This window comes from Mesoplodon densirostris, chromosome 5 (genome assembly GCF_025265405.1).
Source record: "Mesoplodon densirostris isolate mMesDen1 chromosome 5, mMesDen1 primary haplotype, whole genome shotgun sequence".
Taxonomy (NCBI): Eukaryota; Metazoa; Chordata; class Mammalia; order Artiodactyla; family Ziphiidae; genus Mesoplodon; species Mesoplodon densirostris.
In genome coordinates this window covers 83,265,266-83,326,213 of record NC_082665.1, presented here as the reverse complement: position 1 = coordinate 83,326,213, position 60,948 = coordinate 83,265,266, and the positions used below count along the sequence as shown (strand labels likewise).

The 60,948-nt window shown below is 41.8% G+C and overlaps 3 protein-coding genes across 4 annotated transcripts in view; 2 read left to right on the top strand and 1 right to left on the bottom strand.

Moving 5' to 3' along the window:
• The first annotated feature begins 642 nt into the window (after window positions 1-642).
• RARRES1 (retinoic acid receptor responder 1) lies at window positions 643-42,374 on the top strand. Its single transcript, XM_060099994.1, has 6 exons — window positions 643-978; window positions 27,526-27,588; window positions 30,021-30,204; window positions 33,710-33,846; window positions 41,584-41,646; window positions 41,726-42,374. The coding sequence occupies exons 1-6, from the start codon at window positions 700-702 to the stop codon at window positions 41,873-41,875; spliced, it is 876 nt and encodes a 291-aa protein (XP_059955977.1). The 5' UTR covers window positions 643-699; the 3' UTR covers window positions 41,876-42,374.
• A 4,356-nt stretch (window positions 42,375-46,730) lies between these two features.
• Window positions 46,731-60,948, bottom strand: part of GFM1 (G elongation factor mitochondrial 1) — a 42,937-nt gene continuing 28,719 nt past the window's right edge. For both annotated transcript variants that reach the window (XM_060099070.1, XM_060099071.1), the window contains exons 14-18: window positions 54,951-55,113; window positions 52,822-52,966; window positions 48,033-48,193; window positions 47,223-47,276; window positions 46,731-47,065 (exon numbers count right to left, since the gene is read on the bottom strand). In XM_060099070.1, coding sequence (XP_059955053.1) covers window positions 46,934-47,065; window positions 47,223-47,276; window positions 48,033-48,193; window positions 52,822-52,966; window positions 54,951-55,113 — 655 coding nt within the window. In that variant the 3' untranslated portion in view covers window positions 46,731-46,933. The remainder of the gene's footprint in view (window positions 47,066-47,222; window positions 47,277-48,032; window positions 48,194-52,821; window positions 52,967-54,950; window positions 55,114-60,948) is intronic.
• The window catches only part of LXN (latexin), a 6,048-nt gene continuing 4,445 nt past the window's right edge, over window positions 59,346-60,948 (top strand). The window contains exon 1 of the mRNA XM_060099993.1: window positions 59,346-59,661. Coding sequence (XP_059955976.1) covers window positions 59,533-59,661 — 129 coding nt within the window. The 5' untranslated portion in view covers window positions 59,346-59,532. The remainder of the gene's footprint in view (window positions 59,662-60,948) is intronic.

The window sequence follows — 60,948 nt, the reverse complement described above, 5'->3', positions numbered from 1 at the left end:
ACTTCCCTGGAATCTGGCTTCCACGCCCATCTGTGCCGCACCAGGGTTATCAATGTTTCTAAGTCCACTGGGGCCTCTGGGGCCTTATCTGGCTCTGCCCTGCTGACCACGGCAGCCTCCTCTCCAGCCCCAGTTCTCTGGCGACCTGTCCCACTTCCAAGGTCATTGTGCTATAAGGACCCCCAACAATGCCGGCTTCGTCCCGCCCCCTTCTCCACCTGTTTCCAATTTCATCTTCTGGGAAATGAGCTCCAAGCCTTGGAGAACTGAAGCAGGTTTGCTCTGAAACCCTAAGGGCTTCGAACTCACAGCAGCCTCCGGGGAGAGAAACCAGGTGCCCAAGCTGGGTTGGGGGCGCGGGGTGGCGCCAACCCGACCACTCTCCCTTGGGGGAGGAGTCTCCACTGCTCCCCTCGTCCCCCTGCCCGCGCGGCCCCAGCCAGATAGCAGGGCCCCGCGCCGCGGAGGCGCCGCCGCGTACGGAGCCGGGGCAGCGGGAGCCCAAGCGGAGTGGGGCGGGGCGGAGGGGCCCATGGGCTGCGGGAAGCGCCGAGAGGGTGCGGCCGAGCGGGGCCCGGACTCCTTCCAGCCGGCCGCCCCGGGGGCGGAGGGGAGGGGCCCGCGCGGCTTTATTGACTCGAGCGCCGGCGCAGCCCGCTCGAAGCCCCGACCCGTCGAGCGTCGCGCCAGCCCGCGCCCATGCAGCTCCGCCGGCAACCGCTTCCCGCGCCCCGACCGGGGGACCGGTACCCCGCCGCCCCGCTGCTCGCGCTGCTCCTGCTGCTCGCCCTCCAGGGGGCGGCGGCGGCGCCCGCGGGGTCCGGGGAGCCCGAGCACTCCGGGTGGCGTCAGGACGCGGAGCTCCCGCGCGGGCTCCTGTCGCAGGCGGCGCGCGCGGCGCTGCACTTCTTCAACTTCCGCGCGAGCTCGCCCAGCGTCCTTCGAGTGCTGGCTGAGGTGCAGGAGGGCCGCGCGTGGGTGAGTACCAGAGCGACACAGTGGGTGCGCGCGGGGACCGGCCGCGAGCTGCGTGGGTGGTGACGCCTGGGTACGCGCGCCTGTGCGCCCGGCGGCGGATCCGCTAGGGAGACTGTGATGCGCCAGGCGCCTGCGGGGATCCCGGCTCGCTCCTCGGCGCCGCGAACTGTTTAGGCGTGGAAAGGCCCGTCAGTGCGCGGAGTCCGCAGAAAGCTGGCTCGTTCTTTCTGGCATTTATGAGGCCATGAAGATTTTTTACAGGGCAGCTCCCATACCTGGGAAAGGGGTGCATGGGGAAACTGAGGAACAGGCCCAAAAGGCAAGGCTTGATCTTTTCTGCGACTACCCAGAGTTGGTTGCTATGGGGTGGTCACCGAGCATTAGTTCTGGGCGGGATTTCCAAAATCTAAGCCAGTTCCCAGGCCGAACCGCTGACGTTCCCTGGTTAATTGCAGGGCATCTTGCAAGGGCTTCGGGATAATATTGCAGTTTACGCGTTGGCCTGGGCAAGAACCTTCGTAATCCTGGCGTCTGCTTTAATCTAATGGGAGTGAGTGAACCAGGGCTGTTTTCTTTGTGAACGGAGTGAATAAGAACGTGGGAGCTCGTTCGGTTGCTGATTTCAAGGCACTGGCTGTAGGTACCATTTTGTGTCTGTGAAGCTACGTTGCTTTCTTCATCAAGTAGAAGATTAAGAAAGTTACAGAACTACACTTAGTCTGTCCCAAAAGTGACGATGCTTTTTCCAGTAATCCTCCAATATTCCACGAAGCCTGTAGATTCAGCCTTAAGGAATCTAGAGTTTAGTAAAGAGTGTAAATAGAATTTTAAAGAGTGGCTGTAGGATTTTTCTTTAAGACTGTTCTAGACGTGGTGTTAAGGGTGTGAGAAAGCCATTTGGAAGTTCGGCCTTGGTTCTTCAAAGACTTAACCCTACACCCAGCTTGTCTAGATGTATTGAATGGTGAAATAAAATTTTTCCTAAAAAAAGGCAACCTGTGCTTGTCACCTGTTCTAACAGATCTTGCTGTGTCAGGGAGGAAAAAGTTCAGTTTACCACCCCAACAGAGAAGTGAGGGAAAAGAGCTTGAGAACTTTCTATCGAAGTAAGGGAGTCTCCACCTCCCAGAGCCCAAAGAGGGGCCCCCCTGCATATTTCCTCCCTGGTTATCAGTGGGAAGGATTCCCTACAGAAAACCAAGCTCAGATTTCTAAAGTGCACCAGGAATTTTTCAGGTCCCAGGAATTTTTTTTTCTTCCTTCTAAGACCATAAAAAGAATTAAATAATAAAATAATTTGCATTTTCATGCATTTAGTTAACCCCTTATTGAAAAAATAAAATACTTGGCATCTTTCATAAAATAAACTAAATCCAAGTGAGTTAAGAAAAACTTCCTGTCTTATCCACAGAGAGCTCAGTTACGATTTTTGTCTGTAATAATATAATCCTGAATTTTAAAGGGATCTTTTTTGGCCTAAAAAAGCTGGGGGGGGATAATCAATAAATTAGAGGCAGGTATGCCTGAGAGGGATGAGGAGTTAAGAAGTAGAAGAATTCAGGACATTGACCCTAAGAAAAGGTACCTTCCTCGATCATCTGGTTTACCTTTACATTTCCTCCCAAAGTGATTATAAATATTTTAACATCAAGGAGGCAAGGAAGAGAATTTAGTGATTTTCAGGGCCAAGACTCTAGAGACTAAAGTGGTTTCAGTTTCTTCTTGGAATTCAGTGAAGTTGCTTGATTGATTGAAACTGCTTGAATGAGGAGAACAGACACCACCTGCAAGGAGCCTTCAATGCAAGGAATTTCTGCTTCAATTACAAGAGCAGTGGTAGCATTGACAAGAGGTGGAAAATGATAGACCCTCAAAACTCTTTATCCAATCAGTGCATTATTAGAGTGAGCACTGAGTTGCTGGACAATATCTGTCATTCCTCTAGGACTGACCCGGAGTTAGCAGGTGGCTGGGTGGGCAAGAGAAGTGTAGCTGACAGCATCCTTCTCCATCCTCGGGGTCAGTGCATCCCTTTGTATTACAGATGAGAGGCCGGGACCAAGTCAGGGTTTTTCAAACTAATGGCACACTATTGGGTTATGAAATCTATTTAGTGGTTGCAGTTTTTTGTTTGTTTGTTTTGTTTTAAATAGTTTGGAATACAAACTGTTTAGAGTGCATTGCAGAAGAACAGGGTAAGTAGTGCCTCAAAATGTTGCAAACATATATGTATGAACTGGGTCATTATGAAGCATGCAGTTCTTGCTATGTCTTTCAGCTGAAAACATTTTGAAAGCCAGTGAACCAAATGATTCTTAAGACCTCTTCCAGCTCTGAAATTCCTTGATTCTAAGTGATTTTCGGTTCTGCAACAAATCCTCATTTTAAGAACACTGTTGCCTTCTAGTGGTAAAATGCAGTAATAGCTGTGGTAGTAAATGAAAGGAAATATTGAGAAGAAACCAGAGCTAGCTAGTGAGCTTGCGAGCATTGTTTTGTTTTGTTTTGTTTACTAATTGTAAGGAGAGATCACAGACCATGACTTGTGTTCCCTCATTGCCCTTGTCTGATGACATCTCTTTCCTGACCATACACTACCCTTCCACGACCAGGAGGCTCCTATTTTTCTGATGCCTTAGGACCCAGAGCGTGGAGGGGTGGTGTTGAGAGCTCCTATGCTACCCAGGGTATCCTAGATCAGCCCTGCTCCCGACGATCTGGGACTGTCTCTTACACTGAGGCAAGTATCCTCTGATCAATCGTAAGTCCTACGACAACTGGCCCCTGCCCCGAGCAGCCGGTGAGAGGCCAGCCCTTCCCTGGTATTTAGAGAGACTGGCTAGATCTTTGTGTGCACAGACTTCAGGAGAAAGGCAACCCATTTGAAATCAGCCGTTGCTTGGGGATTGCTCACAAGGACCAGGCCAGGAGCAGTAGTTGGAAACATCAATAATTGAAACAATTGACCAAAGGTGGGGCAGGAGGGAGTTATGCCCAAACCTTAACTGCTTCAATTTAAATTAAAATCAGTAAATATGAAACTATCATCTGTCTTTCTGTGTAGGGCGAAGGCCGTTAATTGGCACTCCTTGCAGTCTTTCTAGCAAGAAGACACACCCATAATGGGCATCTGTGATTTCCATTTTTGTTTACTTACGGTGGAGGGAGCATTTGCAAAGAATACGGTTCACGATCCTCTCCTTTTACTTTTTCTGACTTTTCTTGCCTAACTATGACTCACCCATAACCAATTTACCAGCAAGAGTTTTAGAGACTTGATTTCATCAATCCTTTCTAGTGCATTTAACTTGGATTTTGTGGACATGACATCTTTTTGTGTGCCTCCTCTTCACCAGAACATTTAATTATGCAGCTAGGTAACGAGTACCCCTGGCGTGGGTAAGTTTGGGAGCAAAACAGCTGACTTCTGGTGAGCATCCGGCCGTCCCTGCGCCGGTGGGCTGGGCTGCTGTTCCCCACCACCGTGCTCTCAGGTGTGTCTGAAGGCTGAACAGAGCCGGTCTGCTGAGCCACAAGGCAGCTGGGAGAGCGCCTAGTCAGCTAAGAAAAAGCTTCTTCTTTTATCCCTTTTCAATCTATGAAGCACTTTAATGCAGCACAATTCATCTAATTACTGCTCTCCTTGAAGACTTCTCTCCATTAATGTCAATAATTTAGAGGTGATGGTTCACAATAGGAAAGCAATACATCAAGCAGACCATAGAAATGAAAACTGGAGACTGAAGAAGGCCGCAATGAATATGGAGGGGAAAGATAAATAATAAAACCCTTAAGTGAAAGAATCTCTGCTTTCACGCTAGCAAGGCTCCTAAGTGCTTTTACAGCCCTCATGAAAGAACAGTTGGGGGTGGCTATCGGCAGGATGCAGGTGGCGCTCCTCAGCGCCCTCTGCCGTCAGGATGAAACATAGCAATCCTGAAAGCTCAGAATCGAGGCCCATGCCCGCCCTCCTTTCCAGGCACTGCCACTGCTGAAATGGCACAGGTGCCCCCAATGGCTCCGCCCACCTCCCACCGCGGCGCCCACCTGGTCTGCAGGCTCTGATTGCAGAGTCTGGGTCCAGCATAGGGTGGGAAAGGCTACTGGCCCTGAGGGTAAACTTAGGCCTTGGCCTTCCTGGCGCGTGTCCCGCCGTCGCTCAAGCCAGCTGCACGTGGATGAGCTAATGGTTTTAACCAGCTTGTAAGAAGTTGTTTTTGAACCGCAAACTTTTTTTTTTTTTTACCAGCCCACAGGATTTCCACTTGTCTTGCCACACGGGGAGTCATAGCCAAGGGTGTGTGTGATCATGGAACCTTAGTAGTGATCCCAAATAAAGGCCACCGTTGGTGGGTTGTGAATTTAGCCATCAGGAGTGTGGCTTGGCTGCACACTCTTCCTTGAACGGCCTCAGTGGTTCTGCTGCAAACGGAATGTCAATAGCCCTAAAATGACTAATCTTAATGAGACAAGGAATGTTAAATCCACACACAGATACACACACACATGCACACACACAGTCTCCCAGATCCAACCTGACCCTTGATCTCAATTCATCAGCATGAATCACCCTAGAGACTTATTCACACTTTTGTAGCCGTGGTATTTATTTGCCTTTGTGACGGCTCCTCAGTTGAAGAGGTTTGCACAGAGCTGGTCCCACAGTAGCCAAAGCAGTTCCCCACTCTGGGTTACTTCTTAGGATCGCCCAAGATGCCTCTAGCCAGTAAAGTCGAGTTATGAAAGAGTCTTGTACCATAGCTGTGTACGAGATGTATATGAATCCACGATGGCCCCAAGAGGAGGCGCCAACACAGAACACTATGTGAAATAGTGTTCAGAAACACTATGTGAAGGATCACAGGTCATTTTGTATCTGTATTAGTGTCGCTGCTGTAACAAATGACCACAGACTTTGTAGGAAAAAAAAAAAAAACTCCCACAAATTTATTCTCTTACAATTCTGGAGGTCAGGAGTCTGAAATAGGTCTCACTGGGCTAAGATTAAGGTGTTGAAAGGGCTGCATTCTTTCAGTAGATTCTAGGGGAGAATCCATTTCCCTTGCCTTTTCCAGCTTCTAAAGGCCGTCCGCACTCCTTGGCTTGTGCTCTTCTTCCATCTTCACAGCCAGCAGGTAGCATCTCCCGAATATAACGTTACTCTCCCTTCTAAGGACCCATGTAAGTACACTGGGCCCACCTGGATAATCCAGGATACTCTGTGCAACTCAAGATCCTTAACCCGATCATATTGGCCAAATCCCCTTTGCCTTGTAAACATGTTCACAGATTCCAGAGATTAGGATGTGGACATCTCTGGGGGCTATTACTCAGCCTACCACACTCAGCTTCCGGGGGGCTGTGAGCTCATGCAAGTATTTACCACACTGCCGAACATGTGACTCTACCCAAGAGATGGCAACCCTGGCTGATCTCTGCAGCCTTGGTAACCTCCTTACCCCCAGACACGCTCACCCTCCACACCCCGTGTTGGTACTTGACTGTAGGCTGCTTTGTTCTCTTGCCCTGCCTGTGTGTCTGCTTCCACAGGATGGAAGGCCTCCCTTCTCTTTATCTCCACTGTCCTAGCATAGGGACCTGCTAAAGACAAATATTAAATATTAGATGAAAACAAAGGTAGCTGGAAGGGTGCTGGGACCACTGGGCATCAGGAACAGGAGGCCGGGCCAGGCCCCGACCCATTCCCAGCCCTCCTACAGGAGGAGGGAGATCGAATACCTCAAATCTCTTACAACCAGCCTTTTCTAATTTTCTGAGCCTCACCTTGAGCTAGAGGGGAAGCGGAGGGGAACACTGCCTCTGGCCACTTCTACCCTGGCTCCTTTGGAAGAAGGGTCAAGAACTCGTACTCAGAGTTGGCCAAACAGATTAACACGCAGTATTCTGTCTCTTTCTCTCCACTACTCCTTAGCCTAATGAAGTGTCCAGTGCAAAGATCTCCTTGGACCCCACAGGATGGGGCCTGATCTGGAGGTCATTGACTTTTGTTCCGTAAACTGCAATCGCCTTATCTGGCATTGCCCGAGAGAAGGAAAATGCAATGAGATAATTCCAGGGTCTAATGTAATATGCTGATGTTCTCTCTGTCCAGAACATAAGAGCAGCATAGCAATTTTTGTCCACAGATGAGTTGTTTACTTGTCTCCAGCTAAGCCTGACTCATAAAGCTAACCTTATAAAATGAAGAAGTTTGCTTTTCCTGGAATGGCATGACATTTATGTTTTCTTACCAAATGTGAAGGCTGGAGGGGACATTTAGAAGCTGAGTCTGTTAGGCCAGTGAGGCCCACTGTGTGCCCGAGGGGAGATTAGCATCACCATTCGAGCTCTTGACAGCTGGTCTGTCCCCACTGCCCACCCCCTCAATGTGGAAACATGAAGTTTAAGGCTGTCACCACCGGCTCTAAGGTCACATGAAGGAACCATGCCTAGGAACCAGTGGCAGAGAGAAAAAGCAAGAGACAGGCTCCCCCCAAAGCATAGGACTTTCTTTTTCTTTTTCTTTTTTTTTTTTTTTTTTGCACTGCAGGGCATGTGGAATCTTAGTTCCCCAACCAGGGGTCAAACCCACACCCCTTGCAGTGGAAGCACAGAGTCCAGTGGTTACACTGGACTGCCAGGGAATTCCCAAAGGTTTTCTTTCTGTAGATGAGCTTTGGGCAGAGTCTTATCTTTGGAAATTCCCAGAGTCGCGGTGTTTTCGTGACCCCTGGGGCATCCGACAGCAAGATTTCTCTGGGTACCGTCCCTGCTCTTACATTTGCCCTAGGTTTTTGTTGTGTTTTTTGAGTGAGTTTAAAGGGGGTGTTAGGTTTTTAAAATGTGCTCTTAGAATAATAAATACCTATTCTCCATCCCTTATCAAGTTCCTCAGTTTTATGTCCAGTACTCACACCCAGTATTTCAATGACTTGACTTTAAACAAGCAAGCAAGTGTTGTATAGTATCTAATATGAAGATAGTCGGACACGTGCTAGAGGAGACATCTCTGATCTACTGACGTGAAAACAAAAGCTTTGTGTTTTACAGAAAATAGCTTTTTACTGAAAATGAGACATGGCTTAGGAGAGTTGCTATTAGAACATGTAATTTTTAACTTCCTGGATATAAATGGCATTACATGGCCAAGTCGTTATCCGTGTAGCAGGAAGGAAGGAGTGAATTTTCTTCAAAAATGATTTAAATCCAGACTGCCTTCTCCACATATTCCTGCTTGAAAAACAGCACGTGCCATGTTGCCACGGGGTTTTATCAGCTGCACCCCCTGAAGCAGAGGGTCGATCTGTCCCATGAACTTCCTAAATCATCATGACCTGATTTGCCAAAGACTCCAGGTGGACCAAACTTTGAGATAACATTCCTCCGTTTCATTTAGTTTCATGATACCCTCAAACCTTTGGAGAGAATTAATTGTCATGTCCTTAATCTCCTCATCTGTCTTCTAGTGACAGTCACTGGAGCTACTTGTTACTTCCTGTCCCCCCCCGAACTTCAGTGGTTCCACTCAGTGTCTAGAGAGAAGTTCTCAAAGTGTGGTCCCAGGACGAGCAGTAGCAGCATCAGCATCCCCTAGAACTTGTGAAAATGCAGGGTCTCAGGCCCCAGCCCAGGTTTACTGAATCAAAACTTGGGGTGGAGCCATCACACTGTGTCTTATTTAGCAAGCCCTCCAGGAGATTCTGTTCCAGCTCAAGTTTGAGACCCATGGCTCTGGAATAAAGTCCCTTAAGAGACCTTCTTTAATCTGGCCCCATCCACCATGGTAACCTCCACTCCAAGTATGCCCGCTCTTAACTTGCTAATCTCCCCAGCCTGGCTGCTCACCTGTCTTCCTGAGTGTCCTCGCCCTCTCTCTCCCCAGTTGTCTCCAGCCTAGTTCTCCTGGAGATTCCCCCTCCTGTGCTGCACTGGCTCAAGCTCCCACTTAAACCCTGCCTGAAAGAGTGCATCCAGGGACTCCTTTCAGAGTCTCAGATGATCGTCACTTCCATACTGTTGTGGATTGTTGTGTCCTCAAAAAAGATACATTGGGCTTCCCTGGTGGCGCAGTGGTTGAGAGTCCGCCTGCCGAGGCAGGGGACACGGGTTCGTGCCCCGGTCCGGGGGGATCCCACATGCCGCGGAGCGGCTGGGCCCGTGAGCCATGGCCGCTGAGCCTGCACGTCCGGAGCCTGTGCTCCGCAACGGGAGAGGCCACAACAGTGAAAGGCCCGCGTACCACAAAAAAAAAAAGAAAGAAAAAAAAAGATACATTGAAGTCTTAACCCCCTGTACCTGTGATTATGACCTTACTTGGAAATAGAGCCTTTGCAAATGTAATCAAGTTAAGATAAGGCTATACTGGGTTAACATGCGCCCTAAATCCAATGACTGATGTCCTTATAAGAAGGTCATGTGAAGATACAGAGAGAAGAATGCCATTTAAAGACAGAGGCAGAGACTGGAGTGATACAGCTCCAAGCCAAGGAAGGCAAGGATTGACGGCTGCCACCAGAAGCTCGGAAGAGGAAAGGAGGGATTCTATCCAGAGCCTCAGAGGGAGGCCAGCCATGACAACACCTTAATTTTGGCCTTCCGAACTGTGAAAGAATCGATTTCTGTTGTGTTAAGGTACCCAGTGTACGGTACTTTGTTATGGCCACCCTAGGAAATGGATACACACTCCACTCCCTGCCTGGCTGTCTCCCTTCCAGAAGGTCTGCGTGGTCTTGTCTACAGGAACTGTGGTTTTAAGCACAGTCCAACTCTCTCAATTCCTCTCTCTCTCCCCCTCCCTCTCTCACACTTCACGCCCGCACACACACTCACACTTCCCACACACACACCAGGCAGCTTTCTTTCTGCCCTCTCTTAAAGGGATTGACTGGGTCTGTTTGTATGACCTCTGTGCTGTATAAGGGGAGAGCAGGGGTCTGGAGCCAGGCTTCACTACTTACTGCCTCTGTGACTTTGGACAATTCCTTAACTTTGGGCAAGTGCCTCAGTTTCTTCATCTTTAAAATGGGGATAAGATCAGTATTTACCTCAGAGGACTCTTGTGCTGTGATAAGTACTTCCTGGGCACTGTGTTAAACCACATGAAGCATGTAGTGAGAGCTCAATATATATATATAACATATATATTATAGTTTTTATCATGATTCTACCCAGTGGCTAGCAGAATGCTTTATATACAAGTGCTGAATAAATGCTTGACATTGATTAGATAGGGATTTGAGGAACATTTTTTTTTACCCCCCCTAAAAAAATCTAGTGAGATGAGTTTGTCCTATGAAGGCATTCTGTGGTACACTTTCTTAAACAGGACTCCCTCCTGTTTAAGAAACCTCCAGGTTTCCCTCCCAACTGATTGCAAGGGAAGCCCCAAATCAAAGTGCTGGTCACTCTCCTAAAGAGCCTGTCCTGAGGTAGGGTGGCTGCCTGGGGCTACCCTTCCTCATGGCCTTTGGGGACAAATTCCTCATGGCCTTTGGGGACAAAAACCAAAGAACCTACACCAAACACACAAAAAAAACAGGTTAGAACATAAACCACATCATTGGTGTTCCGTGACTGTAAAGCATTTAGTTCTAGGCTACAGTACATAAGTCCTCTTTTACACGTAATTAAAAAGAAATCTGTAGCAAAGAGCTACTGATTCATTCCTTCAGGTTATACAGCCATATAGTAATTTGCTTTGTTTGCCAACTTTTTCTTTACATAAAAAACTTTATTCTGGAAAAGATTAGAGCAAGGTGCTGTGCCCCTGGCTGCGCTTGGAGAGGGATGTGAACTTCCTAATCTGTTTGGCATGTGGGCTGTTTTGGCAGCGTGGGGATGGGAGCAGCAGAGCCCCATGATCCGCTCCTGGGAACACTCCTCACGTCAGGAAAGCCAGACCTGCCTGTCACCTTCCCTGCGGCAGCCTTGGCTCTTTAAAAAATGTCTGTTTAGCTTTTCAAACAATGTCTTTAAGTGAATGGATTGGCTTTTCACCATCTGGCCCTCACAACACGTGTTGTAAGCACAGAGGAGGACCACCTGACCTTGAGAGTTTGGCTTTGGCGCTGTCCCAGGTACGGAGCTTCTAGATTCAACACCACTATAGTGAGCAGTTTACCTCACTCTGCAAATCTGATCACACTAACGGCATGAGGGGCAAAAACATAAGTTTAAGATATGGGGTGGGGATATCCATACTGAGTTACTTCGGACTTAACATTTTTTAAATGACTTTCTATCTTGTTAAAAGCCCATTCATGCACTTGGTTCCAGGTACAAAGCTGAGGGAATAACATCCTCATTACCTTTGCTTCGTGGAGACCCCTCTCTGATGGCTGTTTATTCTCTTTAATCCCCATTCCCATTGTCAACTGAAAAAAAAATGCACAACCTAAAAGTTGAGAATTATGTTTTATTCGATGAACTTACTAAGGACTATAACCCAGGATACAGCCTCTCAGATAGCTCTGAGGAACTACTCCAAAGAGGTAAGGGAGGTGCCAGGATATGTAGGAGTTTTTGTTGGAAAAAAAACAAAAAACAAAACAACATGTAGTTCAACATCAAAAGATTACTGCTAATCACAAAAATATCTCAAGTTAGTGATTTTAGTGCTTTTCTATTTATGGGAAGATGCAAGAGTCTGGGCTTATGTAAATCATTCCTTTGATAAGCATCTTAAATATATAGGGCCAGTATCCTGTGTTTCTCCATCCTGAATTCCCCTCAGGGCGCACTTTCGGGGTTTTAAGCCTGCAACATCCTTTGTTTACTGAAATGGCAGGCAACATTCTTTGTCCACAGTGCCTCTTCTTGGTCATAAATTTGACCAACATTTGGGAGGCATTTCATGACCAATTTTGTCCCATGGCTCTAGGAAAGCTCATTCCTAGATCAGGTGAGGATTCTGTTGATAGGCCACTCAATGTGCTAAGTTTTTTGGATTAGGCCCTGTTGATAATCTAAAATTCTCTGGATTGCCTGTTCTACTAGTCTGTTATGATCCAGGAAATGTTTTCTCTTGTTTCTTCTTCCCATAGCTACAGTTGCACTCTTACAGTTATTCTACGTAGAGTTATATATGTGATTGATTGCCTCAAGACATTTAGCCATCATTAGTTTTGTTGGAGGCCTGGTTACACATTGGGTAATGCAAGAGACAATAATCTCATAAAATAGACAGGATGTAAATAATACACCTGTAATGTTAATAAAGTACAGCAGAGAAAGGCACAAGCCGTAAATAATTTGAAAACAACAAGAGAACAAATTAAAACAATGATTAGTATAACTAGTTGTAATCTGGTCTCAATAAGCCGTCAAACCCACAGGGGAGCCAGCTGGATAAGCCAAATTCTGGAAGGATCATGTAGAGAGAAAAAGGTAAATGTTTCATCTTTGTTTACAAAGGTACACTTTATCAGCTTGTTGTAGATCAAAATTAGCGTAAAGGGAAAGATTTTCTGGAAAAAAAGATTAAAAGCCAGTATATTTCAGAAAAAAGTCGTAAAATTATAAATCATATTTATCAATTCATTCAGTCTCATGTAATTAATTCCAGCTGATCTGGATGAAGTCATCAGGTAGGGTTTTGTAACTTCTTACTGAGTTGAGTGGTATGATCTAAAAGTTACCAGAAACAAATTTGTCAAGTCTTTTTTACGAATCCTCTTGAGAATCTTCATTTTATAAAAGCATCAGAGTAAAATAGTGATTGTCTATAAATGGCAAAAGACTTAAAATGGCACGGTTAAAGATCTGTTTACAGTGTAACTGACAAGAAACTTGGTTATTTCTGTATCATATGACATTTTAAGATAACAACTAGGATTATAACTGATAACATTATATCAGGACATATCAGATTTTTAGGAATTCCATATAAGTTTTGGAATATCTATATTAATGACATTTACCCATAAAATAAGAAGGTTTTATCACACTTATTTGACAATGTTTCCCATGTAATTTAACATGCCAGATAAACCTAATTAGTTTAATATCTCTCATTGGGATGTTTCAGGGGTCCTTTGAAGCATCCCAAAGTTAGCTGGAAAGTCAAAAGAATCTTAATTAGAATTTGATATTTGGGAAGTTTGTTATTAAAAAAAAAAGTCAAGTTTTTAAAACACTTGGTCAAATAGGATCATAGGCCACTGTGAAGCAGTAGTTATTCACTCAACCAAAGTGACAGTAAAAGATTTTTAAGGCAAATAACAGATCATTTAGAAGGCAAAGAAACTCACAATCTATTACCAAAAGTATTTAGTTCAACATTCCAAGAAAACTCTGTTCTCTTAACAGAGAGAGAAAACCAAACTCCAGTCCTGCACCAGCCCACCCTGAACAACAAAATTCACTTACCTAATTAAATTCAATCCAAACCCAGCCTGACCATGCATGGAACAACTTTTTCAGAGCTGTCTTTCTACAAACCTTTCACACTTTCTATATCCATTTTTGTTTGTCCCTTATTTTTCCACCCAGAGACAACCAGCTCTAGGACAAAATCTCTCTTTTTCCTTAACAAAATGTACTTCCACTCCTCATACCTTCTTTTGCCAAAAACACTCATCCTACTTTCCTTGCATACTAGATCATGTGAACCTGGAATTCATTCTGGCCAGTTTCCTTTATACTTGGAAATATTTAATTTGTAAGTGCTTACTATTTAGTCAATTAAATAGAGCTCTTTTATAAGTTTAATTTTGATAATATTTTCCAGAGGTAGAAACACCTATATGTGTAATGTACACACTGACATAAACAAACAAAAATAGGGATCTCATAGCTTCACTTTAACACTTAGTTTTGAATCAGGTATTATGATATAAACTTACTAGTTTATAAATAAGTTGGAATAAGTCAAATTTATTTTCTCAGATGACCAAGACTTTACTATTGATATTTGTGGAAAAGACTTCTAAGATTTGTATTTGTTCTTGATAATCCCCTAAGGAAGCTCTGAATTAGATTTTGAGCGAGGGAGCCTTTCCAATAGTTTGAGTTTTAAAAGGCCATTTTTTTCCTTTTTTTTTTTAAATTTGTATCAGGTTGTACCTGATTAAGCGGATTAGGCTCAGTCTCAGGTTATTGTAGCTGTATCTACATTTCTGATTTGTAGAGATTTGAAAACCAGAGAGTTGCTTTTAATTCCCCAGAGAACAGATCTGCTGCCTAAATTATACTAAAAGATTGATTTGTCCAACAACATTTTCTTTAAGTTGCTTTTTTTTTTTTTTTTTTTTTTGCGTTACGCGGGCCTCTCACTGCTGTGGCCTCTCCCGCTGCAGAGCACAGGCTCCGGACGCGCAGGCTCAACGGCCATGGCTCATGGGCCCAGCCGCTCCGCGGCACGTGGGATCCTCCCAGACCGGGGCACGAACCTGCATCCCCTGCATCGGCAGGCGGACTCCCAACCACTGCGCCACCAGGGAAGCCCTAAGTTGCTTTTTTTATATCAGTGAGAAGATTTCCAACTAAATGAAATTCAAGAGTTCTATGTCCTAGTTTTTTTTTTTTTTTTTGCGGTACATGGGCCTCTCACTGTTGTGGTCTCTCCCATTGCGGAGCACAGGCTCCGGACACGCAGGCTCAGCGGCCATGGCTCACGGGCCTAGGCGCTCCATGGCATGTGGGATCTTCCTGGACTGGGGCATGAATCCATGTCCCCTGCATCGGCAGGCGGACTCTCAACCGCTGTGCCACCAGGGAAGCCCTGTCCTAGAATTTTAAGCTTTTATTTATCATGCTTTAAAAAGTTTGCATAAGGCATTCAACAAAGGCCCTCTTTCTGAGTGCACAGGTTAAACCCAGAACAAGAATCTCTATTATTGTTTTTATTGGCCCCTGAATATTAGCACTCAGTTTTTATTTCATATTGTGTGGTCTCAGGTAACCCTGTTGGTTTCTTTTAGTATGTTTAACTAATATTGTCTGAGGGGCAGATTTATATGCCCTGTCTTATACCAGGAAGGGGGAGACATAGTGTCTGTCTTACAGTATAATTAGGGAAAAGAGATGTAACCACCTTATAAAGCCCATTTAAACATACCAATTTAAGTGAGCTTTCATCTCAATTCTATCAACTTTTATACCTTTAACTTTAGTTTCCATTAGGACCCCATCAATAGGTCTTGGTCTTACAAGGAGTCTTAGATGCTTTTCTTTTTTTTAATCTCCCAACCATTTAATCTATTTTTCTATAAAAGGCTCTGGGGTCCCCAGTGAAGGGCTGAGCTGAGGGATTCAGGCCCTTTTGTCAATCTTTTAACTTGATTAATTGGCCTAACTGTCACCCCAAGCAATTGCTGGTCAGGTATCTCAACGTAATTCTGCCCCCGCCCCCCAGCCTTTATATATATAACTGGGGTAAATAAAGCAGACTTGTTTGGGGCCTTTTATGTTGGGGACCAATAGGGGTCCCTTTAACCTACCCAACCTTAGGTAGTGTTGTATCAAAACCTTTTGTTTTAATCCCATTAACATCTATTTTATTTATCCCATTTCTTAATAACCATCTAAAGATTCTTATCCTTTTGGGAGTAGTCCCTTTAAAATTTCCACCTTGTTGGGAAGAAGTCTCTAGACTTTCCCCTCAGTTTTTTCTCCCTCCTTCCCCATTAATCAACCTAATTTACATTAGTTAACCTAATGTTTTTATTAGGATTTATAAGACCCACTGAGGGGAAGCAAAGGCCAAAAATAAGACTTCCCAAGCTGGTTTTTTGTTTGTTTTAAACTAAGGGAGTGGGACTTCCCTGGTGGCACAGTGGTTAAGAATCTGCCTGCCAATGCAGGAGACATGGGTTCGATCCCTGGTCCAGGAAGATCCCACATGCCACGGAACAACTAAGCCCGTGTGCCACAACTACTGAGCCTGCGCTCTAGAATCTGCGCGCCACAACTACTGAGCCTGCAAGCCACAACTGCTGAGCCCACGTGCCACAACTACTGAAGCCTGCATGCTCTAGGGCCTGTGTGCCGCAACTACTGAGCCTGCATGCTGCAACTACTGAAGCCCGCATACCTACAGCCCGTGCTCTGCAACAACAGAAGGCACTGCAATGAGTAGCCTGCACACCTCAATGAAGAGGAGCTCCCGCTCACCACAACTAGAGAAAGCCCATGTGCAGCAATGAAGACCCAATGCAGCCAAAAATTTAAAAAAAATTAAATTAAATAAAATTAAACTAAAGGGGTTCTTTTGATTAGCCATTTTATATATACATATACCTATATATCTCCACCTTCTGATTTGTTTTTTTTTATAGATGCCAGTAAACAACTATATAATAAGAGCTCTCTAAAAATTTACCAATTTTGAAGTTTCTCCAATTTAAATGATCCATCATCTGGCCATTAACAAGATATATCTTAATAGTGACTCAAACTAGGAAGATGAAAGAGGCATCCCCACAAGAGAGTGCAAAGCCTACACAAGATACAGATATAGAAAGATATAGAAAGTTTACTCACGGGAATCCCCTGGCAGTCCAGTGGTTGGGACTTGGCTCTTTCACTGCAGCGGCCCGGGTTCAATTCCTGGTCAGGGAACTAAGGTGCCGCAAGCTGTGCAGTGCAGCCAAAAAAACAAGAAAACTTTACTCCCCAAAATAGTCAAAGAAGGTAAAGACCTTTGTTGCACAGGTTAAGATGACAAGCCCCTGAGAGCTGGTACAGCCAGACAAAATGACTTCTCAGAATCCCAGCTTATTCCACTGACTGCCAGATGTGTACCATATGTGTACTTTCCGGTCATATGGTAGTTCTATTTTTAGTTTTCTAAGGAACCTCCATACTGTCCTCCATAGTGGCTGTATCAATTTACATTCCCACCAACAGTACAAGAGGGTTCCCTTTTCTCCACACCCTCTCCAGCATTTGTTGTTTGTAGATTTTTTGATGATGCCATGCTGACCGGTGTAAGGTGATACTTCATTGTAGTTTTGGTTTGAATTTCTCTAATAATTACTGATGTTGAGCTCTTTTCATGTGTTAGTTGGCCATCTGTATGTCTTCTTTGGAGAAATGTCTATTTAGGTCTTCCCCCCATTTTTTGATTGGTTTTTTTTTTGATACTGAGCTGCATGAGCTGTTTGTATATTTTGGAGATTAATCCCTTGTCAGTGGCTTCATTTGCAAATATTTTCTCCCATTCTGAGGGTTGCCTTTTCATTTTGTTTATGGTTTCCTTTGGTGTGCAAAAGCTTTTCGGATTAATTAGGTCCCATTTTTTTATTTTTGTTTTTATTTTCATTACTCTAGGAGGTGGGTCCAAAAAGATCTTGCTGTAATTTATGTCAAAGATTGTTCTGCCTATGTTTTCCTCTAAGAGTTTTAGAGTGTCTGGCCTTACATTTAGGTCTTTAATACATTTTGAGTTTATTTTTCTGTATGGTGTTAGGGAGTGTTCTAATTTCATTTTTTTACATGTAGCTGTCCAGTTTTTCAAGCACCACTTATTGAAGAGGCTGTCTTTTCTCCATTGTGTATTTTTGCCTCCTTTGTCATAGATTAGGTGACCATAGGTGTGTGGGTGTATCTCTGGGTTTTCTATTCTGTTCCATTGATCTATATTTCTCTTTTTGTGCCAGTACCATACTGTCTTGATTACTGGAGTTTGTAGTATAGTCTGAAGTCAGGGAGCCTGATTCCTCCAGTTCCATTTTTCTTTCTCAAGATTGCTTTGGCTATTTGGGGTCCTTTGTGTTTCCATACAAATTGTAAAACTTTTTGTTCTAATTCTGTGAAAAATGGCCTTGGTAATTTGATAGGGATTGCATAGAATCTGTAGATTACTTTGGGTAGCATAGTCATTTTCACAATATTGACTCTTCCAATCCAAGAACATGGTATATCTCTCCATCTGTTTGTGTCATCTTTGATTTCTTTCATCAGTATCTTAGTTTTCTGCATACAGGTGTTTTGCCTCCTTAGGTAGGTTTGTTCCTAGGTATTTTATTCTTTTTGTTACAATGGTAAATGGGATTGTTTCCTTTATTTCTTTCTGATCGCAAGAGATTTCTGTGTATTAGTTTTGTATCCTGTAACTTTACCAAATTCATTGATTAGCTCTAGTAGTTTTCTGATGGCATCTTTAGGATTTTCTATGTATGGTATCATGTCATCTGCAAACAGTGACAGTTTTAATTCTTCTTTTCCAATTTGTATTCCTTTTATTTCTTTTTCTTCTCTGATTGCCATGGCTAGGACTTCCAAAACTATGTTAAATAAAAGTGGTGAGAGTGGACATCCTTGTCTTTTTCCTGATCTTAGAGGAAATGCTTTCAGTTTTTCACCATTGAGAATGATGTTTGCTGTGGGTTTGTCATATATGACCTTTATTATGTTGAGGTAGTTTCCCTCTATGCCCACTTTTTGGAGAGTTTTTATCATAAATGGGTGTTGAATTTTGTCAAAAGCTTTTTTCTGCATTTATTGAGATGATCATATGGTTTTTATTCTTCAGTTTGTTAATATGGTGTACCACATTGATCTGTGTATACTGAAGAATCCTTGCATCCCTGGAATAAACCCCACTTGATCATGGTGTATCCTTTTAATGTGCTGTTGGATTCTGTTTGCTAGTATTTTGTTGAGGATTTTTGCATCTATGTTCATCAGTGATATTGGTCTGTAATTTTCTTTTTTTGTGATATCTTTGTCTGGTTTTGGTATCAGGGTGATGGTGGCCTTGTAGAAAGAGCTTGGGAGTGTTCCTCCCTCTACAGTTTTTTGAAGAGTTTGAGAAGGATAGGTGTTAGCTCTTCTCTAAATGTTTGATAGAATTCGCCTGTGCAGCCATCTGGTCCTGGACTTTTGTTTGTTGGAAGACTTTTAATCACACTTTCAATTTCATTACTTGTGATTGGTCTGTTCATAGTTTCTGTTTCTTCCTGGTTCAGTCTTGGAAGGTTGTACTGTTCTAAGAATTTGTCCATTTCTTCCAGGTTGTCCATTTTTTGGCATATAGTTGCTTGTAGTCTCTTACGATCCTTTGTGTTTCTGCGGTGTCAGTTATAACTTCTCCTTCTTCATTTCTAATTTTATTGCTTTGAGTCCTCTCCCTTTTTTTCTTTGAGTCTGGCTAAAGGTTTATCAATATTGTTTATCTTCTCAAAGAACCAGCTTTTAGTTTCATTGATCTTCACTGTTGTTTTCTTGGTTTCTATTTCACTTATTTCTGCTGTGACCTTTATGATGTCTTTCCTTCTACTAATTTTGGGTTTTGTTTGTTCTTTCTCTAGTTGCTTTAGGTGTAAGGTTAGGTTGTTTATTTGAGATTTTTCTTGTTTCTTCAGGTGCTATTTTATTGCTATAAACTTCCCTCTTAGAACTGCTTTTACTGCAGCCCATAGGTTTTGGGTCATAGGTTTTCGTTGTCATCTGTTTCTAGGTATTTTTTGATTTCCTCTTTGATTTCTTCAGTGATCCTTTGGTTATTTAGTATCATACTGTTTAGCCTTCATGTGTTTGTGTTTTTTACAGTTTTTTTTCCCTGTAATTGACTTCTAATCTCATAGCGTTGTGTTCAGAAAAGATGCTTGATATGATTTCAATTTTGTTAAATTTACCAAGGCTTGATTTGTGCCCCAACATGTGATCTGTCCTGGAGAATGTTCCATGTGCACTTGAGAAGAAAGTGTATTCTGTTGTTTTTGGATGGAATGTGCTATAAATATCAATTAAGTCAATTAAGTCTGCTCTAATGTGTCATTTAAGGCTTGTGTTTCCTTATTGATTTTCTGTCTGGATGATTTGTCCATTGGTGTAAGTGGAGTGTTAAAGTCTCCCACTGTTTCTGTGTTACTATCAATTTCCCTTTTTATGGCTGTTAGCATTTGCCTTATATATTGAGGTTCTCTTACGTTGGGTACATAAATGTTTACAATTGCTGTATCTTCTTGGATTGATCCCTTGATCATTATGTCCTCCCTTATCTCTTGTAATAGTCCTTATTTTAAAGTCTATTTTATCTAATGAGTATTGTTACTCCAGCTTTTATTTATTTATTTATTTATTTTTAACATTTTTACTGGAGTATAATTGCTTTACAGTGGTGTGTTAGTTTCTGCTTTATAACAAAGTGAATCAGTTATACATACACATATGTTCCCATATCTCTTCCCTCTTGAATTTCCCTCCCTCCCACCCTCCCTATCCCACCCCTCTAGGTGGTCATAAAGCACTGAGCTGATCTATGCGGCTGCTTCCCACTAGCTAACTATTTTACGTTTGGTAGTGTATATATGTCCATGCCACTCTCTCACTTTGTCCCAGCTTACCCTTCCCCCTCCCCATATCCTCAAGTCCATTTTCTAGTAGCTCTGTGTCTTTATTCCCGTCTTACCCCTAGGTTCTTCATGACATTTTTTTTCTCTTAGATTTCATATATATGTGTTAGCATACGGTATTTGTCTTTCTCTTTCTGACTTACTTCACTCTGTATGACAGACTCTAGGTCCATCCACCTCATTACAAATAGCTCAATTTCATTTCTTTTTATGGCTGAGTAATATTCCATTGTATATATGTGCCACATCTTCTTTATCCATCCAGCTTTCTTTTGATTTCCATTTGCATGGAATATTCTTTTTTCAAACCCCTCACTTTGTCTGTATTCAAGTTAATGAGTTTCTTGCTTTTCTATGTAGGGGAAGATGCAGGAGTCTGGGCTCACTGAAATTATTCCTTTGATAAGCATCTTAACTATCTAGGGCCAGTATCCTGTTTTTCTCATCCTGAATTCCCCTCAGGGTTGCACTGTAGGGGCTTTATGGCTGCAGTATCCGGTGTTTACTGAAATGGCAGGTGACATTCTTTGTCCACACCTTCATTCCATTGCCCTCCCATGGGCAGCCACTTTGAAAAGGGCTGATGTATATTCTTCTGTCTGTAAGTGCTCTTATAGGGGCCAGTGGTTGAGAGTCCGCCTGTCGATGCAGGGGACACGGGTTTGTGCCCCGGTCTGGGAAGATCCCACATGCCGCGGAGCGGCTGGGCCCGTGAGACATGGCTGCTGAGCCTGCACGTCCGGAGCCTGTGCTCCACAACGGGAGAGGCCGCAACAGTGAGAGGCCCGTGTACAGCAAAAAAAACAAAAACAAAACAAAACAAAAAACAGTGCTCTTATAAAATATATTGTTGGTGTGTGTGCAAATTTTTATTTAAAACATTTTTGTAAGTGGTATTTTGCCATGCGTTTTGTTGCTTCTGTTTGCACTCCCAGCCTTGAGGATCTCTCTTTGTTGCTGTATGTATGGCTAGTTGGCTACCTCTCCCTGCTGCACAGCAACTCCATTTTACCTGCCCACCCCCAAGGGATGCACACCAGATTGCCTCCCACTTCCCACCACACAGATGATGCTTCAGGAAACATTCTCCCACAAGTCCCTGTAACAGCATCATAGTTTCTCTGGGATACATACCCAGCAGTAGGTTGTTGGATCATAAGGTGTGTGCAGTCTTGATTTGACCAAGTCAGCCAGACTGCTTTCCAGCTAGGCTGCACCAGGCTACCTCCCCCCAGCCATGTGGCAGGAAAGGGGACCCCTTCCAGGGCAGCGGGCTCTTGTCCAACACTCAGAAATGAATTGTCTGAGGAAACACCCATGCTGACGAAGCAAGAGACTTTATTGGGAAGGGGAACCCGGGAAGAGAGCAGCAGGGTGAGGGAGCCCAGGAGAACTGCTCTGCCACGTGGCTGGCAGTCTCAGGTTTTATGGTGATGGGGTTAGTTTCTGGGTTGTCTCTGCCCAATCGTTCTGACTCAGGGTCCTTCCTGGTGGCACACGCATTGCTCAACCGAGATGGATTCCAGCAAGAAGGATTCTGGGAGGTTGGTAGGACATGTGGACTGGCATCTCCTCGCTCCTTTTGACCTTTCTCGAATTCTTCCTGTTGGTGGTGACTTGTTAGCTCTGCGTTCCTTACCAGGACCTCCTGTCGCAAGATAACTCATGCAAATGGTTTCTGTGGTGCCTGGCCAGAGTGGGTGGTTTCAGTCATTGGTTCCCCTATCAGCCATGAACCCCCCAAACCCGGCCAATGGGTTGGCCCTATGCATTTTCTCGTTTATTGCCAATCTAACAGTTGTACGGTGGTCCCTCACTGCTTCTTTAGCTGGCATCTCCCAATTATTCACTTGTGCGCAGGCCTTCAGAGCTCTGTTAGCCCAGGTAAAACATGTGATATGCTTACAACCACACCCAGCACAGGCCCTAGAGGGTGTCTGTTGTTGTTGTTGTTCTATAAATACAAGCATCCTTTAAATGATGGTGGACATAATAATGTTGTCCTAGTACAAAACATGCATTCTAGTGATTATTTCTGATCTTGAGTGATGTGACTGGTCATGTTGACCCGCTAGTTAGGACTCACATCCACATCTGTCCACCATAAACTTCCCTCCATTTCCGCTATCCCCACCCTGGTTCATCCACCCCGTCAACGAGCCTCCTGTAGTCTCTGCATTCACTCTGGACCCCTCCTCACTCCAGCACCACCAGTTCTCCATATGTGCGCTAGAGGGATCTTTAAAAATCTCTCCTTCCTGTTCGTGGCTTCCCGTTTCTCTTAGGAAGAAACTCTTACTGCAGCCTGCAGGGGACGGCCCCCGACCACCCGGCCAGGGCTCTTCCGGATCCTGGCTCCCGTCTTTCTGCCCTCTGCCCCCCAGCTGCTCCCCAGCGCCTTCAGCCCCATCTTCCTTCCATGTGGAATGTGTGCCAGCCCCCCACCTTCACCCTGACACCCCAAAGTCAATTCCTTCTTAATGTTCAGAGTTCAGGTCAAATGTGACGTTGCTGATCCCCAGACTAGATCACTTCTCCAGTTATCCTTTCATAGCTCTTAAGTCATCCATGATCAAATAATCAACTCTACAGCCATCTATTTGAAGTTCTCCTCCTGTCACCTGACTGCCCTGAGCGCGGCTGTGACAGTCTGTTCCCTGTCCTCACCTAGCCCTGTGCTCAGGTTCAAAACTCCTGGAGTAGGTGCTGAACTACAAATACCTCTTTATCACAGGATAGTTTAATCAAAGGCAGCCGAAGGGAACTCACAGCCCTAAAATGTCCTGAGGAGCGTGAGACACTTTGTCCCAGACAAGGAGGCCCTGGCTGGGGCTGCTTTGCCCAGGGCCTGAGGCTGCCACCTTATCTCAGGAGAACCAGCAAAGCTGCGTCAGGAGAACTTGTGACTCAGAGGAAGGGAGCTGGGAGAGGCCTTTGTGGGAGAAAAAAGGGCTGTGTCTTGATAAAGGATAAAGTACAACCAAAAATATAAAAATCTTATTTTGGACAGAATGTAGATGCCTTTAAGAGTGCCTAATTAAAACAAGGAGATCAAATCGGGAAGGAAAAATTACTCTTCAGAAGGACAGCTCGGGGAAATTCCCTGGCGGTCCAGTGGTTAGGACTCCATGCTTCCACCGCAGGGGGCGTGGGTTCGATCCCTGGTCAGGGGAACTAAGATCCCACAAGCTGCTGTACAGTGCGGCCAAAAAGAACAGACAGCTCCATTCAGCTCACAGCCTTGGTTTGGTTAATCCACTTGTTTCTTTCCCTGCAAAGAATAGGTACCGGTACATCACTTTGCCTCCAGGTGTTTTCAAAAAAATGTTGAGTCAAATAATATTTTAAGTACTTTGTTTAAAATATGCACAGTTATATCAAGAATAAGGCAGATTTTTGTGAATCCTTGTGGGTAGCAAATAAGCGTGCCCAGTTTATTACCGTTGGGAAGATCGGTGGTCCTCAAGATTCTTCTCAGTTTACACACCTTCCCTGGGGGGCTTGCAGCCAATCCCGTGGCTTCAACCACCACCTCTACTGACTGTATGTTTATGACATGCAGCTTCCCCCTGGCCGTATTCCACGTCCCTGAGCACAAAGAACGTAGCGCCAACCCTGCCGCCCCTCCTCTTCTCATGAATGGCCTCACCACCCACCCCACTCACCCCCAGCTAGCAGCCTGAGGGGCCTCCTGACTCCTGTGTAGGAGGCTGCGCTTAGGCCCCTAAGTGGACTGGAAGGGCAGACTCCTAGGTCGTGCATGCAGCAGGCCAGGGGCCCTAGGGCTGGCGCAGCAAAGCAGTTTAAGCTTTAGACCTGCCGGCGGGCGGAAGTGTTGCCTCCTTTGAGTCTCAGCTGTTGGTGCCCGCGTGGCTCGGGTGAGTGTTCCATGTGTCCCTCTAACTCGTGTGGGGCGACGAGGACACTGAACTTTAGGAGACTTGGGTATGGGGCGCCTTGTGCAGCCATTTCCATGCAGGCTCTGTTTACACCCTTTAATGATTCACTGCGAGCTCTAGGCAGGAGAAAACCAATGTAAAAACAAGCTAGATGGAGTCTGTATCTCAGCCTTCCCTAGCCTCATTCTTGGGCCAGAACCTGCTTTCCAGCACAGTTCTTTCCCTCCCTGATGTGAATACGTTTTGTTTTCTTTGTTTTTGCATTTTATTTATTTAATTTAATTTTTATTTCATATTGGGGTATAGTTGATTTACAATGTTGTGTTAGTTGCAGGTGTACAGCAAAGTGTTAGTTATACACATACACATATCCATTCTTTCTCAGATTCTTTTCCTGTATAGGTCATTACAGAATATTGAGTAGAGTTCCCTGTGCTATGCAGTAGGTCCTTGTTGATATCTATTTTATATATAGTAGTGTGTATATGTTACTCCCAAACTCCTAACTTATCCCTCCTCCCCACCTTTCCCCTTTGGTAACCATAAGTTTGTTTCTGAAGTCTGAGAGTCTGTTTCTGTTTTGTAAATAAGTTCATTTGTTTCATCTTTTTAGAGTCCACATATAAGTGATGTATAATACTTGTCTTTCTCTGTCTTCATTAGTATGATAATCTCTAGGTCCAGCCATGTTGCTGTAGATGGCATTATTTCATTCTTTTTTATGGCTTAGTAATATTCCATTGTTTTTAGGTACCACATCTTCTTTATCCATTCCTCTGTTGATGGACATTTAGGTTGCTTCCATGTCTTGGCTATTGTAAACAGTGATGCAATGAACATTGGGGTGCATGCATCTTTTTGAATTACAGTTTTCTCTGGACGTACGCCCAGGAGTGGGATCACTGGGTCATATGGTAGTTCTATTTTTAGTTTTTTAAGGAACCTCCATACTGTTCTCCATAGTGGTTGTACCAATTTACATTCCCACCAACAGTGTAGGAGGGTTCCCTTTTCTCCACACCTTCTCCAGCAGTTATTGTTTGTAGACTTTCTGATGATGACCATTCTGACCAGTGTAAGGTGATAACTCATTATAGTTTTATGTTTTGGCTGCTGCTGTGCAGCTTGTGGGATCTTAGTTCCCCGGCCAGGGATTGAACCCAGGCCCTCTTCAGTGAAAGTGCCGAGTGCTAACCACCGGACCGCCAGAATTCCCACGTATCCTGCAACTTTACTGAATTCATTGATGAGGTCTAGTAATTTTCTGGTGACATCTTTAGGATTCTCTATGTATAGTGTCATGTCATCTGCACACAGTGACAGTTTTACTTCTTTTCCAATTTGGATTCCTTTTATTTCTTTTTCTTCTTTGATTGCATGGCTAGGACTTCTAAAACTATGTTGAATAAAAGTGGTGAGAGTGGACATCCTTGTCTTGTTCCTGATCTTAGAGGAAATGCTTTCAGCTTTTCACCATTGAGAATGATGTTAGCTGTGGGCTTGAATAGGTTTTAATAATGATAAAAAGAGTGAGCATACATTGGACTTTTACCCCGACCCAGGCACAGTCGAAGCTCTATTTGTGCCATGTCTTAGTCTCCACAACAGCCTAAGTACTGCATTATGTTAACTGGGGCTCCCACAGACTTTGGGATCAAGTTCCAAGTTGATCCCAAACTTTTTTACAGAAAAAGAGGCTTTCGTGACCTTGCGCCAGCCTCCCCAGACAGCCTTTTTTCTAGCTTCACTGCCTTCCCTGGAACACCAGCCCCTGCACCCCATTCCCACATCTTCGCCTGGGCCCCTTGCTCTAGATAAGCCCCCCTAAACTGAGTGCCCGGCACACGTGTAGTTTTGGCCACATAGATGAGCTGCACTGTGTAGCCGTTGATATATCTGTTTCTACACAGGAAGTAGGTTTCTGGTCAAGCTGGACTGGATATTCTGTTTCCTTGTATATCTCTGGTGCCTGGCATAATAGGTGGCAAAAAGTGAATGAGAAGACAGACTTGTTTGTATGAATCCTGTAATTTGTATGAATTTGTAATTGAAATCAACGTTTCAGCTTACACCAGGGCTTGTTTTGAGATTGAAAATGATCCCTAAGCAAACTGCCCTCGTACATGTGCTCTGGGTGCCCCCCGCCCCGTCTCCCAGCAGTATCCATATATCCACGTTTAAATATTCTTTACATAAATAATTGCCACAGAATCCTCGCCCTCCATTCTCTGGTTTCCCAGAATTTAAAAAAAATCTGTGATGGGAATAGATGATATCTGGTCTACTTAAAATAAATTAACCCTGTTTGGTTGTTGTATTCCTGATTCAAGGGAAATTGTTGTTTCCAGAGTCTAACTTAATCAACACTATATGAGATAACTTCAGCTCCAGGCAGCAGAAGTTTCCTTTCTTCTCTAGAAAACACTCCTTTTACTGAATGGTCACTGTGGTGTTTAAAAAAAAAAAAAAAAATTGTTGGCCAATAACATAAAGTTCTTGTAAACAGTCTAATATGCTTCAATGATATGGGTATATATACTCTAAAACTATGCATTGGAGTCAGTTCAAAGGTTTAAAAAGGTTAAACATGCACTCCCCAAGTTTAGAAGTATGCCAGCCTGTGAAAGCTGCAAAGAAAGGGGAGACCATAACATCTGAGGACTTCCTCTGTGTGGCTAACTCACACCGCCCCAGATTCGGGCCCTTCACAGAGCCCACCTCTGGCCTCACGTGTGGGTGCCCCCCGCCTGCCCCGGGTCTGGGTGTGGCTGCTTCCATACTGTCCCTTCGGCCTCAGCTGAGGTCTCCTCCTCCCAGATGCCTTCCTTGACCACCTTAAGAAAAGTAGCCACTCTGCCCCACCACTCTCTCTTCACTCATCACCATCTGAAAACCCATTATTTATTACTGGGTGCACCTTTGTCGCTGGATCCTGTGTTCAGCTGTGAGTGGCAGGAGGGTGGGCGCTGATGGGGCCCAGCGCCCCGCACAGGGCGTGGAGGGGCACTCCGGCTGGGGAAGGCAGGAAGGACCCCGCCTCTCAGCCCTGTGTGCTCATGGCTGTTTCTCATCTAGCTGCTTCCACAAAGCCAACTTGTAGCTTCAGGACCACTGTTTCCTCCTCTCAGCCTCCCTCCTTGTGAGTAGCTGTCAAATCAGCCAGCAGAGTGTCATGATCAGCCCAAAATTTGGGATCTTTTCTCTTTGTAAAAAAATCACCGATTTTATTCAGGTACGAATGCTAGAGCTGCCATTTGCATGTCATGTTATTCCTAGACGGCAAGCGGTCCTTGGATATGAAGGTGTTAACAGAGCTTCCACGAGGCTAAAGTTCTACCTCTGTGTTTCAGATTAATCAAAAGAAGGAATATAAAGTTGACCTGGTGTTTACCACGGAGCTCTACAACCCAGAGGTAAGCTGCCATGGTTTGTGAAGTGTCCTATTAACAACTTGTATGAATGTTTTTTTTAAGTGAGAATCTTAATATGTAGTGACCTGGAGGTTTGCCTTTTTTTTTTCCTTTCCTGCTTTGTTTTCTATTTGTTCTCAAGAATTGAAGACAGCGCTAGGCAGGACCACTTCATGGTCTCAGACAGGGTTCCTTTTACCGCGTCCACACAGCCCTCGTCCCATCCTTCCTCTGCCGCTGGGAGGGCGTTTCACACCCTCTTTGGACCCGGTGCCCCTCCCTAGCACCTCCGAATCCCCAGAATGACTCACTCTCAAATGCCAACCTGCTCTCCTCCTGTCAGCTGGTGGCATTTCTCGTTAGCGGGCCGGCATAGCACGAGGCCACCCCCAGGAGCTTCCGTGCACACAGGCATTCCGCAACTCAGAGCAGCCCATGTGCGCCGCAGGCATCTTCAGCCTCTTCTTCTGACCCAGAGGGCCACAGTCGCCAAGTTTCCTTTCCCCACCACCTCCCCTTTCTCAAGAAGAGAGGAAACAGAGGACTCAGACAGAAATTAGAGCCAGATGGACTTCCCGGGACTGGGCCAGGCTGGGAGGCAGCACCCGGAACCGGGGCGGAGCGGCCAGCCCAAACGCCTTTGTGTGGCGCGGAGTCAGAGCGGGGGATGAGCAGGCAGCATCGGCATTACTGTGTCTCAGGAAGGCGGAGCTTCGGAGAAGGCATAACCCCTCCGGCGGATGCTTCTGGAAGAAAGCTTACCAGTATTCACAAACAAGTTCTGACAAGAAAACACTACGCCAACTTTGCTAATTAACCTAAGAATTAACGTTTTCTTAAAGCATAAGGAAGGTGCTTTTGGTTTCTGTGTTGCAAACGGAAGTGTTAGATTAAAGCTAAAAGGAAAACAATTACTAGATTACTTTGACCAACTGTGTTTCTCTGGAGGGCTAGCTAATTGAAATGCTTCCTTCCGGGAGGTAGGGAGAGTTCTTTCATCTTCTGGCAACTGTTTTGATTCTGTGGAGCTGTTTCGGGGGAAAGGGGAAGAAAAACAAAAGGGGACAATACCTATTGCCTTTTCTCTTCCCTGGAAACGGTTTTGACATCAAAAGAGCCCACGTACCAGCCCTATCTTCTGCCTTTCATAAGCCTCTTCCCCATCGCTCCCTTCACCGTTTTTCTGTATTGCACCGATAATTAGGATTTTAATGTACCACTTAAATTTCCTCTCCTGTAAACTAGCACTCACGGGAGAAGACGTTGCCCATTGGAACGCCTATTTCCGTTTTTTGCATTAGTTCAAAGAGGGGGCTTATTTAGCAGATCCAATTTTAAGTATGGTTTGTTTCATTGTGGGCTTTTTCTTTTTGGTTGTTTTAACTGGGACTCCACCCAGTTTAAATGACTGTAAACGTGAAAAGAACTCGATTGCTCAACCAACCGTGTTGTAACAGGAGTTCTTAACTAGCGGCCCATGGATGGGTTTTGAGTGCCGCCATGAACTTCCTCAGATTCTAGGCCCAGTGGATGGTATGAGTGAATGTGCATTTTTCTGGGAAGCGGTTCCCTGGCTTTTATGGTCGGGTTAAGGAATCAGTGACCTAAAAGAGTGGAGAAGCACCGTCCCAGAAATGAGTTGTACCCTTGATGTCTACTTAAAGCATCCAGCTACCCAGCTCCACGTGTCTCTGGATTGGAAAGTAAGTGAGGGAGATCCCAGAACACTCAGCGTGTCTACCTTTAAATCTGAGTGCGAGCAGGCTTCCCTCGGTCACTCGGGTAGTTGGATCAGCCCCATGTGGGTGAGCTGTCCCTCCACTTCTTCCAGATTAGACCTCGGGGTAGAGAGATGGAGTTCTCACAGAGCTGGGGCCCTGGCATCACACAGACACAGCTCAGGTCCTGGCTTACCACTTACTAGCTGTGAGACATGGAGTAGGTTCCTCTTTAAACTTCAGTCTTAAACTGTAAAATTGGAATAAGAGGACTGAATTCATCAGGCAGCATGAAGACACTGTCATTTGTGTTGATGGGAATCAGCTTCCTTTTGGTTCAAGTTGGCCAGCTTGAGGGCCAAAGTAAGCATTATGTTGGTTGGTCCACAGTAGAAAGGAAAGTACCTCTATCCTAGCTAGAGATTTGAGCCGAGTAGCACCCACAGGTGTCAGTGGTTATTTCTTTGGAAGAGGCCCAGCATTCTTTCATAAGGGCACCATCAGAAAGCAGGAGTTTTTTAAATGACAGCAAAGACTGAAGATTGTTGTGTTTGGCTGTGAGCACAAAAATCATTTTCTACAAGGCAAAGAATACTACATATGGATGCCAGTGCATACCTGCCATGTACAAGGGACTCCCCAGTCTTGTGTGTGTTTTTCACTGGAGTGGGTGGGAAGTGATAAGAAACCATTCTAATTCCAAAATCTTTATTTCAGGAAGGTAAGGAACGTCTGGGGAAATGTTCTGCTCGAGTGTTTTTCAGGAACGAGAAACCCAGACCGGCCATTAATATAACGTGTACTCGGCTCATTGAGAAGAATACAAGACAACAAGAAGATTATCGGCTCTACAAGTACATGAAGCAACTTAAAAACCTCTTGGATGTAGTCAGCATACCTGGTATGAACCAATATCTGGAATTTCTATATTCAGGAATGCATGTCATTACTACATCTTAAAAAGAATGATCGTGGAAGCAACCTAAATGTCCATCGACAGATGAATAGATAAGATGTGGCACATATATACAATGGAATATTACTCAGCCATAAAACGAAATGAAATTGAGTTATTTGTAGTGAGGTGGATGGACCTAGAGTCTGTCATACAGAGTAAAATAAGTCAGAAAGAGAAAAACAAACTGTATGCTAACACATATATATGGAATCTAAAAAAAAAAAATGGTATGAAGAACCTAAGGGCAGGACAGGAATAAAGATGCAGACCTACTAGAGAACGGACCTGAGGACACGGGGAGGGGGAAGGGTAAGCTGGGACGAAGTGAGAGAGTGGCATGGGCATATATACACTACCAAATGTAAAGTAGATAGCTAGTGGGAAGCAGCCGCATAGCACGGGGAGATCAGCTCAGTGCTTTGTGACCACCTAGAGGGGTGGGATAGGGAGGGTGGGAGGGAGGGGATATGGGGATATATGTATGCATATGGCTGATTCACTCTGTTGTACAACAGAAACTAACACAGTATCGTGAAGCAGTTATACTGCAAAAAGTATCTATTTAAAAAAAATCATCTAAAATTTTATCCCCCAAATGGCACTTTAATTCAACTACAGAATGTGGTACACCTGATTATTTGAACAAAATTCATAAGTATCCTTTTCCTATTTCCCCCCCCCCGAGTACAATACAGTGACTCCATTGAAAACTATCTGTGCCCCTTTCATCTGCCCACTTCTCATCACAGACGCAGGGCAGGGCAAGAGCCGGACTCCAGGGAGAAGAGGTGGAGGTCTTTGCAACAGGACCCACACGTAGGTGTGCGGTTTTCAGGGTTGAGTCCAGAAGCTGAGGAGAAAAATTCTAGAGGTTTCTGGTGGTGGCTTTGGAAACTTTAGGTGGCGGGACCCCATCCAGGGCCTCTGTCGTGTGCATCATGGCCTCTGCACCAGGGCCGGGCGAGCTGTCTCGGGGCCTCGCTGGGAGGCTGCAGGGGAGTCGAGCTGATCTCATTTTAGGTCCAGAGCTAATGGGCGGTGGTGCCGTCTCTTATAAGAAATGAGCCCTGCCTCTGAAGTGACTCAGCTGAAATAAAGCAGAGCCCATTTGCGCTGGCACTCAGCAGGGTATGTGGACAGCAGCTGACACTCGGCGCTTACTGGCAAATCCCATCTCCAAAACCACAGAAGTCATCTCTGGACTTGCACTGGGCTATTAAGCTTGACATGACCACCACAGCACTCCCTATCCCACTCTCTCTCTCTCAGTTCACTCATTTGCCCGGAGACTGTGACAGACCCGTGTCAGCGTGGAGGACCTGTGGTCTCCATTTCTGGCTGCATCTGTGTCCCCTCCGTTACTGAGACTAAGTGTTCTGAAAAACCCGGAGGTGGGATACTGCTCCCTGCGTTTCTCAAATTCTGAAGCTTGAATTTGAGAGTTTATTTGCATTACAGTGCTCTGACAACTTGGATTAAATCCTGTTCCAAAGAATTATGAAGAAGATTCAGAATCTTACATTGTAGTAGCATTTGTTTATATTTAACTGTCTGAAATAAATGGGCCAATGACTAATACTTAAAATCTATGGTTATTTAGGGATTGGTCCCCTCATTAGCATTAGTTGGGGAAATAGGGTTTTATATATTCTTCTTAAAACACAAATTTTAGAAATCGTATTGGACCCTTTCTTTGAAAGGGTCTCAGTCCTTTTGCCACAGGATCTCTAGATTTTGGACAATTTTTAATAATGCAGGTTAACTGGATCATGTTCAGTTAAGTCCTATATGCCCACAAGGATCATTCTATAAGAGTCTAACTTAATGTGGCTGCTATGAAGCTTCGGAAAAGTTCTTGCTTAATATAGGGCACGTTTTCATCAACAAAATCTACAAGTTCTCTTGTCACTTTAAATTCAGCAGAGATGTTTAATGGTGCTTGTAGGCTGTATATCTAAAATTATCTACTTAAAACTGAAAAGGTTTGGTTTTAGATAAGTTGAATCAAAATCTATGTTGGAGCAGCCAGTTCAGATCTCAGCAGATCCCATTCAGTATTTAATCAGTCCAGGGTATTTGACTGTTGAGCAGTTTTCTCTACAACTGCTAAGTGAGAAGATCTAATCCATTTTAGGATATCCTTGCTCTGCACTGTTTTTCCCCTTAAATAGTAGTTGTCTGGCTTTTATGAAGAGTAAAAATTTCTCCTCTTCTAATGAATTCATAAACTTCCTATAGATGAGCCCAAGTATATGACATACAGAAGAAAAGACTGGGGACCTGGGAATAACCAAAGTCCTAAGTGACTCTGTAGCAGTGCTACTGGCATTTACAAATTTCAGTTGTCCTCATTATTCACGGTGTTTTGTATAACTAATTTTTCTTCTATGGTAATTCGTTTTGATCTCACAAGTTAAACTCCTGGTGGCACTAGGAAGGAAGTCTGTCACTCTCTCGCTTCCATACACATGACAGGAATTCAAGGCTCAGCTCAAATCTCATCTCTGTGAAGCTGTCCCCAACCTCTTCAGCCCAAAGAAACCTCCCCCTTCCCTGTGTCCCCTCAGCTCTCTGATCCTCCCTTTTTCTTAAGGAAGGTGTCAGCTGCATTTCCACGCTGTCAAGTGGAGGGTAGGGCCTCTCTTTGCATCTCTCACGGCACCCAAGCAATCAATGAATGCCTTTTGAATCGACTACCACTATAAACCAGCCAAGTCTAGTTCTATCAATACAGAGCAGAATTTATGTGAAAGGTTATTTTACTAAGAAGGATTCATTTCCTAATAAGCTGTTTGTACTCCTCACATATTATACTATTATTGGGCTTTAATATACACTATCTCCTTCAAACTGCATAAATGATGGTCCATGAATAGCTCATAAATTACTTGCTAAAATCTGAGTTCCTAAAAGTCACAAGAGGTAATTTATTAGTCATTGTATCCCTACCTATAGCAGTATCTGATATTAAGTAGATTTTTTATAAATGTTTGCTGAATTAGAAAGATTGCAGTTCCAAAAACGATGCCACAGGAAAAACCCACTTGATTTGTTCATGTAGTCAAAAAAGTGACAGATGCTGCCAATACACAGATTAGCTTTAATGCCAAGCATCAGAGAAGGACAAAGACCAGCACGTTGACTGTGGACCCAAACCAGAAGGTAATGTGGAGAAGATGACTGATGGATGTTTCCATCTAATTAAAAGATTTTAGATGAAAGGTTTTAGATTAACTTTGAGTATCATTATAGCTCTTAGTTTGCATTTATATTGTACAGCAAATAGCCCTTAAACTGTGTTATAGTAGCTTTACTTAGCAGGGCAAGTTGAAGCATGTAAGATTCCATACAGTGCAGAAACAGATACGAGTCCCACTTCACTACTGAAACTTGTAATATTTTGTCCTGAAAATGTCTTAATATGAATGTACTTTTTTTGTGCCCCCAGATAGTCATGGACATATTGATCCCTCTCTGAGACCCATCTGGGATTTAGCTTTTCTGGGCAGCTCTTACGTGATGTGGGAAAAGACAACACAGTTTTTACACTACTACATGGCACAGCTCAGCAGTGTGAAGCAGTGGGTAAGAAAAACTGACAATTAACTTGTTCCACAGGAGGTACAACCAATGCAATGTTCTTAGACTAAATTAATGTGAACTTCTAGCTTTGTGGCAAGAGTTTTAATTGCATTTCATTAACTCAGTAAATATGTGAATGCCAGGTATGGTTGTGGGGACTGAGGATATAGCACTAAAGAAAAAACTCAGTGTAGCTGCCCTTATTGAGACTAATTCTAGCGAGAGAAGAAAGACAGTGAACCGATAAACAAGTAAATACGTATCAAATGGTGGTAGGTGCTATGGAGAAAAATAAAGTAGGGAAAAGGGAATGCAGGGTATTGACAGAATTAAGCTTTAGTCTAAAGCAAGGCCCCTCTCATTTGAGCAGAGGCGTAAGGGAAGTGAGAGCAAGCCACGCCTCCAGAAGGGAAGGCATTTCAGACAGAGGGGACGGAGGAGGCATTGTGGCTGATGGGTTGGAGAAACAGCAGTGAGGCTGGTATGGCTGCAAGAGATTGAGCAAGGGGAGCGTGCCAGGAGATGAGATTGGATGGAGGGGGTCAGTTCATGGAAGGCCATTAGAAGGACCCTGTCTTTTACTCATTACAGGGTTTTTAGCAGAGAAGTGACACGATCTGACTTACAGCAGGATCATTCTGGCTGCTGTGTTGAGAACAGACCGTAGCCAGACAAGGGTGGAAGCAAGGAGAGCAGTAATGTGTAGCCTAGGCAAGGCCTGGTGGTAGCTCGGACCAGGGTGGCAACAGTGAGGTGGTGAGAAGTGTTTGCGTTTTGAAGGTAAGACCAGCAGTATTTGTTGATGGGTTAGATATGGATATATCCAAGAAGAAGAAAAGTCAAGGATGATTCTTAGGATTTTGGCCTGAGTAACTGGAAGGATAGAGTTTTCATTTCCTGATTGGGGAAGACTACAGAGGAACAGATTTGGGTGGAAATTAGCTTGAGTTGGAGCATTCTAAATTTCATAACCAAGTAGAGAATTTGTATCGTCATCTGGACATAAGAGTCTGAAGTTTAGGGGAGATGTCTAGGCTGGAGTCATCACCACATAGATGGTTTTTAAAGCCTCAAGAGTGGATGAGAGAATGAGTGTAAACAGAGAAAGGTTATGTAGGGATTGAGTCCTGGAACACTTCCAACTTTAGAGGGTTTAGAGATATGAGAAAAAAAAAGTGTTTCAAGGATGAGAATTGACTAACTATCAAAAGCTGCTGGAAAGTCAAGAAAGATGAGGACCGAGAATTGACCATTAGATTTAGGCAAGCTGGAAGTAGATGGAGAGCTTATCAAAAGCTGTCTCACTGGCCCAGTGTGGGCAAAGTCCTGATTAGAATAGGTTCAGGAAAGAATGGGAGAGGAAGTGCACACTCCATGTATTTCAAGGAATTCAGCTGTAAAGGGGAGTAAAAGGGAGGGAGGGGGCTAGAGCTGGAGGATGCGTAAGCACAGGGTTGAAGGAGGGTTTTCCGTTGTATTTTTAGATTGGGCGATTTAACAGCATATTTATATGTTGAGAAAAATCCAGTAGAGAGGGGCAAAGTAGGACTTGTAGGGAAGAGAAGGAAGACTTGTTGGAGTTAATATCTTTTTTTTTTTTTTTTTTGCGTTATGCGGGCCTCTCACTGTTGTGGCCTCTCCCGTTGTGGAGCACAGGCTCCGGACGCGCAGGCCCAGCGGCCATGGCTCACGGGCCCAGCCGCTCCACGGCATGTGGGATCTTCCCAGACTGGGGCACGAACCCGTGTCCCCTGCATTGGCAGGCGGACTCTCAAACACTGCGCCACCAGGGAAGCCCTGGAGTTAATATCTTTGAGGAGATAAAGAGAGGATATGATCGATCCAGGAGATGACTGTGGACAAGGGCACAGAGTGCACCTGGAGGAAGGCTTTCAAGTGTGGCACAGATGCTGGTAGGAGGGTGGGTATCACGTGGCAGCCTGTGGAAGTTCTATTCTGACTGCTTCTGTCTTCTCAGTGAAAAATGAGGCAAAGTCACCAGCTGAGCGTGAGGATGGAACAGGAGGTGAGAGGGGGTGGGAGTGCGTGGATTTGAGCATCACGCAGCACTGCAGGCCTCTGAAGGTCTGCGGTCACGAATTTAGAGAAGGGCCAGTCACTCAACTGGTTGGGTGCAGACAAGGAGGTGGCTGAGTGGGGGTTTTTGTCAGGCACATGTCATGTGGAGAGGGAGGGGCATTTCCAGACTAAACAGTATCAACTACTCAGAGGCAGGCTGAGCCAACCATAAGTACAAATTTCTAAAAATCGTTTTCTTCACGGGTGGCTGAAGCAGTACATTCACCATGGATGGACAGCAGTGAGTATCTTCTGAGTACAAGGACTTGCCTGGCGTCCAGTCAGCATTATTCATGCCAGTAATAGCTTGGTGTACCTTTCAAAGGCCACTTGTAAAGCAGACAACTGTTTGAAATGTAGTTTCATTCCTTACCAAAATGAACGTTTCTTTCCCCTATGGAGTGGCTTTGATAGAAATGGCCGTGTAATTGACTGCTGTTACACCAGGAGTTAGGGCACAGCACCGATTCTTTGGCTGCAGGTAGAAAGTTTCTCTCGTCTACCAAGACAATCACGTCCTCAACAGAAGGCTTTTCCTTTAACTGAGAAGTTAGGGGAAATTTTTTGTTTAGTGTAGAAAATGGCATCAAGATAATAGAACTAATTTTAATGAATGTCAGAGAAAAACTCAATAGGAATAGAGCAACAGGGACACAAGAGAAAAAATTAGGATCTTTTAATGGCATTGTTTTCCATTCTTTTGCATTTATAAATGACACATCACCTAAGTAAAGACCAGGACATACTATGGTTTGAAAACAGCAGCCCCGTTTCTCGCTCATTCTAGCCAGTCTTTCTTTGATGTCCATCATCTGTCCATTAATATCCCTGCAATTGGGAAAGTGGGGACAAATGTAATTGTAGAGCTAAGAAAACAAAAATGCAGGGGGAACAGGACTTTCAGATACTTTTTACCCTGTGGTGTCTGTGTTTTAGATAAATAGTTATTGAAGATGCAGCTGACTTGGTTGGGTCACCTAAGGCAAATCACTTCTTCTCTTAGGGCTATGAAATGAGGGTCAACAAGCTTACTGAATGAAGCCCTCGAAACTAACATAAATCTAAAATACTGAAGCAATTGGGAAATTTGGATTAAGGTTGATATGCATGCATTTCAGATTAGAGGTTTTTTTTTAAAAAAAGCCTACAGCACCCAGTATTCCCAGGCAGCCTCCCATCCAAGTTACTAACCAGGACCAACCCTGCTTAGCTTCCAAGATTAGAGTTCTCTTAAATAAAAGCATGCACATACCCACATAGATTTTCAAATTCTGCTATTTGGTGGCTACTAAAGATTCTTGTGATCTTTCAGAAGAATAAGCAACATAACAACAAGCAAAACAAGCAACAATTTCTAAAAAAGTCATTACGATCAGAAAGTCTAGGGACTGTCCCTGGAGACTAGAAGCAGGACAGTAGGGCTGACAAAGCAAAGACAGAGAAGCAGGGAGTGGCTGGAGGTGCCTGTGGCCCAAGGTAGCTCAGGAATCTATAGGGATTATAGTTTTTTCCAAAAGCTTTCTGGGTGGGAATTACTATCTCTGCACTCAGGGATAAACTCACCTTTTAATCCAATTGTGTAAGGCAGTGCAGCCTTATAAATTTCACAGCCCCAAATGAACACAGCCTGAGAGAAGAGTGCGCTAAGAAATAGCTGAAATACAAATATAAGACCCATCTTACTGGCAGTTATTGCCTTAGGACTGAAGAACAGATGTCTTTCCCAAACCACGAGGACTAAGCCGAGGGCAGGGGAGATATCTGATGGCTAGGGAAAAAAAAACGGATAAGGACTTTCCTGACACCCTTTAGCCTTTAATGTGAACTGAGAAAAGTAAAACTGTTACTTTTCCAGCATTGTTCCAAATCTTATCAGTATCAGATACTGTCAGCATCCCAAACTATCTAACAGGCAGCACATCACTGGCAGCCAGCCCAAGTCTTCCCCCTAACTAGAGGCCTCCATCGGCCAATAGTACATTACAGAAACCATCGTATTTACCTTATTCTGCTAAGAAATCTACTTTTGACTTGATACCATAAAACTCCTTGAAAAGAACATAGGCAAAACATCCTCTGACATAAATTGTAGCAATGTTTTCTTAGGTCAGTCTCCCAAGGCAGTAGAAATAAAAGCAAAAATAAACAACTGGGACCTAATCAAACTTATAAGCTTTTGCAGAACAAAGGAAACCATAAACAAAACGAAAAGACAACCTACAGAATGGGAGAAAATATTTGCAAACGATGTGACCAACAAGGGCTTAATTTCCAAACTGTACAAACAGCTCCTACAATTCAATAGCAAAAAAACAACCCAATCAAAAAATGGGCAGAAGATCTAAACAGACATTTCTCCAAGGAAGACATACAGATGGCCAACAGGAAAAGATGGTCAACATTGCTAATTATTAGAGATGCAAATCAAAACTACCATGAGGTACTACCTCACACTGGTCAGAATGGGCATCATTAAAACATCTACAAATACTGGAGAGGGTGTGGAGCAAAAGGAACCCTCCTACAACTGCTGGTGGGAATGTAAATTGGTACAGCCACTATGGAGAACAGTATGGAGGTTCCTTAAAAAACTACAAATAGTTACCATATGATCCAGCAATCCCACTCCTGGGCATACATCCAGAGAAAACTATAGCTCGAAAAGATACATGCACCCCAACGTTCACAGCAGCACTATTCACAATAGCCAAGACTTGGACGCAACCTAAGTGTCCATCGACAGATGAATGGATAAAGAAGATGTGGTACAGGCACACAACAGAATACTACTCAACCATAAAAGAGAATGAAATTTTGCCATTTGCAGCTTCATAGATGGACCGAGAGATTCTCATACTAAGTGAAATAAGTCAGAAAGAGAAAGACAAATACCATATGATATTACTTATATGTGGAATCTAAAATATGGCACAAATGAACTTATTTATGAAACAGAAGTAGACTCACAGATGTAGAAAACACACTTAACGGTTACCAAAGGGGAAAGGGGGTAGGGGAGGGATAAATTAGGGGTTTGGGATTAACAGATACAATATATAAAATAGATATGGACTTCCCTGGTGGTGCAATGGTTAAGAACCTGCCTGCCAATGCAGGGGACATGGGTTGGAGCCCTGGTCCGGGAAGATCCCACATGCCATGGAGCAACTAAGTCTGTGCGCCACAACTACCAAGCCTGCGCTCTACAGCCTGCGCGCCACAACTACGGAAGCCCGCACGCCTAAAACCCGTGCTTTGCGACAAGAGAAGCCACTGTAATGAGAAGCCCGCACACTGCAACGGAGAGTAGCCCCCGCTCGCCCCAAGTGGAGAAAGCCTGAGTGCAACAACGAAGACCCAACACAGTCAAAAATAAATAAATTTACTTAAAAAATAAATAAAATAACCAACAAGGACCTACTGTATATCACAGGGAACTAGATTCAATATCCTGTAATAAACCATAATGGAAAAAATATTAAAAAGAATATGTATAACTGAATCACTTAGCTGTATACCAGAAACTAACAACACTGTAAATCAACTAAACTTCAATTAAAAAAAATCAACTTTTGATAGCATATATTAATATTAATAACCTAAGCCTACTTAATCTTTCCTAAAACCACACTGGTTCTGCTAGGGATCATTCCTTTCTTTTTTAGTGGGGAGGGGAGCAGTAGGGGTGGGGTAGGTCACGAGTAAGTATAAGGAAACCAAATATTTCATTCTGTCTCTAGGAAGATTAAAGTGCTAAGTTATCAGAAAAATGTGACAGTAAATCATCAATTTGGACTATAAGGATTTGACATATGTGATGATTTGAACAAAACCAAGGAGATTATTTCTGAGTATTAAAAATGATGACTTCCTGGCAGAGCCTTGCTTGGTGTGGGCAGTGCCCCCTGGGTACTTTGCCAGGCTGGGCTGTGCCATGTCTGGGCTGCAGCTCTTTAATAAGGCCTGGTTTGGTTTGGTCTTAGGGCGCTTCCCCCTGAAGGAGGAAGAATCTATGAACAGAAACATGAGGTGTGTCTCAGTAGCCTTACTGAGGAAGGTCTTAATTAAATGTAGAGGGTGCCCAAGCATTATAATAATCCAAATTTTTGTTTGGATTATTAAAAAATGGGTAACACTTTGTATTGAGCAGGAGTTTGTCAAATGGACTTGGAATGCCATCATTTGTTTCAAGCCTTTCTTCCTTTTTGCCTAAAATCTGGAGATTGCCGTGATTTCCTTAAGAAATGCTATTTTCAGAAACAGAAAGAGGCACTGTCCTGAAAAAACACTTTATAAGACCAATTTTTTAACTGTAGAAATACATGGTAAACAGACCTTGAGAAAAAGTGCAGGCAGCACAAAAATCTGAGACAAAAATTACACAGCACAGCAGCCAGCTGTGTCAATATAGTCCAAGGTCAACATCGTCACCAAATGAGAGTCAGACAAGGCTAAATCGACCCCCAAACCCAGCAATGCCCAACTGATAACTGGAGCCTCCAGAAACTGTTCCTTTAGATAAAAAATGCTACATTTTCTCTCATGAATTCTGACTTTGCAGCCTGTGTTTTGGATATTTGCTTTGACCATTCATGGGTACACTGCGAGGCAGAAGAGAAACCTACCCAATGATGCAAAGCACCACAGAAAAGCAGTCAATTTCTGATTGATCCAGGCTCTCTCTTGTATCATATCCCTCTAGTACCCCCTCCACCTGATGGAAATTTCATGGCTTGTAAAAGTACTTCATCAATGTAAGCAAAGGGAAGACAAAACTTAATATCAAGTCCTTTTTGTTTTTGCATATTCTTAGTCTCAATGAAAAGCCTGGTAGATTAAAATCATAATCCAAATTAATTTTTTTATTCCTTCTCTTCCGTTTTTACTAGTAAAGGGATAAGCACTTTTGTGCCCCAACCTTTTCCCCTCAAAACAGTTACTGTCAAATAGAAAGCAGGAAATCAGTTTAGTCACTCTTAAAATTTATAGAAATCAAGAGAATAAAAGAGCTGAGGGAGACTGCCTGCTTACCTATAAAATGTGCTGGTTTTAGAAGCAGTGTGGTACAGCATGAAGGATGTGGGTGGTGGAGTCAGTAGATCTGGGTTTGAATCCCCACTTGTCACCTATTAGCTGTAACCCCAAGTTGCCTTCCCTGTAAAAGAAGGCTCATAATACATATTCTTGCAAGACAGGAGAATTCCATGAGAACATGTATAAAGTGCCTAGCAGAGAACCTGGCCCATGGTGTCCTTCTAGAAATCCTGATTGCCCTGCCCCTTGTCTTATTGCCTGGCATATCCGGGCTATAAATCAGCTTGAGGTGCATATACAGTATCTAGATTCCTTAGGTTGTCAAAAGATTCTGCCTATTCTCATAAACCTTAATCTCCATCAAAACCCATAAATATTAGAGAGAAAAAGTGACAGAAGGACCTTACTAGATTATCATGACAGTGGCAAAACAGTAAGAATCAACAACTTCCACATCTTAATACAGGATACCACCAAAGGAGATGAGGCTAGAATCAAAGAGGCGGCAGGTGATTCAAGGCACCCATCCACCCATTCAAGGCAGGTGATACAAGACGAGCCTTCCAAATTCTAAGCTAATATAAACCCACACTATCTATCACACTAACTCTTTCTTTCTTCTTCTAGAAAACAAATGAAGATGCAATTGATTTTGATTATACTGTTCTACTCCATGAATTCTCAACACAGGTAAAACAAAACGGTATATAGAACTGTTTAAACCAGAAGTTTTTGCAGATCATAATATTTTAGAACTCTTATTTCCCAGGAAATGATTCCCTGTCATATTCACTTGGTCTGGTACCCTGGCAAACCACTGAAGGTGAAGTACCACTGTCAAGAGCTACAGACACCAGAAGAAGCCTCTGGAACTGAAGAGGGATCAGCTGTGGCACCAACAGAGCTTAGTAATTTCTGAAAAGCAAAAAAGATCTGTTTATACTAAATTCTGAACAAAATGACTACACTTAATAGCCTAAATCATTATTCTAGTAAAATAGCCAAGGTATAAGGCATTCTAATAATTTGGGAAAGCCTGTGATTACAAGTAAATACTCAAAAATTAAAAGATACTGGGATTTTTGGTTTTTGATTGGTTTGGTTTAGTTTTTAACTCTGGGAGCACATGCAAACTGAACTCTGCTCAGTGCTAAACAGTTACTCTGCAGGTTCCTCAGGGTTTTAGCCCTAAAATGTAAAACCAAGTCAGTTAGTGTATGCTGCAGCTGGACCAGTAAGTATTTAAAAAACATAACAAAATAAAATTGATGGTCACATCTATAAATCTGCATTTCTCAATATTTTGAACATATTGTAGCTAACTATTCTGTGTTGTTAAATTGCTTCTACCTAGTATGTTAAAAAAGATAATATATTTCAGTGAAAGCAAATCGTAGGGAAAATATTACCTGTTTAAAAGGAACTTTACTATTTTTTATGATTTTGAGCAAGTATTCCTTTTAAATTTGATATCTACTTTTAAATAAATGTTTGTTTCTAAATAAAATGTGTTACATGTGTTTGTAGAGATTTGTCTATATAGGCAAAATCTGTGCTAAGCTGGAATTAAAGTATTTATATATTAATAAAAATTTTACAAATAAAGAGTGTCTCAGAGATAAAGCCGAGTGTCTGCAAACATGTATTAAATGGAACAGTGATGTAACTGAAAGTACATAAAGTATTTACAATTTTCATTTATAAGGACAACTTGGACCCAGTACTGGCCTAAGTAATTTATAAAAACAAACACAATATGTACCATTACCAGATTTGTGGAGTACCTCCCCAAGGCAGGAAGAATTGATCCAGGAAATGTGGCCAGCATTTGCCTCTCAAAATTAGTATTTAATGGACTGCTTATATTCATGTCTCAAAACCCTTAGCCGGGTTCCTTGATCAGTAGTTGGTTAGGAAGCATCAGCCCTTTTAAAACATAAGAAAATGTTACCTTTTTGTCTGTATTAGAAAACTGAAAAAGTTTATACTAAATAGAAAAAATTTTAAGACATAGACTCTTACAAGATAAAAATAAGATGAATTATACTGTTACTTTTTAGCAGAGGCAGATCATGTATTATTCTGTTTAAAACCCCAAACCCTTTGCATTCATCTTCCCAATATCCTTTGGATTTAAGGACTGTAAGTTTTCCAAAGCACTGGAAACAATCATTTAAAGAAAACATCAGATCTCCCACATATATGATAATGCAGAGAAAATACTTTCCCTAAGATATCAAACAATCTAGTGACAAACGATGCCAGAACCAAGTAATAAACTCCTCTAACTGAAGTTCCCTAAATATCTTGGGAAAAAAGTGCCAAGAGCATTATAAGAGCATATTCAATGTCCTGTGATTTTTAATCTTTCAGTGTCACATTAAGAGCTAGAAAGGGGTTTTAGCTTTCTTGTCTCAACTTTCTAGAAGTCCTCTCATCCTTGTAAAGGCATTTTAAATTAGTGAGATTAGGCTCACAAATGTGACCATAATTCAATCAGGTAAGGAAGCTAAGGTGGTAACCCTTTAACAGATTTCGGTACAATAGATTATGAAGGTGAATTCTACACATACGACATACAAAAAAATTACCTAATTTATAAATTTACAAAACCTGTAAGTTAAACCAACTAAACATTTCTCAATATCACCATCAGAACTTCTAGCACAAACTCTAAAATTGCTGACTGATTTTACTAATACTGATTTTGCTAGCTAACAGAGGAGAAAAATTACTTCATCTGCCTTGACATAAAATGAAAACCTCTAAATTTCCTAAGCCCTCTTTTATTCATTAAGAGTCTAAAGAATTCTGAATCACTCTGACCCAATGACAATAACAGCATCACATTTATTTTCCTAATCTCTTTAGAACTTTCAAAAATTTTAAGACATACAAAATAACACCAGGATTTTGCCTGCATTCCATTTGATTCTACTTATAGTTTTGTTTTTCCTGAGTTATGAATAGTTAGAAGTTAAGTAAGTTCTTTTGAAAGTCAATTGGAAGTTTCTATATTGGCCCTTGAATGATAGTGCTTCATGACATATGAGTTTATCACACTGATTTCTCTCAGCTTAGAAAATTCTATGACCTGTCCTGTGACCTTTCCTAACTTTCAAAGTGCTACAATCACTAGCATGCTGCCTGGCACTTATTTGAAAGGATAATGAATCCATGCTCACAATAAATTGCCTGGGAAAACATGAACTATTTCAACGATGCATTACAGTTTTATTTGAAGACGTTTTAAGCAGCAATTAAAGCTCTAATTCAAAAATGGACAGTTTTAGCAATGCAAGTAGATGCTTTCTACAAAGGGATATATTCCTACATGTCACAATTTACTACTTACCTGGTGGCTGCCTCACTTCACTGGCATCAATTTTAAGACTCATCCAGATTTCAAAAGTATTAAAATATGAAAAATCCTAAAATTTCAGTATTAAATTTTAGTGACTTCACAACGTAAATCTAAGAGTGAGCAAGGAGGTAAGGAATAACAGAAATTGACTGTACATCTTTAAAGATAAACTTACCAAGCTAAGAACCAATAGCCCATCACTAACATCACACAAAAGAATATTAATAATGTGACACACCCGAACAAATCCTGCATTTCATGTTTTGGAGGTACAGGTCATACTGCAATGGTCTTTAACCCTGCCTGTATACTAGAATAAGCTGGAAAACTTTTGATCTTGATGCAAAGAATCAGAGTATCTAGGGGTTGGCCTGGGTATTTCTCTTTAAAGCTCCCCAAGTAATTTTTAAAGTGCTGCCAGGGTTGGGAATCAGGGCGATACTGCCGCAGGCCTAGTGCTGCTACCATTCTCCAACACAATACTGTCTTTAAATTAGCCAACAATCATCCTTTACAACAGTGGTGTAAAAGAAACCCTCATTTATGAATATTCTCATTAATTTTTTCCTTATACAGACTTTGGCTGGTATGTGGTCTTTACCAACTCTAGCCAAACTAATGAGTTAACAAAAGATGTGGGTTCTGGTCCTGGATGGGTTCCTATGTGATCCTATTCTAGTTACTCCCACCAGCTGGGCCTGTGTCGTTGCCTATGAAACGCTGGTGTTGTGTTAGATATCTCGACTCTTTTCTGGCACCGTATCTTCATAACCAAAATGTTTAACAAGTTAAAAGCACTTCCAAATTTACCCATCTTAGTTCTAATATTTCTGACTGTTAGCAACAGCAAGAGGAACTGTGCTAAATTCTATGAAGGTATTTCCTCATCAGGAACAATATTCAAAGTCAGTGTGAATAGCATGAGATGCTGATGAAATGCCAAAGCAACACAATTTTTCAGGCTTGATGCTACTGTAGCAACAGACATATTCATGGGAAAATGCACTTGGTTTGATAAGTATCATAAATGCATTATCAATTTGAAAAGTTAATGTGCTGTGTGGTCTTAGATAAGTTATTTACCTTACTCTGTGCTTTTGCCTCTATTACAAAATGGTCATAATAATAGTACCTAGTTTCATAGGGTTGTGAAAACTAAAATGGATAATGCATTTAAAGCATTTAACAAATGCCTTGAAAACATTTGCTCAATACTTTTTAAAGGTCTTTTTTTCTAGGAACCTGAAGTTATAGAGCCAAATCTACAAATCAAGGAAAACAAAGGAATTTAAAAGTTATTTCATGTCTATTATCCACTAAGGGAAAGGACTAGGATATGTCTTTCACATCAGATGGTTTTTGGATGAAGCAATTCTGAACAGTATGGTAGAACTCCCTGGCAATGTCCAACATCCTCTAGTTTAACATTTTCTTTCACAATCTCAATGAATACAATATATGATACATTCCAGCAGACTCTAATTCAACTAGCATTTAATAGGTGGATGAAATAGACTAGCCAGCGACCCTGTAGGTTATATTTTATTATTTCCAAGCTGCAGAAACATTAAAATGAACATAGACAACAATAGCATATGCAAGGGCCTTTTTTTTTTTTACCTCACAGGTCTGCAAAAAAGTAACATTTATACTCCTAAAAACAAGCAGTTAAAAATCTGCAGAAGCCACAAATTGAAGCAATCAGCTCTATATAAAACAGCTAGAAATTTAGCTAGCATTAGAAAATCTGAAAAGCGTTCTCCATTTTTTTTTTTTAAGAAACACTTTATCCCTGTGCCTCATTTATTTCGTAATGAAGTTTGCACCTTTTCATCTCCCTCACCTATTTCACTCCTCCTGCCCCTCCCTCCCCTCTGACCACCATCTACTGGGTTGTTCTCTGTATCTGTGAGGCTGTTTCCATTTTGTTATGTTTGTTCACTTGTTTTGCTTTTTAAACTCCACATTTAAGTAAAATCATACAGTATCTGTCTTTCTCTGACTTACTTCACTTACCATGATACCCTCTAGGGCTAGCTATCCAGGTTGTCACAAAGGAATCCACTCTTAAACAAAAAACGTGATACTCCAAGAAGTGTCATGATATATGCAATTCACTTTCAGGTATACAGCCAAACAACTTGAAGAATGAAAGTATGCAACATAGATGGACAATAGACAAACATAAAAAGCAAATATGACAAAACAAATTATTATCCGATAAACACTTAACAAAATTGTTCATTGTTGAGTCTAGATGGAAGGTATATGGCTCTTCTTTGTACGTTTTCAGCTTTTCTGTATGTTGAAAATTCTTATGATGAAAAAATGTGGACGTTTATACATGTTCTAAGCTTATTAAGTATAACAGAAATAAGTCTCTTCCTCCGTCAAATAAACATTAAATATATTTCAGTAATAATCATATTTTATTTGAGGTATAAAACCAATCAACCGTTGAGATATACACAGAATTAACTATGATATAAAAGAAGCTCCTGAATATAATAGGAAGGGCTTCTAAAATTACTTCTTTTCAGGCTGAATTTATTCCATGAATCCATTAACATATCTAAACCTTGCAGATACAGTTAGTCAACAAAGTGAGGAAAGTTAGTTCTTGGCGTTTCCTTTTTTTACAGGAAGTTGACCTGTAGCTTCCAAATACTTATTGATAAGGTCTTCTTGTGCAGCTGGTAAACATGGCTGATATCTGCAGTACTCCATTGTATATTCTCCCTTCCCCTAGGGGTTTAACACAAAAACAGAAACAAAAAGCAGATTTTTTTTTTTTTAAACAACTATCAAGTAAAGTCATGCAAAGACAAGATTTCACAAAAATGATGATTTTGCGGGATGGTCTCTTGAAGAACACTGAAGTAAAATTTAAACACTTGCTTACCTCTGTGCATGACCTAAGTTCAGTAGAATAACCAAACATTTCATTTAGAGGGACCTGAAAACATACACAGTAGATACTTCAGCATTGCTTATTGAAAAATATTTGAGAAAAATACAGAGAAGACTTAGTCATTTTAACTCCTTTAGACTCAGGTTTCTACTAACTACTACTGGTTTAAAAGAATTAAAAGCCTAAGAGAAACCTGTTTTTGTTTTACCACAGTAGAAACCCTATTTGAAAGTAATTTCATTTGGCAGACACAACTAGAAACCCAATCTTTCAGTTTCACGGAGCGGACACCACTAACAGCCATCCCTCTCATCCCCACTCCACGCAGCAGTGTTTCTTCTGTGAAAATGTGAATACAACTTTCCCTTGGACTCCTCAATTATAGGCTATATGCCAAGAGGAGTGTCTTCTAAGAGGCCTTAGGTAACGTGATAAACCCTTTCTCCCATGAGATTTAAGTAAGGGACAGGCAAGGGAATTAAATATTATCCCAATAAATTAGAACATAATAAAAGGGCTATGCAAACAAAGCTATAATGAGAAAGAAAGGTAATTATACATCTAAGAAAATGACATACTCACAAAAGGCCTACCTGAAATGAATCTTATTTTTAGATTTTGCACTTAAAGAGATGCTCTAACAGCAAAGTACAGAAATTGCCACATACATATAAGCCACAAATTCAATACTCAAACGTGGAAATGTGCCAATCTGCTCTACAATTTCCAAAAACAAAAGCTAACTCTGATTTTCTCTTGTGGATAATAAAAGCAAGGATGTCAGTGACTAACAGTACTTACATCTGCATATAGTGTAAAATAGTCCTCAATTCCATCTTGTCCCGTGATTATTCCATGGCGCCGGTTAATTCCTGCAATCACTGGTCCCTGAAATTCATTTGGAGCTACAACTTCCACAGACATAATAGGTTCAAGAATACATAATGTGGCATTTGCCAGGGCTAGGGTTTAAAAAAAATAAATTGGTTTATTAATCTTTAAACAAATTGGAACTCTTTCCTATCCACATATACAAAAGGGAAATAGAAAGTGCTCTCCCAAAGGTACACACATAAATGATAAGGTTAAAATATCTGATCTGGACTCATTTTTCTAGTAGCAGCAGCAGTCACTCTTCTAAATGGAACTTACAGTAAGACAACACTTAATTCTAATATTAGTATGTCCATTACCATATTTTCATCCTAAAAATCATTAGGTTGCAGAAATAATATAAAAGGGTCTTACAACAACATTCGATCAAGTCCCTTCCCATTTAAATTATGCAGTTGAGGGTTACTAATTCTTTCTGAAATCCTTCGGGAATAAAGACACTATCTGTTAAGTCTCTGACCAAGGTAAATCAATTCTTTCTTGTTGGTCCCTGGCAGACAGTTATTTATACTTGGAGACAATAATCAAGTCACGCCTGAGATATGCCTGTGCTAAACAATTTCAATACCCGACTGAGAATTAGAAAACCAAGTTTCTAGCTTCTGCTCTGCCTCTAATAAGTTATACGCCTTTTGGAAAAACACAATCTGTCCAGGTCATGTTTCTTCACCTACAAAATAAAGACATCGGCCTAGATGCGAAAGGCCATTTAAGCACTAAACCACAATGTGTTTTTTATGTGTGTTTTTTAAAATAAAAAAACCTTATTTTTTTAATCCCACTTAGTACATAACAAGAACACTTCTTACTGTGACAAATGCTGACTGAGGTTGAAAATGTAACAGTGCGGAGAGAATATAAAAAAGACTTCAAACACTCATATTTAATTTGGACATTATGATAGTGTGGAATAATACTTCAGCCTCAGACTGGATGAATTATCTTTAAATAAAGACTTTAAGCATAACATGAAAAGGTGACAAAATGTTTTGTTTTAAAATAATCATAATTTTCCAAGCATCAATTTGTTTATAATAATCTAGTCAGCAATTATTCTTGTATATTCATTAAAGCACTTGTTTTAAAGACACTACTAGCTTAAGTGCAATAATTATAAGAACAGCCATTTAATATACTTGCATTTCTTTGAAATGTTTTCTAATTCAAATCATATCTTAGCTCAGACCTAACTTTGACTCATTACTCCTAATTAGTGAATTTTGTTCTGAAAAGAGGAATAACTGAACTCTGCAGACTCCTAAATTTCATTAGCTAAGCCTGCAGAATTCTACGCAGACAGCTAAAGCAGTAGACTAAAAATTCTAGACTGTAGAAGCTCTATTTCTTGTTAACTTCTTGGGTTACCACAACAGCAGAGCTTCCTTGGCTCTAAATAAATGTAATTAATGCAGAAGAAGGTACCCAGAAAGAGAGATGTGAACAGACATATTAAAATTTAGTTACACATTAACTAGTGTTTTCAACAGGTCAGTAATATAAAAGAGCTAGAGTGTGAGACGGTCATATTCTAAAGAGAAAGAAGGGGCCAAGTATATAGTGTATAGTATATAATTGTTGAGGACGACCTGTCCAGTTCTCGGTTTCATATTCCCTCACCCTGCTCCTTTCCTTTTAACTCCCTCTTTCTTCCTAAATCCACCTTCTGATTCACCTCGCCCTTATTCATGCTTTTCTCTGTCCCATTCCATATGACAAGATTCCAGAGCTAAATTCATCCTGCCATTTTTTAAAAGTCACATGGCAGCCAAGTCCTACAAGCAATTTTTCCAGAAGTAGAATAAAAAGCAAGTGAAAATAGCCACACCATCACAGGACCTTTTAAGCCAAAGTGGTGCGTAGAGGTGGTAATGTTTCTATTTCAGTCCCCTAGGGATAAAGTTGATAACACCAGGCTGGGTGCTAAAGAGGCTGTGTGAGGAGGTGGTCAAGGGCTAGGCTCTGGTCTGGGTTTAACTCTCAGCTCCACCACTAACTAACATGTAACCTTGGGCCATTTGATTGACTACTCTTGAGTCTCAATTTTCTCAACTATAAGGCCACTGTTGAAGATAAGATATGATAATTCATGTACTCAACATAATACACAGCACAAAAGTGATCAATAAGTGTTATTATGACCACTCTGAGACCAAAAGCTGGCAAATGGGTGGCACTGCACAGTGCTAGGTCAAAGGTAATGTGAAGGGAAGAGGGATTAGCCTTCACTATGCCCAAATATGTGTGTGCAAGTGTTTTCAAGTACATTCTCATCTAATACTTTGGCATTACTATCTCCAAACAGCCTGGGCTTGCCCATTTCCACAGAGTTAAGTATGAAGTAGAGCCAGCATTCAAACTCGAAGCCCAGGAGATCAGAAAAGGGACACTGCTGAGTAAAATGAGCTAACATGACTCTGGGTAGGCCTTTATTTCTCTTGTAGAGTAGCTACAAGTTCAATGTTTCTGCAGAGACCAAGCACAGCAGTCTAAAAATTGGCCATAGACAATGATGGCAACAGTTAACATCCATGGGGTGAAACAGTCCGTGAAAGAACATTCAATTTCACGTTTCAGTTTTAGTTACATCACTGATTAATCTATGGGGCAAAGTTTACATTGTGACTGAAAATAGTTCCAGTTTTCATTTTTTTTCAATGAAAACTACGTGAGAATTTGAACTATTTTTCTTCCAATTTTGATAATAGAGAATAGCTCAAAAGTATAAGCTAATCTGATACTAAGCTCATTTATCAACATTTTCCACCCTAAAACTCTCATATGATAATCAGTGGAGGTGTATGCATGAAAAGCTGATTTTCTTAAGAGCCCAGCAAAAATTTCCTTTTACCCTTTTACCCTTTTATCTTTCAGTCATGGAGAAATAACAATCAGGTGATGATACAGCAAAGTAATTCATTTTTCACGCTTGCAACCTGTTTATTTGCACATATTTATCTGGCAAAACCCAATACTCCTCAACTCAATTATTATCTGGTGCTTTTCCTTTGCACCCCACCAGGCAATCATCACACATAACAGTATTTGTACACTTAAGTATTTACAAACTGAATGGTACATATTTACCTGTTTAGTTAATATGCATAGACATACAGACTTTTTTCATGACTATGTGTATGTTATGGGCATATAATCTATATTTATTTATATTTCATATAGGTACAATTAAAAAGGTTGAGGCTCTTTGTTAATTGATTTTACCAGTTACCTTGCTTTATGTAACCTCTATCCAGGAAAGCTACCAATTTCCAGTCAAGAACCAGCATAGAACAGTTGGTGATTTCTAATTTGTTTTAACTATACTTTAAAAAAGTCTCACAGTGTATACATTTATTAAATCATTACTTTAAATATTTTACAGTTTTGTCAACTGCACCTCAATAAAGCTGAAAAAAAGAATATGAAGTGATTACAACCAATTTGCCAGTTTAAGATTTGTTAAAGTGGTGAACCCCTAGAAGGCAAGAGGCAGGTGTTATCAATACAATCTGAATCATGCCTAATAAAGTCTTATTTTCTTTGTGACTTTATTTCCCTTTTTCCTATTAATACAACTGACAGACTGTGACAAGGTTTCTAGATCATAAATTTCAAATGCATTTTTAATAGCTAGCTGGCATAAAGAAAATGGAGGATTCTCTCACCCTTTCACAACTGAGAAACGAAACCACAAATTACTAATGGCTCCCATTAGTTTAAGTAAAATAAGGAATTGGCAACCTGGTCAAGGAATGAGCAACCTTCTCCAGCCACTGCCCCACTCCTGGTCACAGATGCAAACAGACCAAAACCAACAAAGTCCAAAATTCATACAATAAAATCCTGATTTTCCGAATGCCTGGAAATTATGTTAGGATTAATTTTCTGCTGTCTATTTTGACACTCTTTGACAAAAATATCTCTGAACTGTTTTGTGAATCATAATGTAATTCTCTGCAAAAACCCACTTATGGACATAACAAATTACCATATAACGGATATGGAAGAGATGACAAAGAGAATGAATTTTCTGGCTCCCAGTTACAACGTAAAAGCCCCCAATGTCAAACTGCTGTGCCGTCATTTGCTTTTCTCTCTTAAAAGCAATGAATCAGATATATCTGCAATTGCTTAGGGTTCTGTTTCATCAGGGTTTTAATAGACATATTATTCTATGTGAGAAAGGTTGACAATTTTAGCAGTTTAACAAGAAGTCTGCACTGAGAATAAGGTTTACTGAATTCTTTCAAATGCCTAAAAGCCTACAATGTCATATATGAAAAAGTTGTTTACAAATTTATAGATTTTTCTGACATCTGAATAAATCACTAAAAACAGGATGACTATAGTTAATATTTCTTTAAAATAATTCTTATAATTCTGAGCATTTGTCTTCTCTATTAAAAGTAGAACTTACAGATTATCTATGAATTTAAACTTACAAAAAATACCAGATAATTTAGGAGAACAAAGTAGGATTTTAATTTTGTAAGAAAGAAAACAGAGTAATCTACCCTCACTTTGATTCTCTGAATACTTGACCAGAGCCTATCCATGTACCCTGGGGTGCTGCTTACTGCTCTGGTGGGGTTGGGGGATGGGAAGAAGACCTAACCAACACAAGTGCTGCCTTCTGCGGCTCTGATGGTGCACCAGGGAAACACATGCACTGATGTGGCAACTGCTAGACACAGCGTACCTTGTTTAAGAGCACCTTCTCCTGCGCGGATGAAAGAGATTTCATTGGAATCCACCATGTGATATGCTCCATCTTGCAGGACAAACCGGAGCCCAGAGAGCTTGTGACCAGACAGAGGGCCCTTCTCGCAGGCATCCAAAAACCCCTGTTAATGAATGAACACAAGTTCTGGAGTGAGTGGGTTTCACTCACAGAGGCATTATGAAAATCCCCCAAACGTTTTAGTATTCAGAAGTGTAACATTTTTAGGTATGCTATATTTCATTCTTTAAAAAAATTTTTTTTTTTTAAGTTGAACAGCCTATTTAGGTATCATTATTGTGGACTCTAGATGAGCCATCCCTTGCAAAAGTCTATCACTTAAAGGTGAGAACTGGTTTGAAAGTGATGCTGAGAGCGCTAGCAATCACTTTCTCATAACCTCTTCTTCAAGAATTACTAAACTCTCATGATGCATTACAGAGACAGCATGATCTTAATTTTACAAGGAGGAAACAGGGGAAAGGCAAATCTAAGAAATTCTCTAAAATAAAACTTCAATCAAAACTGACATCTAGGGCTTCCCTGGTGGCGCAGTGGTTGAGAGTCTGCCTGCCGATGCAGGGGACACGGGTTCGTGCCCCGGTCTGGGAGGATCCCACATGCCGCGGAGCGACTGGGCCCGTGAGCCAAAATTACTGAGCCTGCGCGTCTGGAGCCTGTGCTCCGCGGCAAGAGAGGTCGCGATAGTGAGAGGCCCGCGCACCGTGATGAGGAGTGGCCCCCGCTCGCCACGACTAGAGAGAGCCCTCGCACAGAAACGAAGACCCAACGCAGCCAAAAATAAATAAATAAATAAAAAGCAAAACTGTCAACAAGTAAAAATAAACAACAACAACAAAAATATTTACATTTCTTTAAAAAAAAAACCTGACATCTAATCAACAGCTGTGTCTTAAGCTCCTACTATATACCTGTCACTGCTCTGCCTCTTTGGCAGATCACTACCTAACAGCTTTAGTGTTATACAATGTCAGTAAGAACCAAAATTAAAAGCTAATTTCATTTTTCCAAAGCAATTCTTTTTTTTTAAAAGCAGCTTTATTGAGGTATAACTTATATACAATAAACTATACATATTTAAAGAGTACAATTTGATAAGTGTGCAATTTGTTTTTCCATTCAGTCACTTAAATACTCGTAGAGCTCCTACAATTCAAGACAGTTTTTCATGGCAAGACAATCACACAGCTGCACATGTAGTACAATATATTTCTGACTTTCAAAACTGTAAACTCTAAATGCTGAAAAATATCTGAGCTTTCCTTCATTTACATTAATCCTGGAGAAGAAAAGATCATTTAAAACTGTGTGAATGACAAACTATTGTCTTGAAATAAAGTATAATGAATGAAACACACTAATCACAAAAAATGCTACCAAAATTAATGCTGAAGCCAAAATTATGATCTGTTAACAAAGATTCCTAAGTTAAAAGGTTAAAAAAACCTAAAAATCTCAATCTACAAGAATAGACAGTTGCTAAAAGTTTACAACTGTCTTAAAGCCAGTTGACCTAGAAAGCCAACAAATCACTAGTAACCCATTATATGTGCAAATCACTTCACAATTCCCAAAGAAATATCAGAGTCTTATCTGATCCTTGAGTTTGTGAGGGGTTTGGAATTAAGTACTATATGCTCAGTTTACAAAAGAAAGTGGCTCTGAACACCATGACTTACCCAAGGGTATGTTAATCACTAGCAGAGATGAGGACAGCACCCAGCTGTTGGGAATCTTAATGAATGTACATTCTACTACATCAGTACACCTGAAACTTTCATAAACCCCTAAGCTTACTGCAAATTTCAAGTGCTGATTATAATCAATGAAGTAGTTTCAATTTATCAAGAGAAATACAATAACTATGATTAAGAAACAGAATGACTTCCCCTCATCGTCATAGCATATATTTATAGCTCTTGAACTTAATGATTCTAATCAGATGGAAAGTTTAATGAGAAAAAGAAGCAGAACTGTAATGAAAATGAACCACAGAAGACAATGTGATAGCAATGTGATTTCATACCTAATAGACTGTTTTTGATTTTTTTTTGAATGCAATAAAGGTTTTTTTTGTTTGTTTTTACCTTTTCTACGGCAGGCACAAATTGCTTTGGAACATTTGACCCGAATGTTTCATCTGAAAACTCCAACTTAGTGTAGTTCTCTGGGTCCAGAGGCTCCAGTACACCTATCACTTTTCCAAACTGGCCTGCACCACCTGATTGTTTTTTATGTGTAAACTCAAACCTGAAAGTAATTTAGGAAGAAGAAGAAAAAATCAGCATACCACTATATAATTACCAAAATGAAATAACTCCTACTAATTTAAATGAAAAACCACCTCTCATCATTTTTACTTTTTCCTTCAAATATGATGGCCTTGCTATAAAATTATTCTAGAATTTATTTAAAAAGTAATCCTGGGCTTCCCTGGTGCAGTGGTTGAGAGTCCACCTGCCGATGCAGGGGACACGGGTTTGTGCCCTGGTCCGGGAAGATCCCACATGCCGCGGAGCAGCTAGGCCCGTGAGCCATGGCCGCTGAGCCTGCGCGTCCGGAGCCTGTGCTCGACAACAGGAGAGGCCACAACAGTGAGAGGCCCGCGTACCACAAAAATAAAATAAAATAAAATAAAATAAAATAAAAATAATTAAAAAGTAATCCTGTCCTTTCTGTTCTTACTTGGAGGTGAGGGTGGGGCACACCACCAAAGTAATCCAGGGTTTTAATTCTGCTAATTCTGAATTTCACAAGTAGAAAGTAAAAGTCAACAAATTAAAATAAAAAGTCCGTCTAAGGTTCTTATTCTATTAGTAGTAACCTACATTCCAAAGAGCTTACCCATTTCTTTTGGAATGCCTCCCTTCCCTGGGACACAGTGCTCTCTCCTTAAATCTCTATGAGGACAATTACCTGAAAATAGGAGCTATGCAGTTAATTCATTGAGATAGTTGCTATTTGATTTTACAACTTGTACACTATGGACTGAGAAAATACAAGAGAAGGGAGTTCCAGGCGGAATAACTAACACCTGAAAATGATTAATGGCAAAATGATCATGATTAACATAAGTCATTCAAATAGACACACAGGTCAGTGTTTACTTGAAACTACTAATGACAACATAAATAGGATGAAATAATCACCTTACATGCATACTAAATATATGTAAACACAGGCTACGACGATATCATTGAAAAAAACATTTCATGAGTATCTACTGTTTGCAAGGCATTTTTCCTTTAAACTGAAACCTTCCTCAAGACCATAAGATGGAAGAAGCTGGCTGCTTTCAAAGGTGTCTGCAGATAACTGCAGGTAAATGGACATTAATGAGTGTGTGTTCCTGCGTACAGATCTGTGAATGGTTTGGAAGAAGTAAACAGCAAATTTCAGTAGATGTCAGCTTGGAATAAGCAGTTTCCATAGAGAGCCTAAGCGTGAATGTGCCTGATGAACTGCCTTTAAATAATCTTCCAGCAGTCAAGAGCTTCAGGATAGGCTGGGAAACAATGCTGAATGGTTGATTTTCCCGGGAGAGAAACAAACAGCTATCAGAACCGAGAGCAGGAAAAGGAGAAGAGAAACAACTGCCAAATCACCACAGAATTACTGAAGGGATTCCAAAACTGTGGTCCACTGACATATTCTCTAGTATGCTCAAGTTCTCTGAGACATTTTAAATTTTGTTTTCAATTTGACAATAGTATGACATACAACATACTCTAGATCTGTGCTGTCTATATGGTAATCACTAATCATGGATATTTACATTGAAATTAAATAAAATTTAAAATTCAGTTCCTCAGCTGCAGTAGTCACATTACAAGTGGTCAACAGGCAGGTGTGGAGAGTGGCTACTGTCCGGGACAGCAGAGCCAAACATTTCCATCACTGCACAGACTGCTACTGGACAGCAGTGCCGTGGAGGGCCAGATCACAGACAAGCAATCCCTGCAGTTTCAGGGATTTCAGGCTGCGTTTATAATCAAGTGGATGCCAAATAACAGGACACTTATGTGCCAGGCTTGTGCTAAGCACTTTTTATGAAGTGTCTTACTTGTTCTTCACCACAGACCCATGAAGTAGGCACTATTTTTTATTATTATTTTACAGGTGAGAAACCTGAGGGTCAGAAAAGCTAAGTAACTTGCCAAACGTGATACAGCTCTTAAGTGGCAGAGCCAGGATCTGTACCAACACTCTTAATCAAACATGTTTCTAAAAGGCTAATAAGAATATAAACTGATTTAACCTGCACACGATGCATTCACTTCAAAAGCTGTTAGAAGACACTGCACAAAGAGAGATTTTACTGTAGCTTAAATAGAGAAGTGGAAGAACTAAGACATCACTTGGTAGGCACTGAATAGATATGCTGAAGGCAAAAGAATCCATGCTCCTGTGGTCAGACCACTGGAATTCTGTAAAAGACAATTTCATTTTGACAAAACATCATCATCTCTCACATTAAAATTACTGTTAATTAGAATTTGTGTTGGTTTTATTGTATATCTCTATTTTGTAGATTTATTTTGACTTCATAGTCTTATCAAAGTTGCAAGCCATAGGAGTTTTTACTTAAGTTTTATGTTCATACAATTATTTAAAATAATAATTTAATTTGCCCGATCCCAGAGACCCATAATAATTTTGCTACTTTCAAGGTAACTCATATATTATTCAAGTTTGCGGATAATGATTTCTTGACTTACCACTAATGAAATTTTAGTAAGTAAGATTTCAAGGACTCAAATATAGGAATAAGATTCTCTCAATGCAATTTAAAATCTCTAAATAGGCAGTTTAAAAATTTTAATATAATAATTATATTTTAAAAAGAACCTAAATTGGTATGTGTACTTTTAGTAAATAAATGCCTGATACGTCACAACCTCTGTTACTAGCCTTGATCTACAGAGATGGTAACTGTATTCGTAAAGCTTCAAAAGGGTGGTTTCATCTAGGAAGCTCACATATTGTACTCCTCACAAGTCTAACTGGTAATAAAACAGATGTTAACTAGCTACTTGTGAAAACTTTAAAATTTCATTATCAGCAAAAAAGCTCTTTCTGGGTAATTAGAATGTATTCGGCCACTCCTCCTTGGACACTATCAAAGGAGCACATAATTCATACAACTAACACACAAATACAATGACAACCTAAGAGGTTGGCTGATAGATGAATGACTCATCCCCCCACCGCTCCCACCCAAAAACAGAAAAACAAGCTTCAATTTTTTACAAAAAGCCTTGAGGAGAAACTAACCCTTTCATCCTCTACTTATGTGATGGTTGTTGGCTAATATAATTAGAAAGAATTGGAATGCCTTACCACTTACTATTCTTTAAAAATCTTACTCCAAAGACTTTATTTATAAATAAATTAAAAAGGGTATTTGAGGAAAACAACACATTACAAATACATTTTTGTTAACTTTTTTTTTTTTAAAAAAGCAACACAATATATATGTCTACCCAAGGAACCTTCAAAATCATTTTTGGGAAAAATAGCATAGAGTCTTTATTTCTAAGCCAACAAGCGTGTCAGTTTGGCTATACACTTGATGAAAAGAAATCTTAGCTGCTAGATCTACAGCAAATCCAAAGAACAGCCTAGACTATAGTTCCTTTAAAGCTCACAGGAGGTAATTAAGAGATCTGGAGAGTAAAAATGCACTGCCTACTAAAAGTCTGTGCTTGCTTAAGGAGCTTTAAAAACTGCTTTTGTTAGAAGCTACTTCAATGTAGTGCTTTGTATAAATTCAGTTTTTAAGTAAGTTTTAATCCTCAAAGTAAAATTTTCAAAGTGATTTAGAAAGTTGGGAGCATGGTGTGAGTGATATCAAAACCTCATCTTTCGAAGATCAGCAAAGGGAGAGAGGAGTGCAAGTACCTTTTAAAATTCTCCTGACTTAAATTACATAATCCTCCAAATTAATGCTATCGTTTGCAGTCTCTCGCACCCTGATTTGGGCAGAACTGATACACCACCACAGAAAGTTGGGTATGAGCAGGCCTGTTCCTGGCCAGGGAAGGGAAAAGAAGGAATCACTATGACTCACTACCTGGCGCTCCTTTGTACTTTGCCCCGTGCCGGACACTGCGGGTGGTGTATAAGGAAGTTGCGCTCGTGCCGGACACTGCGGGTGGTGTATAAGGAAGTTGCGCTCCAGCCTGCAAGTAAAGCAACCAGCCTCCTTCCACGAAGAGGAAACTTGAAGCCCCAGAGATTCTCCACTAAGGCGAAGGCCCGAAAGCCCCTCCCCAAGCTTCTGTAAAGGTTAATAAAAGGAAGGATGTAGTCCCTGACAACCCAGCCCAACGACTCCCTCCTCACCCGCCCCACCCTTAAAGTAGGAGGGGGCTCTCTTCAAACAGGGACCAGAGAGTAACAGTAGGCGGTAGCAGGGCGGGGCTCCAAGAGCAGCCTCGGTAGGAGCCAGCTCCCAGGAAGCGGCTTGCAGAATCGGAAGGAGGAAAGGAGGGAAGGAGGGAGACCGGGAGGGAAGGAGCTGGCGGCCCCGCCCCAGGCCCCGCCCAGCCCGAAGGAGGAGGGCTGACTTTTCCGCCTGGGGGACTCGGCAGCAGGCAGGACGGGGTGCCCTTCCCTTCCTGTGAAGCTCGAGCAGCCCCACACAAGCCCAGCCGCCGCTCACCAAGAATGGCAATCCCTCCGACCCACTACCCGGCCACCAGGGCGGCCTCGGTGGTAGAGAGCTGCATCAACTACCAGCAGGGCAGCCCCCACAAGGTGTTTCTGGTGCAGACAGTCAAACAAGCCAGCCTGCAGGTGAGTCGGGCAGAGGGTGGTGGCGGCACCTGCTAGCGTTCCCCCCACCGTCGAGGGTCTCAGCTCCACCTGCTCCTGACTCCCCACACCCCTTGCCCGTTTTGGGCCTCAAGGCTGGCTGTCTCTCTAGAGGAGTTGGCTCTTCTGGGCTTGGGCCGCACTCCAGTCTCTGGGGACAGCCCCGGGGCTGTTTGTTGTTTTTACGGGAAGGCAGAGGCACTGATAGTTTTTATGGGCCCTGCTACAAGGAAATGGGTAAATGTTCTCAACTGGGGCGGCTTCTCCCCTTTCCCCAAGTGAAACCTATAGGAACCATTTTCAAAAGGATCTTAAAACTGGCGCTATGTTTAGCATCTACTACTCCAATCTGAGCCAACCAAAGCTCCCGTCTTGCAAAAGATTCTTCACTGCCTGAATTTTAAGATCAATCCTTTATTAGACGCTTTGACCAAAATGAAGGGGTAAACAAAAAGCAACAGAAACTGACAAAGCAGAGTAAAAGTACCGTGGCCTGAAGCTTCACTTCAACCATCCAAACACTACTGCCACTGACTGCTGAATGATGGGCCCCCTTTGGCTAAAGGGTTAAATTAAACGCTCAAGACCTCAGCAACCACTAAGCTTGTTTCCATTTTACTAAAATCTAATAGATTTGAGACTGACCCTTATTTATCTGACAGAAGTTTAACTGCTAAAAGTCTTTAAGAGCTGACAGGGAGTAAATGTTATTTCAAAACCACACCAGATAACATAATTAGGTATAGATTCTCAATTACATCTTGATTCAAAAGTGAAATACCTAAACGTCTGTCTTACTGTTATAAAATTTGTTAACGCATCATTTTGCAGGTCCACTAACATACAAGTAAAAGCAGTACTTAACATTCTCTAACCACTTTGCAGTAAGCTGCCTCAAAATGGAATTCATCTTCATTGAACACTATTTGGAGGGTACATAAGGCTTTATGAAAAAGCTTTTCAATGGGGCATCCTATTTGTCACCTTTAGAATTAAAATTTTCAAAATTTCTTATGTGGAATTTAGGATCACAGATCCAGAGGTTAGAGTATGACTGAAAGTGAATTATAACCGATTTTATTTATATATGCTTTTATCTCACCCTCTTGTTCTCATCCAAAATAACCCTGCTAGAGGACCTGCTAAATTAGATGTCACAAACATGGTGACATGCCTTGGTCAAGGTGTAAGGCCTTAATCATTTACCCCCAACAGTCAGCACCACACCCAACCAATGAGAATGGATTCTTCTAACAATGTAAAGAATTG

Coding starts and splice junctions, on each gene's coding strand:
- RARRES1 (XM_060099994.1), top strand. CDS start 700: ATGCAGCTCCGCCGGCAACCGCTTCCCGCGCCCCGACCGGGGGACCGG. Junction 979..27,525: donor TGCAGGAGGGCCGCGCGTGG/GTGAGTACCAGA, acceptor TCTGTGTTTCAG/ATTAATCAAAAGAAGGAATA. Junction 33,847..41,583: donor TCAGCAGTGTGAAGCAGTGG/GTAAGAAAAACT, acceptor TTCTTCTTCTAG/AAAACAAATGAAGATGCAAT.